The 72,089-nt window shown below is 43.0% G+C and overlaps 2 protein-coding genes across 2 annotated transcripts; one reads left to right on the top strand and one right to left on the bottom strand.

Moving 5' to 3' along the window:
* The first annotated feature begins 12,782 nt into the window (after positions 1-12,782).
* On the top strand, positions 12,783-13,325 carry LOC115667413 (uncharacterized). The gene has a single exon (XM_030588993.2). The coding sequence runs from the start codon at positions 12,783-12,785 to the stop codon at positions 13,323-13,325; it is 543 nt and encodes a 180-aa protein (XP_030444853.2).
* A 46,574-nt stretch (positions 13,326-59,899) lies between these two features.
* On the bottom strand, positions 59,900-63,107 carry LOC115684276 (NADPH:quinone oxidoreductase-like). Its single transcript, XM_030609019.2, has 3 exons — positions 62,887-63,107; positions 62,599-62,790; positions 59,900-60,376 (listed from the first exon to the last, which is right to left on the bottom strand). Exons 1-3 carry the CDS (start codon positions 62,981-62,983, stop codon positions 60,075-60,077), a joined length of 591 nt encoding a protein of 196 aa, XP_030464879.1. The 5' UTR covers positions 62,984-63,107; the 3' UTR covers positions 59,900-60,074.
* Positions 63,108-72,089: the final 8,982 nt, after the last annotated feature.

Raw genomic sequence — 72,089 nt, 5'->3', positions numbered from 1 at the left:
CCTTTATTTGTATGACTTACCCGGCTTTTCTTCCATAAGGTTACCGATTAGTCTTGTTTTTTTTTTTTTTTTGTCCAACTAGTCTTGGTTTACTAAGTCTCAATGTAGTGGGTAGATTTTTTTTCCCCTAAGTTTACCGAATTTCTACTATCTTTTGTTGCATTACTTATCACAATATTAATTTTTCCAAAAGTTACCAACCTTAGTTAGAGAGATCACAAGCTTTTTCCGATTTGAGTTAGCAACCAATTTTGCATTATGAACTCTTATTTGAGTGAGTTACCGATGTATTAAATATTACAACTGACCAACTTCTCTTGTCCTTGACAAATAAACGTTATCCTAAAGTCCACCTTACACGAAATTCCAAATTGCTAGTTTTATAATAAATTTTAGGTGATGCTTTCGGGGACCCCCCCTCACGCTCCGACATTGGAAAATCGGATTTTATTGTATGATCGATAATGAAATGTCGATCATTATTACTGTTATTCCAAAGTTAGGGAACAAAGCTGTTTTTTCTCACGTATTTATTAGTCAACCAACAGCATTCCAACTCTAATTTCCCATGATAAAGCCCGGAACAAAGTGAAGAGGTGACAACGTGGGAAGGAGCCACTGATAGTGTCAGCCAAATTTTAAAGTACTGAGGAAGCCGTCAAGCGACATAAAAAAAGAAAGAAATGACATTGTCCATCACTGATTCGTGGCTGCAACAAAGCAAAACCTCGCACGCATCAACCTGTACGATCGAAGCATTGCATCATTTGCTAATGCTCTGTGCTCACTGCGTGACTGCCGCTTTGCACAAGTTACGAAATGTATGGGAACTTGGGAAAAATGCGAGCAATGAAAGTTTGTGTGCAAAGTTTCATAAAGAAGTCATAAAATTTTAGTGACGAGGAAGGGGGTGAAAGCTCTTAAACATAATAGGCTTTTTGGAAAAATTACCCAATTGATTCTAAATTTATTGTATTGATGCCAATTTGGTCATAAATTTTTCAATTTTGTCTATTTAATCCTAAATGTTTACACAAAATTCAAATGTAGTCATTCTAGTCAATTTTCACTAGAAATCGCTAACATATCGATCTAATCATTGCTGGCTGTTCTACGTGGCAATTTTCAGCGAAAATTGGCTGGAAATACTATATTAGAATTTCGCGTTATGGTTTAGGACTAAGTTGACAGAATTGAAAAGTTTATAACTGAATTGACATTCCTACAATAGGTTTTGACTAATTGGACAATTTCCCTGAAACTTTTCTACCCATTCTCTTCCCCTACATTGATTCCCAACATAGCATTAACGTTGATAGAAAAGAAAAAGGAAATCTTAAGTAGTAGTCACGAGACAATAAAATGCTGGTATGTATGCTTTCACAACGATTTATGACTAAAGAAATTGACAGTGCGTTAGAAACCACTCGGCCAACCCCTTAAGATTGCTCAATGCAAATTTCAATCATGATATGAAAAGTTTTGAGCTTTTGTTCTTTATACTTTCCCAAGCTATACTGAAGTGCGTTGCATTTCACGAGGGAATATGAATTTGAAGATTCCGATTATTTTAGTTATGAGTAATTTCATATATATATATATATCCTCTCATCTAATATGATTCTTTGAGTGTTACATTCATATTAAAGCCATATCACATGTTGACACTTCCTTGGAGCATCAAGAAAGTAATTCTTGTTGATCTCGACGGGACTGAGGTGGTTGACTTAGGGTCTGCTTGATAACCCAATTAAGCACCGAAAAAATGAAAACTCGACCTTTGATGGGGTTGAGTTTGTTTGATAATCTTAAGCGGCATTGAATTAATAGAGTTAATTAAGTAGAAAATTTAATGTAGTAAGTAAAGGAGAGGTCGCTCAATTTAATCAGCAGCAAAAATAATTGATGACAAGTTGAATCTTGACAAATATACTGATGATTGCTCTATTTATTGTGAGAAATTGATAATATTTAACTGTAAAGTTTAAATTATCATCAAACAACTCTTTATTTTAACTTTCATGAATCGAGTTTGTCGGCACCTAAATTTGAGCACTTAATTTTCAGTTCTGCTAAACAAACCCTTGGTCTTATGAACGGGAGTTGACCTAGACTATCTCTTTATTGCTAAAAAGAGAGAAACCATTTTATGCAACCTTGTCTTCTTATAAGCCAACATGCTAAGCATCCATCAAACCGAAGAATACTTAGAGTGAAGGCTAGTTTGGGACAAATTTTGGTAGTTGGTACGGTGCAACTTGGACATTTTCTTCAGCAACGTAATATGGACTTTGACTTGGCTCAGATATGACCCTTTCTGTCCTATTTAAAAGACAAGAGGCTTGAGAAGAACTGATCATTGGACCACTGTTAAACTTCTGCCTCAAATAGAAACCACCAAACCCTGTTCTGAAGCAGGCACGTCTTTGTATTCGCAATGGTTGTCATTATTGACGTAGTTTTGAGTCCAGCAGTTGTGCCGTATCATGTGCGTGATCATGGAAGAATATCAAGTGGGCGAAGACTTTACAAGTCAAGTCAAAGATTGTACAGTCTGAAACTGAGACTGAGAATAAGTAGTTGGTGATTAAACAACGACCAAGGTACATGAAAATTCAATAAGCGAGAGCAACTTGAATATTTGGTTGGTATCACATCGGCCACCTCCATCCCCACTGTGACATTCTGAATTTCGACCCACTTTCGGGATTTATGAAATGATATTATCATCAATGCACTTTCTGTTATATCTCACTCGGAATTGGCCATTCTCGAGAATACTAACCGTTAGGGAATGGTTAGTTAGGATTTCGGTACGCACGACCCAAGAACTCGAACCTGGATCGACACTTCAACCATAAGGATTGACGAGGGGATATTTTGGGCCATTATAGGCCGATACAAGAATGATTATGGAACAATTTAACAATGTTATACAATTGAGTCACGGGTGATTCCGTTTAATCGTTGTATGCATTCCAAACGTTCCAAAATCAATTTCTAACGATCGTGTCATTCGGAACTAGTGATTGACCCTCGTAATTACATGACAACCGAAGTCACCATGACTCTAGTAAACTTAAACGTGGATTAATATCAAATCAACCACGGGTCGACACGCGTAAACCCTAAAAGCCGCCCGTTAGTTTGAGATACACGAAAGTCGCGTTTGATCGATTTTGGCCACGAATTGAAATCCGAACTTGGGTATCGAATTTTCAAGGATATCAAAATTATTATATTGGACGACGCCACGTTAAGCTCGCTTTATTATTGGTTTGCTCAGAAATTCTCGAAAAAGTGAAAATTGGCTCGGAAATTGGAAAAGACGATTTTGCCTGTGTGTTCTAGAGTTTATTTGTTGAGTGGAAGGACATGTTGGTCTTTTTCCCCTAGTGGCCGAAAATCCTCTTAGACAACTTTGCCCTTGTCCTTTTTGATTAATTACAAAAATGCCCTTCTAGAAACCTTTTTGCAAGATTTAATCTTGGCCCTTGGATGGAACTTGGAGAGCAAGACTTGATCCTAGCCTTTAGATCTTTGCTTGGGCATCAAGAACACATCTCAATCCTTGATCTTGATTGAAGTTTCAGCCCTCTTTCTCTCTCTCCTCACTTTCTCTCTTGCTCTCTCTCTCTCTTCATTTTTCTCTCTCTCTCCCTCCCCCTTGGCCGAGACTCACTCACCACCGCCGCCCACCACCCTTGCACCTCACGCCACCACCCCTGGACCGCCGTGGACCATCGTGAGCGAGCCCCAAGCCGCCGATCACGCCCAGATCAGCCGCCGTTCGCCGGATCGCCGTTTGGCCGCCGCCGTTCGCCAGAAATTCCAGATCTGGCCGTGACTTGCTGCTGCTGTTTGGGCTTGGTTTCTAGCTTAGATTAGTGGTAAGTAACTCCCTAAACCTTGATTAGATTAGTAGGTTACCAATGGATAGTGTTTAGGGGTTGTTAGGGTAATTTAGGGGTTATTTTAGGGGTTATGGTAGATGCTGAATTGAGGATTTGTTGGTGGCTGGATTTGATGATTATACGGCTGATTTGAATGTTAAGATAGGTAGATTATGTGACTTGAGCTTGAGCATATGTTTAATGTTGCTAATTGTGCTTAATTTGGCTAATTATGATTGTTTATTGGTTGTTTTAATTAAATTCGTGGGTTAGTCTTGTGGCTGCAATAATCATGTGGTAGAGGCTGAATTGGATGATTTGGACATTGATCATATGGCCCCCATTGATTCTAGATTGGTTAATGTAAATTTTAGGGCTTAATTAACATGATTATGTGCTAATTTTGATCATACGGTTTACATTAAATTAGGATGTGATAAAAGTTAATCATATAGCTTATTAGAGATTTGAAGTTGATCGGGTGACTTTGATTGACAATCGCATGGCTAATTAGTCGATTATATGCCGATTAAAGGTTTAATGACGATCGTGTTGTGGATTAGTTATTTAATGCCGATCGCATGGTTAAATGGTTTAATCGTATGGTTAATTTATTTAATCATGGCTGAATAGTTGACTGTGGCTTGATCGTGTGGTTGGAATGATGATTTCGTGGCCTAGAACGAAGATCGTATGGTTGAAATTGATGTTTCATGGTTGGTCATGCACTTGATGAATAATCGTAGGATTTTAAAAGTAGATCGTGTAGTTAATTATGGCTATTGTTGGCTTGGCATAGCATATCGTGATCATATATTGATGTTTGATACGAAAACGAGTGCGATTCATTGTATATTTATTCGTAGTAAATTGCACGTCATAAACACTTGCATTGGCTAATTAAGGAAGATTAAAATTGGCAATACGTGGTTGTTTACGTGTGTGGCCATGATGAGTTCCGTCTAAGACGAGTTCTAGACGATGCCCGGCGGAAGTTCGGATGCTGTCTGGTATCCGACTTGTCGGGGGGGGGGGGTTCGATCCTAGACATTGCCGATCGTGGTGGAGGTTAGATCGATGCTCCGAATGGAATGCCGTCCGGTACCCGACTTGTCAGGGGGGGTTCAATCCGGGACGTTGCCACGCCTAAAGTAGTGGGGTGATGCCTGGCTATGCCGGAAGACCGGCGGGAGTTCGGTATGACCTATGGTGGGTCGTTAATAGTCTGGACAACTTCGAGTGTTATGTGCATATGGCATGCTTTGCGCTTGATTATGGGATAAAATCGTGAGGCACGGTATGGGACGGGCCGAAGTGATTTCATCTTATAATCGAGACTCGTGTGAATGATTGAGTATGTCTGGATTATTATTATTGATGTTATGCATATTGATAGTATGCCATGGTTGTGATGCAATTCGAGACTTCGCATAGTATGTGGTACCATTGTTTGTTTGATAGGAACTTACCCTATTGGTTAGAATTGCATGATTAGGGTGCCGGAGGTACGTATTGCCCTAGTCGAGGCTTAGGTAGTTTACTTATTGAGATTTTATGTAACGCCCCTAGCTCGGGGTCATAAACGTGACGTCCCGTTCATTATTATCTTTCTTTAAATACAAGCAGAAGCATATCTCGGGACATTCACATTTAAAAATAACAGCGGGATTAAGACAAACAGCATCATGAGCAAATCTTATATTTATAGGACACGCAAACATATTTTACAAGCCAACTTAGCCGATTTTAGCCATTTATACAACAAACGTTATGGCTTAGGTGTCCTAAGCCCACTACTTCGGGTTCACAGCTCCGAGCTTTCCCCGAACTCCAACATGGCTCAAACTCCCCCTGTCGCCGTTGTCCGTTCGACCATCCTATGAACCTGAGAGGGAAAAACGGAGGATGAGTCGGGGAGACTCAGCAAGTGAAAACACTAATATCAAGCGAGGATATATCAATCGCCGTTAACATAAGTCGGCCCTTACCGCACCCGCATCGATGGCAGATCAATAGCAAAGTTCAAACAAGAGAACATCACGCATAGCCACATCGTGCACACTTTACAAATCAAGGCTCGGTTCTATCTCAAAACAACATCAAACATGAAACATGATCAAATCGAGAAATGAACCAACTACGACCAACCAAACAACCGAGGAACGGTCCAAGCAAACCACGTCACAACGCATCTCAACATCCTTTCCCGGTATTAGGGAATTCACTTACACAACAATTAAACAAGAACTAGAGAAAACGAGGCGTGTGAAGGACACGTGAGTCTCGGCGATTTTTGGACGATCCTTGGTGGTTCTCGGGCTTAAACACGAACACACGGCCTTGGACGTGGCTTCCTCACTCGATCAAACCACAAGAGAGACACGGGCTAGCCGGTGAGCTTTTTCTCTCTTTCTTTTTCTCTCTTTCTCGATCATGAATACGAAGCAAGAAATAAGAAAGATGTCATGCCTCGAACCCCATCGAGCCCGCGACATCCCTCTCCTCGGTCAGAAGAGTGCGACGTCCCAGGAATAACGTCGCCGACCCAACGATCCATCAGAGTTAAATCGCAGCGGAAGCAATCAAAAATCCTAGACATTAAAATTGGAGAACACCAGGAAGGAACAAATCGTCAAACCACCAAGCATATATTACACTTCCAAATATTTACATCATCCGCCAATACAAACCACAAAATAATTTATAAGCACACCGAACTATAAACTCCAAACCAACAAAATATCAAGATCAGCTCTCTAGGTCAGCACTATCCAAAAATGGGGCACATCCTCCTCCCAGAACTATCCCCTACGCCCTCTCGAAGGCGTCCACTCTGACTCACTGTCCTCGGCATCACTACCTGAATCCTCTGCAGCTGTTTGCTCACTCGACGACTCCGAGTCGACCTCAATCTCGATATTCAGGCGGGGGCTCTGAAATGGTTTGGTTGAAACAACCATGAGATCACATCTCAATAAGTCACAACCTAAGCCCTACCTAGGCTATCACGTAATTCCAGACACATCCAAACGCGCAACCAAACAACCACACAACCAGCAATCGAACATTCACACATACTTGGACTCTCTGCATACGCACCATGCACGTTAGCCCACAATCCCAACATACAATTCTTGTACACATGCCATCACACACTTTCCACATATCAATACACACGCCAATCATACCACAGCAATACATCACAGCCGCGTGCGTGTCTCGATTATAAAGCAAAACCTACTTGGGCACGTCCCATACCATGCCTAGCAGATTTTACCCCATAATCGCGCGCTGCATCACGCGATACAAACACACTCGAACGCTAACTCACACCATGCATCACTTTCACAATCCTCACATGTCAAGCCAAATCCCGCTCATTCTCAACCTTTCCACCACTACCGCGCCCGCGTAAAACGCATCAGGCCAACGGTCTTCTGACCTCGTCAGGCATCGTCACCCCGTCGGGCCAGGCATCGTCACCTCGTCAGGGACGGCATCGTCTCGCGTAAACGAACACGCCTCAGGACGGAATCCTACACACACTTTCCTTCTACCGCGCCCACGTAAAACGCATCAGGCCAACGGTCTTCTGACCACGTCAGGCATCGTCACCCCATCGGGCCGGGCATCGTCACCTCGTCAGGGACGGCATCGTCCCGCGTAAACGAACACGCCTCAGGACGGACCTTACCCCGCGTAAACGAACACGCCTCAGGGTATCACTTTTCCCATCAATCCTACATTCCCGTACCTTCGTTCCACACTCTCCACACGTACCACACGACCACACATACACACGGTCACACACAAATTCACATCTCGCACACATTTTTCACAATTACCCATCCTCATCACGCGAACACCACACAAACACCCAAGCTTAGCACGCGAACTCAATGCGCAATCATGCCACCACACCTCACAGCCACACAATCACACATACGAGCTCATTCAAGCATCAAACTACCCATCAAAATGCCACGATAACACTGAATAATTCTCGAGAGAGAGAAAAACCGAGAATATGTAAAAATCGGGTCCAAACTGGGCAGTTGTGCAGTGAAAGAAATCCATTTGAAATAAATAGTAAAACAACTCCAAAAATTCTAAATTTTGGATATGTCATAAAAAACATCTTGATAAACATTTCTCATGAAGAACACGAAATCCGGTTCAATCTGAAACCATGCCTTTTTGTCCCTCGAAGTCAGACCAAAATCAGTTCGCTCAAACAGACCGTTTTTTCCTCAAAATACATTTATTTCAACACCCAAATCACATTGAAAAGATTTGAAATTTTTATATGTTATAGCCACTAATGTCCCCAACAAATTTTGTGAAGGAAGTATTTTGAAAATAGTCCTGGAAAAATTTATAAAAATTCGAACAGACCCGAAGGTCGGATGAACAGTAAATCGGGCAGTTTTATTTCGGTCCAAAGATGGACTTCCGAATGGCATCAAATGATTTCCAAAAATTCCCAAATTAAAATATGTTATATTTCAAGATGTTGGGAACAACTTTTATGAAGAAAATTCCTCAAATTCGGCCCACAAAATTCTCTAAAAAAATAGCAAACTGAGTGGGTACAGTAACCGCGAATCGGCGATTCACCCCGAACCTCACGGATTCAAACCCGAACCGATTTCTACCGAATTTCAACCGCCAAAACTCATTTCCCGACGTCTAATCCAACCCGCAACAACCACTACCAGCCATACTCAGCCACCAATAACCATGATCAACCACCAATAATCATTATCAACGCCTTAATTAACCTCTAAATCCTCTAAACCATACTCGAACGAGTCCGAAAATACCCGACGTCCTAAATAGGGATTAGATCGCGACTTACCCGAACTCTAGACTAACTCGGCTAGAGCAGCAAGGGGGAACGGCTGGCCGGCGGCGATCGGCGGTGGCGGCTTGCTCCGGCGATGCTCCGGCGATGATCGGCGGTCCAAGGCCGAGAGAGAGATGAGAGGATTTTTGGTGAGGGAGAGAGGGAGAGAGTTCTCTGTTGGGGGGGGGGGTGCCGTGAGAAGAGAGGGAATGAGGAGAGAGAGAGAGAGGAGAGAAACAATTAAATATTTGGTCCAAGGTTTGACCAATTTTTTTCTTAATTCCAATTTTGCCCCTAAAACACTTGGTCCACATTCTTCCAAACCAAAATATCTAAGGGCGTTTTTGTCCAATATTTTGGGGCTGATATTTATCCACACTTAATCCCCAAAATTCGGAATACCCAAAAATAGGCCTAGGGGCAAAATCGTAATTTTCCGGTCTTGGGGCGAAATTCCAATTTTCGCACATACGTGTTCCATATGTGCGTGGCCAACATAATATGGCGTCAGAATCGCGAAATTCACTTTCTAAGTCCTCGAAAATCAACTGCGAAGTTCCGGGAATAAAATAATATTATTTTTCCAATTTTTGTTGAAATTTCAATTTTTGTCCAAAATGACTCCTAGTATGCGTGGCCACCCAAAAATGGCGTCGGCCTCGAAAAATAACCTCAAACGGCCTCAAAATCCAATACCGGTGCCCACAGGGGCAAAATCGTAATTTTTCACCCCCGGACCGAAATTTCAATTTTTACACGTACTAACTCCAAACATGTGTGGCCAGCGTAATATGACGTCAGCTTTCCAAAAATAGTCTCTTAACCCTCCGAAAATCGACATCGAAATCCGGGCCCAATTTCGTGATTAAAACTCGCTCGGTTTCAAGTTTCAGGGTCTCTCACTAACGGGCGGCTGTTTAGAACATACGCGTATTGACCTAGGGTTATCCGAGTCACGATGGTCTCGATCATTAAGAGAATGAGAAATTATCACTAGTCCCAGAGGTCACGATCGTTCGATTCAAGTTCAGGACTGGTTGGCCACGTGTACTCTCAGTCATGCAAAATCACTTGCGATCTGATTGCACAACGTTGGCCTTGGCCAAACCACATCCATCACTTTTTCTTAAGATCGGCCCACGTTGGCCCAAAACAATCTCTTATCATTTCTCATGATCGGTGTCCAATTCACGATCGGGTCATTGGTCCACGTACCATTTTCTAGTTAGCCATATCCTATTGGTTAGTATCCCGAGAGTAATCAGCTCTGGGCGAGACTTACTAAAATGAAATGCGAAATAATATCAATTTTATTGATCCCGGAATTACGTCGAAATTCAGGCTGTTACAAAAGAAGGTTGGCCGGAGCTCTCGGGGCGTGAACTAGGAAGCAAGAAGACCAAAGAAGAAGGGGATGGCGTGAAGGAGGAGAGGAAGGCGTGAGAAGGGAGAGAGAGAGGCGTGAGAGAGGAGAACGGGGGGGGGGGGGGGGCTTCACGTGAGGCTCTCCCTCTCTCTCTCTCTTTCTCTCTTCCTATTTATACATAGAAGCCTTACTTGGTCACCACTCAAGACATTTAATGTTGATCATGATGACGGTGCCTCCAAAGTCCAACTTCCATTAATGCGAGTCATGATGAAGGGCCCTAAAGTCTTGATTCATTAATGTAAGACATCATGAAGGGCCACCAAGTTCAAGCAATCAATACAAGCCATTATGAAGGTGGCCTCCAAAGTCAAGAACAATAATGGCCAATTAATAAAGCTTGGAGGATAAGCTTTGACTCGGTCAATGCCTTATCCTCTAGATTCCTCTACAAATTTTCCGAACCGTGTACTCCCTAGAACCTTTTGACTTTGTTGAATTCTCACGCAAATGACTCGGGCCAATCGGGTCACACGAAATAGATCATTTGGCACAAAAAACCACAACCCACTTCATAAACATCTAACTTATTTTCCGAGGGTTTTTTGCAATAAACACGCATACTAATTCCATCCAAGCCGAGGTTCGGCCCAGATATGTCCTTAAATATCACCAAAAGACATCAAGTCGGGATTCCAACGTTCTCATATAGAAATTGATAAAACCGAACAGCTTTGCACTGTTCACGAAATCGGACTTGAAAATATAGTAAATGGACTCCGAAAATTCTCAAATTCGGATATGTCATAAGCAAGGCTTTAACAAACATTTCTCCTGAAGAACACAAAATCGGAATCTCTCTGTAAACACCATTTTTAGTAGCTCAAATACAGACTAAAAACAGTTCACTGGAACAGAATTCGTGTTTCTCAAATTAAGCTCTGTCCAGAATACAAATCATCTCGAAAAATTCCCAAATTTGTACACTTTATAGAAGAAGAAGTTTTCAACAACTTTTGTGAAGGAAACTTTTCCAAAATCATCCCGGAAAATCTTGTAGAAAATAAATACGGTGTGAACATCGCTGAAATATCCATTCTGGGCAGTTTCACACGGTCCAAAAATCAGGCCATCGTACCACTCATATCAACTTCAAAAATTATGAAATTAAAGTATGTAAAACTTTAAGATGTTTGGAACAACTTTCAAGAAGAAAGTGTTTGGAAATTCGGATCACAAAAGTCTCTCCAAAAATAACAAAACGAAGGGATACAAAGGATCCGAAACTGGGTTTTCCAAAACAAGAGAAAACAATTTAGTTCTGATTGGAAAACCATCAAACTTAAACCATAGCCATTTCCCAGGGACTGAAATAAGGATATTACAATTTACCTGTGGCTTCCCAGGCCCAAAAATTGGGATGTGACATTTTATCTCATTCCCCGTTGTTAAACATTTTAGTCCCTCGACCTTGATTATGACTGAGCCTCCGCTACGTTTCGGGGTACCAATGGAGACGGAGCATTGGGTGACTGAGTACCCAGTTGGTGAGGATAGGGAGTATCGGAAGTACGAGAGTACAGTTTGGGTCGATGATGGTGAGCAATACTTGACAGCTCACAAGTATATGGCTTGGTTTCTGAGGGATGGAGCTCAGACTTTTGGTCCTCTCCGGGGATTTGATATTCCCCCTGACGATGGTTTAGGAGTGTGGGATCTTATGGAGATTGATCCCCCTGATGGAGCTGTAGTTAATCCTGAGTCCGAACCGATGGTTACGGAACCCCCGGCGTGGTCTGAGGAATCAGAACCTGAATCGGAGCATTTACCGTCTAGTTCTTATAGCGAGGCATCTGATCCGGCTTCGCCAGGAGCACCGCCAGGATGATGTGGAGGTTTTTGATATGGTTAGAGATCTCTATCTTTTTGGAGCTCCTCTTTTGACTATAGTAGTGGAGCAGATCGACCACCCTATCCCTTTTTGAGTATGCGTGGTCTGAGTTTGTGGCCTTTAGAAAGGTTTGTATATGTTATCGTTGTATGTGACGTTAAGTTTATAAAATGGTTTGTTGGTTTGTTTAAATTGTCTCTCTCTATTATCCTGTTTGAATATTTGTTGAATGGAGTGTTCGTTTGGCTTCCGCGAATATTCTCTTATTCGATGGTAACGGGTCGGCGACGAATCTTAGGAGTCGCTTTCTTAACGACTGCGGCGGGATGTTACGTGTTCGTAGGGTACGGGGTGTGACATCCCCGTTTAAATGGTATCAGAGCAAGGTAAGCTTGATCCATGTTTGGTCGAGACCTGGAGTGATAAGGAGCGATGACTTTGGGGTAGCTAGTTAGAGAGACTTGCCTTGATCACAAGTTTGTGACGCTTTGTGTGTGCTTTGAGAATATATGCTTGTGATTGGTAAGCTTGAATTTGCATCATACGGTTATCTGCTTATGAATGCTGAGTGGTTTAGTGCTATTACTAACGTTGCAGGCGCTGTAAGGTAAGATCCAGAACCTTGCTAAGTGTGTACTTATGATGCTTGTTTGGGGTAATTGCTTGCTTACAACTGCTTGCTGTGGTTCGTTGCCTAGAACTGTTTAAGCCGAGTAGTTAGTTTAAGTCTTTAATTCTATGGTGGAATTATAGCAGTCTTAGGTGTTTGGAGTGATTTCTGTGAGGATGAACACCCGGGGTAGAGGAACCAGAGGTGAATCGAGTTCGCGAGCCAGAACGGCAGAGGATCCTAGAGTTGATGGAGTTTTAAGGGCTCTAGAGGCGATTGGACAGTTGATAGGCTTGCAGACTCAAGAACGAACTGCTGCTGCTACTGCTGCCGCTGAGGCTGCTGCAGTCGCCGCTCAGAATAATCCGGGGAATGGAAATGGAAATGAGAATCACCAGAAGCATAAGCTGGTAGAGCAGTTCTTGAAACTTAAGCCATCAAAGTTCGACGGGAAAGGTGATCCCGAGGCTGCCACTCGATGGGTTGAGGAATTGGAAAAGGCCTTTGCACTTCTAGGGTGCACAGAGGAGGAAAAGGTGACTTTGGCTGTGTATCAACTTCAAGATAATACTAATGATTGGTGGAAGGCCACCCGAGAAAGAATTTTCCCGGTGGGCACGGTGCCGAACTGGACCGGCTTCATCGATGCCTTTAATGGGAACTACTTTTCTGAGAGTGCTCAAGAACAGAAGATGGCAGAATTCTTACGGCTTTGCTAGAATCATATGACTGTGGATCAGTATGAGGCAGAATTTGCTAGGTTATCGAAGTTCGCACTGAGGATGGTCGAGAATCCTTTGAATAAGGCAAGAAGGTTCCGAGATGGTTTAAAGCCGGAACTTCGCAGCCGATTGATACTCCTGAACCTTAGGGATTACAACGAGCTTTATGAGTGGGCTTAGATGATTGAGAGAGACATGACTGAGAGGAATGCCGCATCTGGATCGCGGTTTATACCGGCTAGGGATAATCGTAACTTTGGAAAGAAACCTATGAATGGGAATAGGAGGTTTGTCCCTCCGGTCAAAAAGAATATCGTAAAGCCGACCTACTATTCTGGAACTTCGTGTCGATTTTACGGGAGAAGGCATGGGAATGGCCCTTGCCCTGGCAGGAATGGAACTTGCTTTGGATGTGGCCAGCACGGTCACCAAGTGAAGGATTGCCCGAATCGACAAGTTAGGTCGCCACTTCAGCCACAACAACCTCGGATGGGGAATCAGGCTGGAACCGCTCCGCAGAATAATCAGAACCTACCCCCAGCATAAGGAAGAATCTATGCTATGGCTCGCAAAGAGGCGGAGGATGCGCCTGGCGTGGTCATAGGTACGGTCTCTTTATGTGATCATGCTGCTTATGCCTTGTTAGATCCGGAAGCATCGCATTCATTTGTGTCAGAGCAATTTGTTAGATTGACTGGGATCGAACCGAAACCATTAGAAGTGATGTTGCATGTTACTACCCCTCTAAAGGATAAAGTGCTAATCTCAGTAGGATGTTCGAACTGTAAGATAGTCAGTAGTGGTAGAAAGGAATTAATTGATTTGGTTTGTATTGGCTATGTTTGATTTTGACGTCATTATTGGTATGGATTGGCTAGTAAAACAAAGGGCTGTGATGGACTGTAGTAGTAGAGTGATCCAATTTAATCCTGTTGGTCATCCTCGATATGAGTTTGTGGGAAACCGAGAAGGAACCTCGATCCCATGGATTTCGTCGCTTAGGGTGACTAAGCTGTTGGATGAAGGATGCCAAGGTTACCTAGCGACTGTATTTGACTCATTGGCTGAGGAGCTAAGGCTAGAGGACATAGCCGAGGTGTGTAACTTTCTCGATGTCTTTCCTAAAGAATTGCCGGGATTGCCACCTGAAAGGAAAGTGGAGTTTGCAATTGAGTTGGCTCCTGGGACGAAGCCAATCTCTAGAGCGCCCTACAGAATGGCCTTATCAGAATTGAAGGAGTTGAAAGTTCAGATGCAAGAGCTGCTAGACAAGGGATTCATTCGTCCAAGTGCGTCACCGTGGGGAGCACTAGTGTTGTTCGTCAGAAAGAAAGATGGTTCGTTGCGTTTGTGCATCGACTATCGGCAGTTGAACCAAGTAACCATCAAGAACAAGTATCCATTACCAAGAATAGATGACTTGTTCGATCAACTACAAGGGGCTTCTGTATTTTCCAAGATAGACTTAAGAACGGGCTACCATCAGTTGAGGATTAAAAAGGAGGATATACCGAAGAAGGCATTTCGTACAAGATATGGACATTACGAGTTTACGGTTATGCCGTTTGGATTGACTAATGCCCCAGCTGCTTTTATGGATTTGATGAATCGGGTATTCAAGGAATTCTTGGATTTGTTTGTTATAGTATTCATCGACGACATATTGATGTACTCGAAAAGTCCCGAGGAGCATGAGCAACATTTAAGAATGGTTCTACGGACCTTGAGAGAACACGCACTCTACGCTAAGTTTAGTAAGTGCGAGTTCTGGTTGAATCGAGTAGCATTTCTTGGACATGTGATCTCTGGGGATGCAATCTCAGTGGATCCAACTAAGATTGAGGCGGTTACGAATTGGCCGAGACCTACGACAGTGACAGAAGTTCGGAGTTTCCTAGGACTAGCTGGCTATTATAGAAGATTCGTGGAAAGGTTCTCCACGATAGCTACTCCTCTGACTCGTTTACTTAAGAAGGAATCAAGGTTTGAATGGACAGATAAGTGCAAGAGAAGTTTCCAAAAGCTTAAGCATAAGCTGACTACCGCACCAGTATTGACAATACCCTCAAGTCCTGGAGGATACGAGATTTACAGTGATGCGTCACTAAAGGGATTAGGATACGTGTTAATGCAACATGGAAGAGTGGTTGCATATGCATCACAACAATTAAGACCTCATGAACTTAACTACCTGACGCATGATTTGGAACTTGCTGCCATCATCTTTGCACTTAAAATTTGGAGGCATTATTTATGTGGAGAACAGTTTCAAATCTATACGGATCATCAGAATTTGAAATATTTATTTTCTCAGAAAGAATTGAATATGAGACAACGCCGATGGATGGAACTTCTAAACGATTACGACTGCGACATCTTATACTGTAACGGTCTGAATTTTCGATCCTTTTCCCGGGATTCATGAAATGAATATTTTGATCAATGCACTTATAATGAGATCTCACCCGGAACCGCACATTCACGGGATGCTAACTTAGGGGTAAGGCCATTATGGGATTGAGTTCGCACGACCAAAGAACTCGACCTTAGTTCGACCTTCGACTATAAGGATTGACGAGGGAATATTTTGGGCCAACAGAGAGCGATCTATTTGATTGATCGTGTCCGAAGGGAACTAGCGACAGACCCTCGCAATTACATGACAATCGAGGTCGCCTTGGTTCGAGCAAACTTAAACGTGATTTGACTTAGTGTCGATCACGGGTCGAGAGCGCGTAATCCCAATGAGCCACCCGTTAGCAAGAGATAAGCTAAAGTCGCGATGGTGCGATTCTAGTCATTTCTTGAAATTCAGGCACGGAAATCGAGAATTTTGAAAGTGACAATTCGGAGCGGCCGATGACGTTTTTGGCTTGGCCAACCTTGGGGCCACCCATTTCTGCAAAAAAATGGATTTCGGTCCGGGACCGGAAAAATGACCGTTTTGCCCCTGGGACCGCGAACGAATTTTAAGGACCGGATTAAGTCGGGGGACTGAGAATTACCCAGTATGGCCGAAAATAAGAGGACAGGAATGCCCTTCTCCCTTTTTGAGTAATTACCATTTTGCCCTTTGAATTATTGGATAAGGACAATCGTGGGCCGTCGGATTTGGATAAGATCAAATAGTGGCCATTGGATCGGAGGGTAGTTAGAGGGGTATTTTGGTAAATTCTGGGGTGCAATTATTGGGGTTAGATTATTTATATTCTTTTTTTCTCTCTCTTTCTCTCTCATTTTCCTCTCTCTCCCTCTCTCTCCTCACCCCCCACCGATCGGCTTGCTCTCTCTCTCTCTCTCCCTCCCCCCCGTGCGTGAAGCCCTTGGCCGGCTACCAGCTTGTCGCCGCCGGTCACCGCCCAGCCCAGCCGTCCACCGCCGGTGCTTCCTCTTCCCCAGCCGTGCTTGATCACCGCCCGCCTGTCTCTCTCTCTGTTTCGCTGTTCCGATCAGCTCAGCCATCGTCGAGCCACCCCTAGCCGTCCTCCCCTGCCCTGTACGTCCCCATCGCCGCCCCTAGCCGCCCGATCGCCGCCCGCCAGCCACCCTTCCGCAGCCTCGCCGCCGTTCGCCCGCCTGACCGCCGGCGCCGCCGCCGCTGCTGCTCGGCTGCTGCTTCTGTTCCGGCCATCCTAGCCTCTGTTCAGCCCTGTTTGTCACGCCCTTTTAGGGTAAGTGACTTCCCTAAATGTTACCTAGGACCTCGGGTATTGTTAGACGTGATTACGACTCGGTATAGGTGATTATAGTGGCTGTTTTGGAGTGTAGATCAAGGTTGGATATTGTGCTGTTGTGGGCTGATCAGTGACTGAATATGTGTGGTTCGGTAGGCTCGGATAGGATTGCTATGATGCGGCATGACTTGGCTGAATTGGGTGCTTGATTGGAATTGTTTAAGGTCTGATTGAATTTGTATGGAAAATTGTTTGACCCATTGTTGTTGGCTGATCGGGAAATGTGTCTTAGGCTGAGTGTGTGTGACCGTGAGGTGTGGTGGTGTGATTCCGCAGTGAGTTCGTGTGCCAAGCATGGGTGTTCGTGTGGTGTTCGTGTGACGAGGGTGTGCATTGCGAAGTGTGTGTGGAGTGTGAAATAGTGGGTGACCGTGTGTATGTGTGGCCGTGTGGTAAGTGTGGCACATGAGGTGCGAAGGTACGGGAATGTAGGATTGGTTGGAAAGGTTCCGTCCTGAGGCGTGTTCGTTTACGCGGGACGATGTCGTCCCTGACGAGGTGACGATGCCCGGCCCGACGGGGTGTCGATGCCTGACGAGGTTAGAAGACCGTTGGCCTGATGCGTTTTACGCGAGCGTGGTAGAGAAGGAAGTGAGAAGGTAGGATCCGTCCTGAGGTGTGTTCGTTTACGCGGGACGATGCCATCCCTAACGAGGTGACGATGCCCGGCCCGACGGGGTGACGATGCCTGATGAGGTCAGAAGACCGTTGGCTTGATGCGTTTTACGCGGGCGCGGTAGTGGTGGAGAGGTTGAGAACAAGTTGGACTTGGCAAGACGTGTGAGGATTGTGGAAGCGGACGCATGGTGTGATGTAGTGCGCGATTATGGGGTAAAAACTGCTAGGCACGGTATGGGATGTGCCCAAGTGGGTTTTGCCTTATAATCGAGGCTGGCGTGAGTTCGTGTGCAAGTGTGGCTTGTACCGCTTATTGTAGTGCTCAATTATGCGGTAAAATCTGCTAGGCATGGTATGGGACGTGCCAAGTAGGTTTTGCCTTATAATTGAGACATGCGCGTGGCTATGATGTATTGCTGTGGCATGTTGGTTGTATTATTATCTAACGTGCAGGGATGTGCATGATGGATTCCAAGTAGGATCGCATGTGTTTGTGGGTATGGTTAATTGCTGTGTGCGTTGTGCGTGTTTTTGTTTGGTGGTACGTGAGAGCCTACGTGGGGTTTGGGGTTTTATACTTATTGAGATGCGTCTCATAGTTGTATAATCCACAATTTCATACCCCCAACCTTAGACCCAGGAGGCCCGCCTCCTCTTTTTGGGGTTTGAAGAGCCGCCCATGGTGCCCAGTGGAGCTGCAGGTGATCCTCCGGAGCAGAAGCCAGAAGACTCCGGAGCAGATTGGAAGAGGGCGACCAGTAGTTTCCCCCTAGGGTATTTTAGGGGTTGCGCAGAGTAGATCGATCTATAGTGAAGTTAAGTTAACCAAGCCATCTGATCCTTTTGTTGTTTCGGTGGTTTCGAATGCTAGTTTGCTAAATATGTTTGTAAGATGAATGTTTGTATGCTTGGTGTAATAGCATTGTATATAAATGAATGTTGTTGTTATTATTTGACTGTCTTGTTGATATACCCCATCGTCGTCTTTATAGTCAGGGGTTTTATATTCGCTTCCGCATGTGTTTCTGATGTTTGGGTTGGGTCGGCGATGTTCCTGGGACGTCGCAACTATTCGACCGGAGGTGCGGCGGGATGTCGCGAGCTCCATGGGGTTCGGGGCGTGACATATACCACCCGAGAAAGGCTAACAAAGTAGCGGATACAGTTAGTCGGAAATCGAGCATCGCGCAATTGATGATTAAAGAGTGGACTTTACTCGAAGGAGTACGAGATTTTGAATTTAAGTTTGAGGTAGGTCACCTCTCAAGCTTGTTAGCCACTTTAAGGATTGAACCAGAGATTCAGGCCAAAATTAAGGCATTACAATCTACGGACCCCGACATTCAAAAGATTCTACAATTGGATATAACTAAGAGAAAATCGGACTTTCAAGTATCCGAAGACGGAATCTTAAAGTTTCGTGGACGATTATGTGTACCCAATGACGCAGAGCTTAATGAGGAAATCTTGGTAGAAGCTCGTCGTAGTAATTACAGTATTCATCCGGGTAGCACAAAAATATATCACAACTTGCGTCAGCATTACTGGTGGAACGGAATGAAAGTAGATGTAGCCAAGCACGTGGCAAAGTGCTTGACGTGCCAGCAAGTGAAGCACAGCATTATAAGCCTGGTGGATTGTTAAGACCTTTGGAAATTCCAGAGTGGAAATGGGAGTATATCACGATGGACTTTGTTATGGGATTACCGAGGAGCCAGAGAGGTCATGACTCCATTAGGGTTACGTCGACAGATTGACTAAGTCGGCACATTTTCTGGCAGTGCGAAAAGATTTTGCAATGGATAAGTATGCCGAGCTGTATATGCGACAAATAGTCCGTCTCCATGGAGTGCTAGTGACAATAACGCCAGACAGAGACCCTAAGTATACCGCAACCTTTTGGAAAAGTCTTCAGACGGCTATGGGGATGAAGTTACAGTATACTATGGCCTATCATCCGCAGACAGATGGTCAGTCTGAAAGGACGATTCAGACACTCGAGGACATGTTACGAGCTTATGTGATAGATTTTAAAGGTGGATGGGAAGAACAGTTACATTTAGTTGAGTTCGCCTACAATAACAGTTATCAGCAAAGCATCAGAATGGCACCATTTGAAGTGTTGTATGGCAGAGCGTGCAGGACACTAGTTTGTTGGGATGAAGTTGGTGAAAGGAGTATTACGGGTCCAGAATTGGTAGAACAGTCAGTCGAGGCAGTTAAGATCATTCGAGAAAGACTGAAAACTGCTCAAAGTTGTCAGAAAAATTATGCAGATAAACGGCGTAGACCTTTGGAGTTTCAAGAAGGAGATCATGTTTTCCTCAAGGTATCACCAATGCGAGGAACATCTCGGTTTGGTAAAAAAGGGAAGTTAAGCCCGAGGTACATAGGCCCGTTTGAGATATTGGAAAGAATTGGAATTTTAGCCTATCGACTTGCTTTGCCGCCGAATTTATCTCAGATTCATAATGTATTCCACGTGTCCATGCTAAGGAAGTATGAACCAAATCTGACCCACGTGCTGAATTATGAAGAAATAGATGTGGACGACAAGGTGTCGTACGTGGAAAAGCCTATTCGGATAGAAGACAGAAAAGAACAAGTTCTACGGAATAAGACAATCCCGTTGGTCAAAGTAGTCTGGCAACATCATGGAACGGAAGGAGCCACGTGGGAAAGTGAAGAAATCATGAGGCGTCAGCATCCCCATTTATTTGAATAGTTTGGGTTTGGTTGTAAATTTCGAGGACGAAATTTCTGTAAGGGGGGAAGAGTTGTGACATTCTGAATTTCGACCCACTTTCGGGATTTATGAAATGATATTATCATCAATGCACTTTCTGTTATATCTCACTCGGAATTGGCCATTCTTGAGAATACTAACCGTTAGAGAATAGCTAGTTAGGATTTCGGTACGCACGACCCAAGAACTCGAACCTGGATCGACACTTCAATCATAAGGATTGACGCGGGGATATTTTGGGCCATTATAGGCCGATCCAAGAATGATTATGGAACAATTTAATAATGTTATACAATTGAGTTATGGGTGATTCTATTCAATCGTTGTATGCATTCCAAACATTCCAAAATCAATTTCTAACGATCATGTCATTCAAAACTAGTGATTGACCCTCGTAATTACATGACAATCGAAGTCACCATGGCTCGAGTAAACTTAAACGTGGATTGATATCAAATCAACCACAGGTCGACACGTGTAAACCCTAAAAGCCGCCCCGTTAGTTTGAGATACACGAAAGTCGCGTTTGATCGATTTTGGCCACGAATTGAAATCCGAACTTGGGTATCGAACTTTCAAGTATATCAAAATTATTATATTGGACGACACCGCGTTAAGCTCGCTTTATTATTGGTTTGCTCAGAAATTCTCGAAAAAGTGAAAATTGGCTCGGAAATTGGAAAAGACGATTTTGCCCATGTGTGTTCTGGAGTTTATTTGTTGAGTGGAAGGACATGTTGGTCTTTTTCCCCTAGTGGCCGAAAATCCTCTTGGACAACTTTGCCCTTGCCCTTTTTGATTAATTACAAAAATGCCCTTCTAGAAACCTTTTTGCAAGATTTAATCTTGGCCCTTGGATGGAATTTGGAGAGCAAGGCTTGATCCTAGCCTTTAGATCTTTTCTTGGGCATCAAGAACACATCTCAACCCTTGATCTTGATTGAAGTTTCAGCCCTCTTTCTCTCTCTCCTCACTTTCTCTCTTGCTCTCTCTCTCTCTCTTCATTTTTCTCTCTCTCTCCCTCCCCCTTGGCCGAGACTCACTCACCACCGCCGTCCACCACCCTTGCACCTCACGCCACCACCCCTGGACCGCCGTGGACCATCGTGAGCGAGCCCCAAGCCGCCGATCACGCCCGGATCAGCCGCCGTTCGCCGGATTGCCGTTTGGCCGCCGCCGTTCACCGGAAATTTCAGATCTGGCCGTGACTTGCTGCTGTTGTTTGGGCTTGGTTTCTAGCTTAGATTAGTGGTAAGTAACTCTCTAAACCTTGATTAGGTTAGTAGGTTACCAATGGATAGTGTTTAGGGGTTGTTAGGGTAATTTAGGGGTTATTTTAGAGGTTATGGTAGATGCTGAATTGAGGATTTGTTGGTGGCTGGATTTGATGATTATAGGGCTGATTTGAATGTTAAGATAGGTAGATTATGTGACTTGAGCTTGAGCATATGTTTAATGTTGCTAATTGTGCTTAATTTGGCTAATTATGATTGTTTATTGGTTGTTTTAATTAAATTCATGGGTTAGTCTTGTGGCTGCAATAATCATGTGGTAGAGGCTGAATTGGATGATTTGGACATTGATCATATGGCCCCCATTGATTCTAGATTGGTTAATGTAAATTTTAGGGCTTAATTAACATAATTATGTGCTAATTTTGATCATACGGTTTAGATTAAATTAGGATGTGAGAAAAGTTAATTATATGGCTTATTAGAGAATTGAAGTTGGTCGGGTGACTTTGATTGACAATCGCATGGCTAATTAGTCGATTATGTGCCGATTAAAGGTTTAATGACGATCGTGTGGTGGATTAGTTGTTTAATGCCGATCGCATTGTTAAATTGTTTAATCGTATAGTTAATTTATTTAATCATGGCTGAATAGTTGACTATGGCTTGATCGTGTGGTTGGAATGATGATTTCGTGGCCTAGAACGAAGATCGTATGGTTGAAATTGATGTTTCATGGTTGATCATGCACTTGATGAATAATCGTAGGATTTTAAAAGTGGATCGTGTGGTTAATTATGGCTATTGTTGGCTTGGCATGTCATATCGTGATCATATATTGATGTTTGATACGAAAACGAGTGCGATTCATGGCATATTTATTCGTAGTAAATTGCACGTCATAAACACTTGCATTGGCTAATTAAGGAAGATTAAAATTGGCAATGCGTGGTTGTTTACGTGTGTGGCCATGATGAGTTCCGTCTAAGATGAGTTCTAGATGATGCCCGGCGGAAGTTCGGATGCTGTCTAGTACCCGACTTGTTGGGGGGGTTCGATCCCAGACATTGCCGATCGCGGTGGAGGCCGGATCGATGCTCCTAAATGGAATGCTGTCCGGTACCCAACTTGTCACGGGGGGGGGGGGGGGGTTCGATCCCGGACGTTGCCACGCCCAAAGTAGTGGGGTGATGCCTGGCTATGCCGGAAGACCGGCGGGAGTTCGGTTTGACCTATGGTGGGTCGTTAATAATCTGGACAACTTCGAGTGTTATGTGCATATGGCATGCTTTGCGCTTGATTATGGGATAAAATCGTGAGGCACGGTATGGGACTGGCCGAAGTGATTTCATCTCATAATCGAGACTTGTGTGAATGATTGAGTATGTCTGGATTATTGTTATTGCTGTTATGCATATTGATAGTATGCCATGGTTGTGATGCAATTCGAGACTTCGCATAGTATGTGGTACCATTGTTCGTTTGATAAGAGCTTACCCTATTGGTTAGAATTGCATGATTAGGGTGCCGGAGGTACGTATTGCCCTAGTCGAGGCTTAGGTAGTTTACTTATTGAGATTTTATCTCATTCCCCGTTGTTAAACATTTCAGTCCCTCGACCTTGATTATGACTGAGCCTCCGCTACATTTCGGGGTACCAACGGAGACAGAGCATTGGGTGACTGAGTACCCAGTTGGTGAGGATAGGGAGTATCGGAAGTACGAGAGTACAGTTTGGGTCGATGATGGTGAGCAATACTTGATAGCTCACAAGTATATGGCTTGGTTTCTGAGGGATGGATCTCAGACTTTTGGTCATCTCCTGGGATTTGATATTCCCCCTGACGATGGTTTAGGAGTGTGGGATCTTATGGAGATTGATCCCCCTGATGGAGCTGTAGTTAATCCTGAGTCCGAACCGATGGTTACGGAACCCCCGGCATGGTCTGAGGAGTCAGAACCTGAATCGAAGCATTTACCGTCTGGTTCTTATAGCGAGGCATCTGACCCGGCTTCGCCAGGAGCACCGCCAGGATGCTGTGGAGGTTTTTGATATGGTTAGAGATCTCTATCTTTTTGGAGCTCCTTTTTTGACTAGAGTAGTGGAGCAGATCGACCACCCTATCCCTTTTTTAGTATGCGTGGTCTGAGTTTATGGCCTTTAGAAAGGCTTGTATATGTTATCGTTGTATGTGACGTTAAGTTTATAAAATGGTTTGTTGGTTTGTTTAAAATGTCTCTCTCTATTAACCCATTTGAATATTTGTTGAATGGAGTGTTCGTTTGGCTTCTGTGTATATTCTCTTATTCGATGGTAACGGGTCGGCGACGAATCCTGGGAGTCGCTTTCTTAACGACCGCGGCGGGATGTTACGTGTTCGTAGGGTACGGGGCGTAACACCCACCATCTCCTCAATGAGCTCGACATCACCCCTGACTCTCATATGTGATAGAAGAGAGATGAGGTATCATCACTGATGGGGTTGCATGACCACACCTGATGGCAAAGATAGAGATAGAGAGAGTGATCCGGTGGTCAAGCACTGTCCATGCAGCGATGCACTGACGACAATGGTGACTGGATAGGCAAAGGTAATTGATAGCGGTGGCAGTGTGAGGCTTTGCTAAACCTGTCAAAATGGGTCATAAATATATTTCTTAACCTATATTTGATGGGTTGTGTTGTTATATAGGTTAGTTAGATTTAGTAAATGGGTCATAATGGTAAGGCTCAAAATAATATGAATGTTAAATGGGTTCACAATTTATTTAGATTTAATGCACCTTTATGAATCTCTCTTCACTCTTTTTTGCCTTCATTCGATCTCGCGCTCGCTCAGTTTATGCTCTCACCTTAGTTTGGGCATGAATTTTTCTAGATTGGATTAAATGTATAAGTGTTTTAGCAATATAAGTCGGGTCGGGTATGGATCACTGGATTTGTATTGCACGAAAATGGATCAAAACGGGTTAAATATGTCAATTTGACTCGAACCATTTTCAACCCAGCCTACCCGTTTGACGGTTCTATGCACGGCATCATCACCAATTTTGGGCATAGGTCGAGCAAATAGAGATCAAGAGTGTGTGTGTGTGGGGGGGGGAGTGTTAATTTAGCATGATCAAGCGCCAATAACTTTGAATGAGGGAAAACATTAATGCAGGATAGATGAGCCTAAGTATAGAGTGGGTGCTCTCTTTACCATAATAGGAAAAAGTTTTTTTATTAACTTACCGTTACTTTTACTTAAAATGCATGTATGTGAGTTTTAGGCTCCGTTCGTTTCGCGGAAAATGTTTTTCAGGAAGTCATTTTCCAGAAAAATGACAATATTTTTTTTGCTCGGCTGAAACCTGAAAATGATTAAAAAAATATTTTCCAACGTTCGGTATGGAAAATCTGATTTGATTTTCTTCCTTGCACTCCTTTTAATAATTTTTTTATTTTAATTTTTTTAAAAAATATTCAATTTTTAATTATTTTTTATGTTAAATAATTTTTCATATTTCTTTTTTTTTTTTCTCTTCTTCCTTCCTCTGCCAGTCACCGGCCACGGTGACTGGCTATAGACCAGCCTCCCCGGCCTTGCTCGCCTAGGCCAACGAACTCTCGCCTCGCCTTGTTAACCTTGAGCGAGGCCGAGATAGATCCGGCGAGGCGAGGCTCGAGCTCATCGGCCTCACCTCACCTCGCCAGATCTGGTGAGGTGAGGCTACTCTCGGCCTTGCCCAAGGCCGGCGAGGTGAGGCTCGAGCTTGGCCTTGCCAGATCTGGCGAGGTGAGGCTACTCTCGGCCTCGCCTCGCCCAAGGCCGACAAGGTGAGGCTCGAGCTCGGCCTCGCCCGAGGCCGGTGAGTGAGGTTGAGCCTCGCCTGGAGAAAAAAAAAAGAAGAGAAAGAAAAAGAAAAGAAAAAAGGAAAAAAGAAAAATATTAAAACTAATTAAAAATAATTAAAAATTCGATTTTTAAAAAAATTAAAAGTAAAATGTGTTTTGTGAAAGGAAATGAGGTGAAAGAAGATATGGAAAATGTTTTCCGCTTTTCACAATGCGGAAAACATTTTTCTCACTTTTGAATGTGTTTTTTCCCTTTAAGGAAAATGTTTTCCATGACTAATTTATTTTCCGTGAAACAAATGCTGAAAAATCCGGAAAACGTTTTCCTAGAAGTTGTTTTCTGTGACACGAACAAAGCCTTAATGATCTCCTCCTTTTCATATGGTCGAAGCCCATACACAATAATGGCGTAGAGGTGAATGGTTAATTACTTTCATTGACGCTTCACCGTTTTAGATAACTTATTGTTGAGTATGTCTTAAATTCTTTATGGGCTTGGGGCAACTTTAGGATTTGGGGGCAATATAAATATTGTTTTTCTCAAATTATTAGGTTAAGAAGTTGAGACAGAAAGAGTCTTTAACTTTTAAGCCACCTTTTGTAATCCTCAATATTCTATAGTGGATTTTGCTTCTCCTCTCCTCGTGGTTTTTCCCTAAAGGGTTTTCCGGGTAAATTTTGGTGTTCTTTATTCTTCTCAGTTTTTATTTTCGTTATTGTTTCCGCATCAGTCATAACAATATGGTATCAGAGCCTGGGGGGTTTTTTTTTCGACCTTCTGGTTATGGCTTCGAGTTCAACAATGAAATTTGATATTGAGAAGTTTGATGGGAGCGGCAGTTTCAACCTATGACAGGTTCGTATGTTGGCTGTTCTTATGTAGTAGGATTTGAAGAAAACTCTGTTTGGAAAAGGGAAGAAACCGCAAAACACATCAGATGAAAACTTGGGAAGAATTGGATGAAAAAGCTATATCTGCTATTTAGTTGTGTCTCACGAATGAAGTTCTGCAGGAGGTATTATATCAGAAAACAGCTTCAGGTTTATGGATGAAATTGGAGAGTATTTATTTGACAAAATCCCTGACCAATCGGTTGAGACTCAAGCAACGTCTCTTCATTCTTCGTATGGCTGAAGGTGCTTCTCTTAAGTCTCATATTTCTAATTTTAATGCTATTATCTATGAATTAAGAAGTATTGATGTTAAGATTGAAGATGAGGATCAAGCTCTTTTATTGCCAGTTTCACTACCTCCCTCTTATAAGAATTTTACATAGACCATAATTGTTAGTAGAGAAACTATCGATTTTAAAGATGTCAAGACTAGTCTTCTAAATAAGCAGAAACTAGATATAGAATTGACTTTTGAAGGCAGTAATGATCATGGGGTTGATTTAGTTGCTAGAGGAAGATCTGTTGAGAGAAGCAATAGTAGAAGGAGCATATCAAAATTGAAGCATAGGGATCTGATTTGCAACTATTGTAAGTCTAAGGATCATATCAAGATAAATTGTTTGAAACTAAAGGCAAAGCAGCAAAGAGAAAATAATTTGAATCAGCAAAATCAAAAGAATGCAAATCGACAGAACAATAAGAACTTCTAGAATAGACAGAATCAGGGAAATGAAAATCCCGCTCAAGCTGGTGTTGCTGAAGAAGAAAACGAAGATTGGTTATTGGTTGCAGATGATAAAGACAAATTCAATAATACTTGGATTCTTGATTCTGGTTGTTTGTACCACATGTGTCATAATTGTGATTGGTTCTCCACGAACAAGAAATATGATGGTGGAGTTATTCAAAAGGGAAATAATGCTAAATGCAAAGCAGTTGGGATTGCGACTGTTAGTATTAAGATGCACGACGGCATGATTAGAACCTCGGAGAATGTCAGACATGTTCCTAATTTAAAGAAGAACCTTATCTCTTTGGGTTCACTTGATGCTAATGGTTGTAAGTTTACAGCTGAAGGTGGAGTTATGAAAATTATGAGAGGTTCACTTTTGTTGATGAAAGGTCTAAAAATTGGAACTTTGTATCAATTGCAAGGTATTACAGTTACTGGTTCAGCTGCAGTTTCATCCTCTATGTCAGAATCAGATAACACTAAATTATGGCATATGAGACTAGGCCATATGAGTATTAGAAGGATGGAGGAGCTGAGTAAGAGAGGTCTTTTGTGTGGTCAAAAAATTGAAAAACTGGATTTCCGTGAGCATTATATCTTTGGAAAACAGAAAAGGGTCAGTTTTAAGATAGGAATTCGCACAACAAAGGGCACTTTGGATTATATTCACTCTGATCTTTGGGGGCTTGCGAAAGTTCCTTCGAAAGGCCTTGGTTCGAGGTATTTACTTACTTTCATTGATGATTTTCAATGAAAATTTGGGTCCATTTTCTAAAGCAAAAGAGTGATGTTTTTGTTACATTTAAGCAATGGAAAACATTGATTGAGAAGCATACTAGTAAGAAGATCAAGAGACTAAGAAGAGATAATGGGCTAGAATTTTGTAGAGGTGAGTTTAATGAGTTCTGCAAAAATGAAGGCATTGTAAGATATCATACTATAGTGAATACACCATAGCAGAATGGTATTGCAAAACGCATAAACAGAACCTTATTAGAAAGGACTAGGTGCATGTTGTCTAACGCTGGTTTAGGCAATGAGTTTTGGGCCGAGGTAGTTAATACAGCTATTTGGTTGATAAATTGTTCTCCGTGCACATCTATTGAGTGCAAGACACCTGAGGAGATATGATCAGGTAAACCTGCTGATTATTCTTCTCTTTGAGTATTTAGATGTCCATCATATGCACATGTTAGCGAAGGCAAACTAGAGTCTAGAGCGAAAAAATGCATCTTTCTTGGTTATGCTTCTAGTGTAAAGGGTTATAGACTTTGGTGTGCTAATTCATCTAAGATTATCATTAGCAGAGACGTTACTTTTGATGAGTCCACTATGCTTCATCCTAGCAAGGAGTCATCTGTTCCTTGTCAAAAAAATCTAGAACGTGCTGCGGAGAAGGTGGAGGTTGAAGTAATTTCTTCTCAATTAGTTCAATCATCTACTGATAATATTGAGATTGAAGAATATGAGGAAGAACAATATTCTATTGTTAAAGATAGACCAAGGAGGATCACAAAGCCTCCAGAAAAATATGGGTTCTCAGATTTTGTTGCTTATGCTCTTTTAGTTGCAGAGTTAGTAGAATATAGTGAGCCTAAAACTTGCAAAGAAGCTATATACTCAAAAGATTCAACAAAGTGGTTAGTTGTTATAAATGAAGAGATGAAATCTCTTGAAAAGAATTAAATGTGGGAGCTTGTCAAGCCACCAAAAGGAAAGAAAATTGTGGTTTGCAAGTGGGTTTTCAAAAGAAAGGAAGGTATTCCTAGAGTTGAAGACATTAGGTTCAAAGCTCGTCTAGTTGCTAAAGGCCATAGTCAGATTGAGAGAGTTGATTTTAATAATGTGTTTTCACATGTCGTTAAACACAGCTCTATTCGGATTTTTCTTGCATTAGTTGCTATACATGATTTAGAGTTGGAACAACTCGATGTAAAAACAGCTTTCTTGCATGGTGGACTTGAAGATAAAATCTATATGGGTCAACTAGAGGGTTTTTCAATTTTAAGGTAAGGAAGACCATGCTTATCTATTGAAAAAGTCTATATATGGCATGAAGCAATCACCTAGACAGTGGTATAAAATGTTTGATTCGTTTATGGTGCAACTTCGCTATTGTAGGACCAAATTTGATAGTTGCGTATATATATATGCAAACTTCCAAGTGACTCTTTCGGTTATTTGTTATTATATGTCGATGACATGTTGATTGCAGCGAAAGATAAATTTGATATACAGAATTTGAAGGCACGATTAAGTGCTGAATTTGATATGAAGGATTTAGGTGCAGCAAAGAAAATCCTTGGCATGGAAATTCGGCAAGATCGAAAAAGGGGAAAAATGTATCTTTCCTAGAAAAGTTACATTGAGAAAATGTTAGATCGTTTTGGCATGAAAGATGCCAAACCAGTAAGTACTCCTCTTGCAGCTCATTTTAAATTATCAGCTAATTTATGTCCACAAACAAATGAGGATATGTCACGCGTTCCATACTCTAGCGCGGTTGGTAGCCTTTTATATGCCATGGTTTGTACTTGACCCGATATTTCACATGTTGTTAGCGTGGTAAGTAGATATTTATCATGCCTAGGAAAAGCTCATTGGCAAGCTGTGAAGTGGATTTTGAGATATTTGAATGATACTTCTGATTTTGGTTTAGAGTTTGGGAAAACTAGTGACACTCTTACAGGATATGTTGATTCTTATTATGCTAGTGATATTAATAAAAAGAGGTCTTTCACTGAAAACATCTTTACTATTGGAGATTGTGCAATCAGTTGGAAAGCTATTTTATAGTATATAGTTGCTTTGTCTAATACAGAGGCAGAGTATATGCCTATTATAGAGGCTGTTAAAAAAGCTATATGGTTAAGAGGCTTATTTGGAGAGCTCAGTGTGGATCATGATGTGACTGTTGTCCATTGTGATAGTCAGAGTGCTATACATCTTACTAAAGATCAGATATATCATGAGAGGACAAAGCACATTGATGTACGGTATCACTTTATTCAAAGCAATCTTGCTGATGGCCATATGTCGCGACCTACCTCTCGAGGGCCGAACTCGATGAAGTGAGTTTAGAGGTAAGTGTTCATGAAACGGTCCATATGGCACGTCATAAAATATAGCTTACCGAAGCGTCGATCTTTTAGTCATCTATACGGTCCGCATGGCACATTATAAAAGACGGCTTACCAAAGCGTCAATCTTTTAGTCATCCATATGGTCCGTTTGGCACATCATAAAAGATAGCTTACCGAAGCATCGATCTTTTGGTCATCCATACGGCCCATTGATCATGAATGTGGATTTTCCCTAAATCCATACCTCGCGTGACAGCGGATCGATTTTATCTTTTTTAGGAGTCGCCATTAGCCTAGGTCGGGGGTCGGCTAGATACCTAACCGAAACGCGGGAGTTTCGTTTCGGTTTCTACGAAAACTAGAGATCATGAGTTCGGGGACTAGCTTACGTTAATATTTCTATTAACGCCCTTTCGGTACCGCTAAACTTAACATGGCTGTTATCTAAATTGTCATGCATTTTTTTTTATCATTTTTTATGCCAAAGCCTTAGTCCATTAGGTGATCATCCATTTTGTTTTTGTGTTTTCATTTAAGATTCTAAACTAATCCTATCTTAGTCTAGAAAGGAAAGAAACAAACAATTGTATTGAAAAGCATTGCGCAAAGTAAACACTCAAGGTATTGAAAAAACTAGCTAATTCTAAGTGCGAGAAAGTAAAACCCGCAACTCGTCGGGTCTTTATTACAACACAAATTGAAAACCCGAGATATGATCGGTAACGAATGAATTGAATACAAATTGAGACCGGATTGGACATCGGTCTATCACCTTTGTCTTTTACAATTTTGGCTCCATGGATTGCCTCTCGAGTGTCGGTGTTTATATCCATAAGATATATTCACGACAAACAATGCACAAAGGAACAACCAAAGAAAAGTAATGATGCAAACAATTCACTAATCAAACATAGGCCTCGGGATCGGCCTTTGCTTTACATGCATTTCGATTCACCCACCCACTTAATCATCTAACATTATTTGATTAATGCTTAACGATAACGAGCTACCATTTGTATTCACAAAACGGCAACTAATATCGATTAACCCCTAAAGTCAGGTTCTAAGTGACCATAATGGGCTACCCGCCGAAGATACACCGGGCCTAACATACATCTAACAAATACATGCATAGCAATGAGTAAAGCATGCATTCAGGCCCATGGACCTTGTTTCTCAATCAATCAAGTAATGAGAAGTGAGCCTCATAAGAGGACCACTTAATCAATCATTAGTTACTAAATTCGGACCCATTCTATTTGAGTATGATTAATCAACCTAATGATGTCAAAATGAAGTGATTCAGGTGTCATTAGAAAGTTTATTTCATGAGGACAAAAAGTCAAGAAGACCACTTTTGTAGTTCCCCACCGATTTTCACGAAAAAGACAATTCTACCCTCTGTGACAGTCTGGACTCGATTTGAATTTGAATACAAAAAAAATTTCGGGAAAAATAGTGGTTGTTATCAAAATCACGCCAAAATTTTTAACAGTTAGGATTCTCCATGTGTGACAGTTTTTATGTTTTGAGTTTTTTCTAAAAAGCCCTCCAAATTTTTATAAAATTTGGTTTTCGCCAAGGACTCGTTTGCAAATCAAGTTTAAGCCCGAGAGGACCTTATCTGAGACTCTTAGCAAATTGACCCCATAAAAATTGCTATTAGGCCCTAAAAATTTCCAGTCTATATAATAAGGCCCTAATGAACAACTTTGTAATATGGAGTTTTTGCAAAAGAGGACTCAAAGTTTATCAAATTTGGAGAAACATATTTTGGATTTCAAAGAAAGGAAAATCATATCAAAACACAAATATTTACTAAATCAAAAAAATTCCTTTGAAAATACAAATGAACTAAGAGTTTGATAAAATTTATGTCACTGGAAAGCTCTCGATCTCAGTGTGAACTTTTATTAAGAAATTTTTTTCATATTTTGAATACACGAATTTATAAAAATCGAAGAATATATGAAGGTCATTCAGAAATTCATCTGTCACCAGAACTATGCCTAGATGACGTTGCTAATCGTCCTAACCTAACATGCTTGGAATTTTATGAAATTTTTACAGTGAACAGATCTGAATGTGATCGACAACTTTCATGAAGGAAGTTTTCTCTAATAATGAACACATAAAATGTCATTCAACCGAACAAGGTCATTCGGTATCACAGAAGAACAGAAACTTAGCAAACGATGTCCGTTTAAGGCGTGCAACCTATCAAATCGAAGCTCAAGATGTATTCTACAACTCTCTCATTTATCACTTTGTGAGATTCTAACATTTTCGAAGTCAAATCATCATCACAAGCCGACTGATCATCAGGATCTGAGAATCATAGTTTTGAACTTACCTTGTGTTTTCGACGTACAATTGAGCAATCCGGCCTCCATATACAACCTTAGGACACCACGGAGAAGCCTTGGGAAGCTCAACGATCCTCTGAGAATCAAGCGTATAAACTAAAGTGAGAATCGACTCGGTTTTGCATAAATGAACGTTTAATCGAAAAATCAAAAGAACGAGACAATCCGGTGGCCGTTCAGAAAAACCACAGCCACCACAGCTTCGGGAGGATGTCGGGATGAATCGCCAAGAGGTCAAAATCACCGGAGGGACCGCTGGACAGTAGGTTCAATCGGTTGAACCAGCTAGAATCAACACCGGCTCAGTCGCCGGTGTTGTGACCAAGGGAAAGAAGGCGCTGGATGGAGCAGCTTCGGCCACCAGCAAGGGCGGCTGGTCTTGTGACCAGCCTTGGGCCGCCATGGAGGACGGCGGTGAGGCGACGGCTCACCGGAAACAGCCGGCAAGGGGTCGGCGGGAGGTGGAAAAACCGGCGGCTGAGAGAGAGATTCTAAGAGAGAGAGAGAGAGAGAGAGAGAGAGAGAGAGAGAGAGAGAGAGAGAGAGAGAATTGAGGAGAGAGAAAACCATATCTGAAAAAATGAGAGTCCCCCTCCAATTTTGGAGGGAAAAAGCTTATATACCCCCCCAAACTTTAAATCCTAACCCTTAAATCGATCTAATGGCTTAGAATTGATCATTAATGATTAAGAATATTCCTTAAAGGCTAAAGATATGTGACATGGCATTATGAATGGCCATGATCAATTCTAAATGAATGGCTATGATTAATTTGCTTATTCCCTAAGTAATTTGCTTAATCCTTAAGGAAGGGCATTTTAGTAATTTCATTTAGGAGCATTTTTGTAATTTTCATTGAAGGGCATTTTTGTCATTTTTGGCTCAAAGGGATGTGGTCGACCTTGGCTGGTCGGAATGGACTGTCGGCCACCGGATTTTGGATCGGAAAATGGCCGGTCCGATTGGACTGGTTCAATTTAGGTCAAACCGGTTGGACCGATTTAACCCGAGTTTGACCGGGTTGAACCGGTTTAATTCTTGGCCCAATTTGTTCTAATTTTGTGCAATTTAATCCCTATCATGATTGATTGACCTAATTAATATTGAATTCGATTAAATTGGATTGAACCAAATTGAAATTCACGCACAAATTGATCTAATTTAACTTGTTTAGCCCAATTGTTCTTTGATTTGAGTTAAATTGCAAGTCCAAGCTAAACTAGCGAATTTAATTGAAGTCCAATTAGCCAAATTGAGCCTCAATTCATCAAATTGGATGTTAGTCTAGAATGGGTCAAGTTGAATTGCACTAATTGGACCAATTACTCTTAGATTTCTCAATCATTGGATCACTAAATTGATCATATTGGCTCAAATTCATGTGAATCTTCCAAAATTGATTTCGAATTTGGATTTCATGTAAGAAATTAGCCTCATTCGTGTCTTAATTGCGCAAATCATGAAGAATTGATCAAACTCACTAATTAGGGCCTAAATTGGGGGGTTTTTGTGCTTGGCTTGGAATTACGAAATTGGTTCCAAAATTGAATGTAATGCAACCTCTAGATCAAATGTTGTGAAGGAAACTAACCTAAAAAATGACTAGAAATGAAGTAATTTCATTTTTGGCCGATTTGAACCAAATTCCGCAAATTGGGGAAAAATTGATTCTAAACTGATTTTTGCAAAATCTCAAATGCTAAAGTCAAATTGAATGTAAAATAAGATGATTTTTGGATTTTTGTATTTTCTAATTTTTTTGGTTAAAGGTTTGACTAAAAGTCAAACCCTAGTTGACTTTTTACTAGGAGTTTAATTTTGTGATCAAATCTTTGAATTTTTCTGAAATTTCCACTTTTAAAGTGAAATTAAACTCAAAAGAAATCTTTTTGTACGAAGAGTCCCAATTTGACTGGGGTTGACTTTTTGGTCAACCCTTTGACCAAAAAGTCAACCCCCAAGTCAATCATATGACCTTTCGGGTTTTCATGTGAAATAAATAGAAAATTGTTTATAGAAGCTAAATCCACAAACAGAATTGAAAAACGACACTTTTTGTTCGAGAAATGGACTCCGTCACGATTGGAGACCCAAATCCTGAGTTTTCTACCTTTGATGACACGTCGGCTAAAAATTAGGTGTCAATACTATATCAAGGTCTTGAAAATTGGTACATAAAATACTCCAGCTAATATGTTGACAAAGCCATTGCCTATTGCTAAATTCAAGCATTGCTTGGATTTGGTTAATGTCTGTTGCAACTGAGTTTTTACTCTAGTGGGAGGAGAAGATTGTTTATTGCTAATGTAGAATTTAAGCCAAGGTGGAGATTTGTTGAGTATGTCTTAAATTCTTTATAGGCTTGGGCTACCTTTAGGGCTTGGGGGCAATATAAATATTACTTTTATCAAATTATTAGGTCAAGAAGTTAAGACAGAAAGAGTCTTTAGCTTTTGAGCCACCTTTGATAATCTTCAATATTCTATAGTGGATTTTGCTTCTCATCTCCCCGTGATTTTTCTCTCAAGGGTTTTCCACATAAATTTTGGTGTTCTTTATTCTTCTCAGTTTTTATTTTCGTTATTGTTTCCGCATCAGTCATAACATATATATAAGAAAAGAAAGCTCCAAATACTCTTATTACTCTTTGCCCACATATCACTTTGCGTCCTCAATTTTTAAAACCTTTTATTTGATCTGCTGTGTTACATTAAGTTGTTAAAGTGCATGGTGTGAGGGTGTTAGATGAAAAAAATCCCACATCGAGGATGTGTAATATGGATAAGTTAATATTATGTTAGTTGGATCATAACTCATCGGTTTAAGCTTTTGAATTAAAGTAGGTTTAATTGGATATATTGATGGGTTCGGACTTTAGTTGTTATTTTTTTTGTGAGACCCTAAAATAACTAATGACTCACAGCAATGCCTCAACTTATACCCTCCCTTCTATATATCTGCCCAAGAATATGTATACACTTTTTAGAGAATATTTCGAGTCAAGAAAAGGAAGACACTCGTCTGCATTGAAATCTACAATGGCTCAAGTCTCACATAAGATGGAATAAGGCAGACGAAGTGATTCATAAATAATTGACCAACCTGAAAATTACTCGAATACTCCTTTTTTGGGAAAAATGTCAGAAAAGTCTTAAACCTATTGCAGTGGTGCCAATTTAGTTGTAAACCTTTTAATGGTGCCAATTTAGTTTTAAACATTTTGACCTAAAGCCAATTCAGTATTTCCAGCTAATTTTGGCCGGATATTGCTGACGTTGACATTTTTAAATAACATTTTAATAATTTCAAATTTTTTTATTTTTCCTTTCTTTCTTTTTTCTCTCTTTTTTTCCTTCTCTTTCCTCCGGTGGCTAGCATGACCATGGCTGGAAAAGGCTAGCCTCGCTAGAGCAATTAGCTAGTGGTGAGGGCCAGCGATGTTGACCTCATTGGCCACTGGCGAGGCTCGCTCTCGCCATGGCTAGGCAAAGCTCGACCACGCTAGAGCCGCAAGGTTGCAGCCTTCAACCTCGCGGCCTTTGGCAACTTTGTGGCCTTTGGCGAGGCACGACCCTTGCTAGCCTATTGTGAGGCAGCGAGGGCGGCCTCTAGCAATGGCTCAAGCCTTACCAGTGGTTGGGCAAGGCCCAACCTTGCTAGATCCATAGCCGACGAGGCTCGACCCTCACCAGTGGTCGGAGAGATCAACCTATTTGGCCCTCACCTTTGGACAATCGTTGAGGTATGGTGACTGGCTGGGGGAAGAAGGAAGGGAAGGAAAAAAAGAAAGAGAAAGAAAAGAAAAAAAAGGGAAAAAGAAAAAAATATTTAAAAATTTGAAAAAATATTAAAATATTAGTAAAAGTTGTCCATGTTAACACCGGCCGCCGGCCATGTTACATAGGTTGGCCAGCATCCATGTTTGCAATATCTAGCCAAAATTAGCCGGAATGACTGAATTGACCCTAGGTCAAAAGGTTTATGACTAAATTGGCAGCATTAAAAGATTTAGGACTAAATTGGCATTAGTGCAGTAGGTTTAGGATTTTTTTGACACATCTTCCCACTTTTTTTAGGGGGTTTGGCCTATATGGAATGAGCCAAAATGTTACAAATAGTATGAGGAGTGGATTTGTAAGAAGAGAGCAAAAATGACGGGATCACAAATCCAATAGAGAGAGAATAGCCTGTCTAAACGTACGTCCATATTAATAAGCAGGAAAGTTTATGATCGGATTGAAAAATGCTTGCGACGTGATTCATAAGTAAAGCCGATGATTTCTAGGTGAAAATGACATCGGCAGTTTGTGGGAAAAGTGCTGAATAAGTCCTAAACCTTTTGGGGTGGTGTCAATTTAGTCCTAAATCTATTTTTTGTGTCAATTAAGTCCTAAACCTTTTGATATAGTACTAATTCGGTCCTTTTGGCCGGATTTGATGATGTGGACGTCGGTCGGCCGGCGACCGGTCACCGGCGCTGACGTGGACAAAATTTAATAATATTTTAATATTTTTTTGAATTTTTTTTCTTTTTTTTTCTTCTCCTCCTTCCTTCAGCCACTCGCCGGAGTGGCAATAGGCTGGAGGCCAGAGGTCGACCTCGCCAGCCTCGGGCGAGCCACGCCGGCAACGGCGAAGGCGAGCCTCGCCATGGATGGGCGAGGCTCGCTTGGCCCTCGCCAGCCTCCGGTGAGCCACGCTGGCGACGGCGAAGGCGAGCCTCGCCATGGTTGGGCGAGGCTTGCTCGGCCCTCGCCATGGCCGGGCGAGGGTTGACCTCGCAAGATCCGGCGAGGTCGGGCCTCGCCCAGCCGCCGGCGAGGCTCGCCCGGCCCTCGCTAGACCTCGTGACCTCTGGCGAGGGTCGGGAGAGCCTTGCCGGCGGCTGGGCGAGGCCCGACCTCGCCGGATCTGGCGAGATCGACCCTCGCCCAGCCATGGTGTCACGCCCTGAACTCCAACGGGCTCGCGACACCCCTTCCACGGTCGTATTGAACGCGACGTCCCAGGACGCGTCGCCGACCCAAACGAAACACCCAACAATAAAGGCAAGCGGAAGCGAAATTAATTAACCCAGACAATAAATAATAACAAAGGGATAGCACGCAACAGTAATTGCATAACATCATAAAGCAGTCACTATTACAAAACGATAACCCAGTCTATCAAATTTAAAACCACAATTTTCAAAAGGGGGCGGTGGTTGACAAACTTATCTCCTCTACAAAAGGTACTCAAACGACAGGGTAAATGATCTATCTTTCAATCCCTGTGGAGCTCTGGCGGCATCTCCGAATCGATCACGGTCGCGGATCTGAAATGGTTATATAATAACCATGAGAACGAGTCTCAATAAGCAACCCCCTAGACCCCACGTAGGCCAATGCGTACCCAGACAAGTCGTACATGCAATCTACCCCATAACATATAAAATTCGCATCATTGTACTTACCTCGTCATCAAGCCCATGCCAACTCTACACGTTAATCACAACGTGATAATACAATAATAATAATTAAATAATACATCACAATCGCTCAAACACCAACCACACTTGCACTCAATCAATCCAACTAATTCAACCAGCCAATTCAATCACACTCAATTCGTATGCGTGGCCGAACATCTTTCTCACCACCCGCGCCACTGCGCCTCAAGTCCATTCTCACTGCCCGAGCCACTGCGCCTCAGGCCCACTTGGCACACCGGCCATTCATGCTTTCACATGGACCGCCGTCAACACGTCCCAAGTCCGTAGCCCTCCGATCAATCCGGACTCAATTCTAATGACCGACGTAAACACGTCCCGGTCCAACACACTTTTAACGGGCCACCGTCAACACGTCTAAAGCCCGCATCCATTTGGCACACCGGCCATTCATGCCTTCACACGGACCGCCGTCAACACGTCCCAAGTCCGTAGCCCTCCGATCAATCCGGGCTTAAAATCGACAGGCATGCACACGCCATTCAATTCAATCAATTTCACGCCAATTGCATCAAACGATCCATATTCACAATTCGCCACGTCAATCCACAAACCCGACGTTCAAGTCGGCCACATACGATCACCCAAATCATGCACATTATTTTATCCAATCCAATTAGCACAATTATATCATAATATAATTAAATTAAAACACGCCCTAGCCGTTCTAAACCCGAGACAAGCCTATAAAATACCCAAAGTACTAGGTAAGGTTTAGAAAGTCACTTACTTGGTTTTGGCCCGGAGAAAATCGGCTCGGGCCTAAAATAGCCCGGGTGAACAGTACCGGACTAGGCGCGGGCGCGGGCCAACGGGCGCGCTGATCGGCCAACACGGGCACGGTGGCCGATCGAGCGTGCTGGCAGCAGCGGGCGCGGTGGCCGAGCGGCGTGCCGGGTGCACGGCCGAGCCGGACGGGCAAGGCGCGGCTGAGCGGGCAAGGTGCCGAGGCGGTGGCTCGCGAGCTCGGCCACGGCCGGCCAACGGCGGCAGCGGAGGAGGTTGGGCTGTTCCGGCGAGCACGGCGGATGCAAGTGGGCGAGCAAGGTCGCCGGGCCGGGTGGTGGCGGACGGGCTGCGGCGGCGCGGAAGGCGGTGCGCGCGGCTTGACGGGCGGCGCCGGGAAGAGAAAAGCGGGGAGGTGTCGGGGAGGAAGAAAAAAATCGGGGAAGGGCGGTGGTCGTAGCCAAGGGGGCGACGGGCGGCGGAGGTGGTTGAGGAGAGAGCTGGGTGGCGAGGGCGGGCGGCGGCGGCGCGGAACGGCGGCACGCGGCGGCGGCGAAGCTAGGAGCTCGAAACAGGGGAAGGTGCCGGGAAAGATAACAGGGGGAAAGGGGAGGTCGGGCGGCGGCCGGAGGCGGCACGGCGGCGTCTCGGGTGGCCGGGCGACGGAGGACAGGCCGACGGACGGCTGGGCAACTCCGGGCCGCTGCAGATGCAGCGGCGAGCTGTTGCTCGCGTGTAAGCGCGGAGGCGGGGCGCAGCTGACGAGGCGGACGGGGCAGGGCGCGCGGTCGCGGGCGACGAGCGGCAGCACGGCTCGGTCGGGCGACGATGCGCAAGAGCGAGCTTGACGAACGGTGGGCTGAGGCTGGGCTGGTCCGGTGAGCGGCAAGCGGGAGAGCGGAAACGGTCGCGGCGGAAGAGACGACCAGCGAAGGAAAGGAAGAAGAGAGGAAGAAAAGAAAAGAAAAAGGAAAGAGAAAGAAAGAAAAGGAAGAGAGAGAGAAGTGGATGGGTCTGACAAGGGAGGGGGCAAACGTGCGCATGGGGAAAAGGTGACCGGAGAGAGAGAGAGAGAAAGAGAGAGAGGGAGAGAGAGAAAGAGAGAGAAATCATCATCGCGATCCAACGGCCCACGATCGAACTCGAAAACGATCTAACGGCCCACGAAAATCCTAATTAATAATATAGGAAAAAGGACCAAAAGAAAATAACCTAAAACACACTACGAGGGAGGTCTACTAGGTCCAAATTTGCACCCGGTCAAAAATCCACTTTTCACATATTCCTGGCAATAGCGACGCTGGCCACAATAATATTGACACCGTCCAATTAAATTCGTCCTGGAACTCCGAGAAATTCGACACCAAAGTTTGGGCTCTAAATAACGGCCAAATTCGAAATCTCTAATTTAAAAAAATAATAACCGAGAGTGATCAGTTCCCGGGCGAGATTTTCCTATAAGCACACTGACGAATTACACGTTTTATAAATCCCAACTATGGGCCAAAATTCGAAATGTCACAACTCTTCCCCCCTTACAAAAATTTCGTCCTCGAAATTTACAATCCAACCTAACTATTCAAACAAATGGGGGTACTGGTGTCGCATCAACTCTTCGCTTTCCCACGTCGCACCTTCAGTTCCATGATGCTCCCAAATCACCTTGACCATCGAAATTGTTTTGTTCCGCAATACTCTCTCCATTCTGTCCTCGATTCTTACTGGCTTTTCCACGTACGACACTCTGTCGCCCACGTCTATTTTTTCATAATTTAGCACGTAGGTCGGGTCCGGTTCATACTTCCTTAACATAGACACGTGAAACACATTATGCACTTGAGATAAATTCGGCGGTAGAGGAGACGATAAGCCAAGGTGCCAATTCTCTCTAAGACCTCGAATGGACCCACGTACCTCGGGCTCAACTTCCCTTTCTTGCCGAACCGAGATAGTCCTCTCATTGGCGACACTTTGAGGAAAATGTGGTCCTCCACTTGAAACTCCAAAGGCCTACGTCTCCGGTCCGCATAACTTTTCTGACGGCTCTGAGCGGTCCTTAGCCTTTCCCGGATAATCTTTACCGTTTCCATCGACTGCTGAACCAACTCTGGACCTGTTACACTTCTTTCTCCCACTTCATCCCAACACAAGGGTGTTCTACACACTCTGCCATAAAGTGCTTCAAACGGCGCCATCCCAATACTCTACTGAAAGCTGTTATTGTAGGCAAATTCAACCAAATGCAACTGTTCCTCCCAGCTACCTTTAAAATCCAATACACACGCCCGTAACATATCTTCCAAAGTCTGAATTGTCCTTTCAGACTGGCCATCCATTTGGGGATGATAAGCCGTACTAAACTGCAACTTTGATCCTAAGGCCGCTTGGAAACTTTTCCAAAAATTAGCAGTAAACCGGGGATCACGATCCGAAGTGATCGATACCGGTACTCTATGCAATCGGACTATCTGCCGTGTATATAAATCTGCGTATCTTTCTAGCTCAAAATCCTTTCGCACTGCCAGGAAGTGCGCTGACTTGGTCAATCTGTCCACTATCACCCAAATAGAGTCGTGTCCCCTCTGGCTTCTTGGCAATCCTGTTACAAAATCTATCGTAATATGCTCCCATTTCCATTCTGGGATTTCCAACGGTTGCAACATTCCACCAGGTTTACAATGCTGTGCCTTCACTTTCTGGCACGTCAAACACTTGGCCACATGCTTGGCCACATCCACCTTCATTCCATTCCACCAATAATGCTGTCGAAGGTTCTGGTACATCTTCGTGCTGCCCGGATGAATGCTATAATTGCTCCTATGAGCTTCCGATAAAATCTCTTCCTTAAGCTCCAAATCCTTGGGTACGCACAAACGTCCTCGAAAGTTAAGAATTCCGTCCTCAGACACTTGGAAGTCCGGTTTCCTCTTGGTGCCATCCATCTCCAGAATTTTCTGAATCTCAGGGTCCGTAGACTGTAACGCCTTAATCTTGGTTTGCACTTCCGGTTCAATCCTTAATGTTGCCACCAAATTGGAGAGGCGTCCTACCTCAAACTTAAACTCTGAGTCGTGCTCCTTCCAATAAAATCCACTCTTTAACTAATAATTGTGCGATGCTCGATTTCCGGCTTAAGGCATCCGCTACCCGGTTGGCTTTTCCGGGATTATACAAAATATCACAGTCATAGTCCTTCAGAAGCTCCATCCAACGTCTTTGCCTCATATTCAATTCCTTCTGCGAAAACAAATACTTGAGGCTCTGATGGTCCGTATAAATTTGGAACCTTTCTCCATATAAATAGTGCCTCCAAATCTTAAGTGCGAAAACGATTGCTGCCAGTTCCAAGTCGTGAGTTGGATAGTTCATCTCATGAGGCCTTAACTGACGCGATGCATAAGCAACCACCCTTCCATGTTGCATTAGCACGCATCCCAATCCCTTGAGCGAAGCATCGCTATAAATCTCATATCCTCCCGGTCCTGAAGGGATCGTTAGCACTGGCGCAGTCGTCAATCTCTGCTTCAACTCCTGAAAGCTCTCTTTGCACTTTTCCGTCCATTCAAACTTAGTCTCTTTCTTAAGCAACCTTGTCAATGGAGTGGCTATTGCCGAGAATCTTTCCACAAATCGTCTATAGTAACCTGCCAGTCCTAAGAAGCTTCGAACCTCAGTAACCGTCGTCGGTCTCGGCCAATCCATCACTGCTTCAATCTTTGCCGGATCCACGGAGATTCCTTCTCCGGAAATTACATGCCCAAGAAATGCTACTCGGTTCAGCCAAAACTCGCACTTGCTAAACTTAGCATACAGTGCATGCTCTCTTAATCTTCGTAGAACCTTTTCCAAGTGTACCTCATGTTCCTCGGGGCTCTTTGAATACACTAAAATATCATCTATGAAGACAATGACGAACTGATCCAAAAACTCCTTGAATATCCGATTCATTAAGTCCATAAAGGCTGCAGGGGCGTTAGTCAATCCGAACGGCATTACCGTAAACTCATAGTGCCCATATCTCGTCCTAAATGCCGTTTTTGGTATATCCTCCTTCTTAATCCTCAATTGGTGGTAACCCGTCCTCAAGTCGATCTTTGAAAATATCGATGCACCTTGCAACTGATCAAACAGGTCATCTATCCTTGGTAGTGGGTACTTATTCTTAATGGTCACCTGATTTAACTATCTGTAGTCTATGCACAACCTCAAAGATCCATCTTTCTTTCTCATGAATAACACGGGTGCTCCCCATGGAGACGCACTCGGGCGGATAAAGCCTTTATCTAGCAACTCCTGCATTTGGACCTTCAATTCCTTCAATTCAGACAGTGGCATCCTATAGGGCGCTTTCGAGATCTGTTCCGTCCCTGGGGCTAACTCAATCACGAACTCCACTTCTCTATCAGGTGGCAGTCCCGGCAATTCATGAGGAAAAACATCGGAGAAATTGCACACCACGGCTATGTCTTCTAGCCTCGGCTCTCCAGCCGTCGAATCAACTACATTTGCCAAAAATCCTTGGCACCCTTCATGCAGAAGCTTGGCTACCTCGAGCGACGAAATCCAAGGGATCGAGGTTCTTCCTCGGTTTCCCACAAACTCAAATCTAGGATGTCCAACTGGATTAAATTGGATCACCCTGCTACTACAGTCCATAACAGCTCTCTGTTTGACTAGCCAGTCCATACCGACAATCACATCAAAGTCATGCATAGATAAAACCGCCAAATCTATCCTTCCTTCCCTATCGCCAATCACTATCTTACAATCGGGACATCTAAACGCAATCAGCACTTTATCATTCAGTGGAGTAGTAACACACAGCATAACATCAAGCGATTTCGCCTCAATCCCAGATAATTCAACGAACTGCTCAGATATAAATGAATGCGATGCCCCCGGATCAAACAAGGCATATGCAGCATGATCACAGAGAGAGACCGTACCTGTGACCACGCCAGGCGCGTCCTGAGCCTCCCTCCTTGCCATTGCATACACCCGGCCTTGGGCCGGCGGCCTATTCTGATTGGCCGGCTGGATAGCTCTAAACTGATTCCCATTCCGGGGCGGCGGCGGCGGTAGTGCAGGCGACCTAGTCTGCCTATTATTGGGGCAGTCCTTCATCTGATGGCCCCTTCCGCCACATACAAAACAGACTCCGCTCCTATTTGGGCACGGTCCATTCCCGTGCCTTCCTCCACATAGCCTACATGGGGCGTTCTGATAACGGTTTGGCTTCCCAATATTCCTCCGAACGGGAGGGACAAAGCGACTATTTCCTGCCATTGGTCTTTTCCCAAGTTGACGGTCGTCCCTAGTTGAGGCATACCGCGATCCAGAAGCGGCAGCCCGATCCGTTTGATCTCGCTCAATTGCCTGGGCCCTTTCATATATCTCGTTATAGCCCCTCAAGTTCAATGAGATCATCTGACTGCGAAGGTCCGGCTTCAGCCCATCCCGGAACCTCCTAGCTTTGTCCATGGGGTCCTCCACCATTCTGGGGGCAAATTTGGACAGCCTTGCAAACTCGGCTTCATACTGATCCACTGACGTCTGGCCCTAACGAAGTCTCATAAATTCCGCCAATTTCTGCTCTCGGGCGCTTTCCGAGAAGTATTTACCATTGAAGGTCTCGGTAAAAATAATCCAATTCGGGGCAGTACCAGCGAGGAACACTTGACCTCTGGTGGCTCTCCACCAATCGCTAGCATTTTCCTGAAGCTGGTAGACTGCTAAGGTTACTTTCTCTTCCTCAGTACACCCCAGCACCTCAAAAGCTTTCTCTAGCTCTTCTACCCATCTCGGTGCAGCCTTGGGGTCACCTCTCCCATCAAACTTTGGGGGTTTCAACCTCAGAAACTGTTCGACCAGCTTGGACATTGGCCTGATCGCATTTACTCGCACTGGACCGGGATTTCCACCAATTACATTATTCCCTTGATCTCCATTATTCCCAACAATCTCGCTGGCAGCTGCAGCGGCGACATTAGCACTTCTTTCCCCCGTCTGTCTACCAGATAATATTCCTGCTTCTTCGAGCGCCCTCCAGATTTCATCCACTCTATTATCCTCCATAACTCCAGCTAACGGGGCTATGCGACCTCGACCTCGACCTCTACCTCAACTGCTCATCTTACCGATTCTCACAAACGCTCACCTGCTAAGTTCCACGCACGAATTAAAAACTTAGGCCAACTCTACCAGTCTAAAGCCCTAGGCAGCGAATCACAACAATAATTCACTAAGCAGGCAGCCAATCACATACAGCACTCAATCTCAGTCAACCGAGTTCGTACACTTACCTCAAGTCCTGACGCACCTGCACCTCACACATTATTGCATAAAAATCACTTAGCAAATCATAATCACACAGTCTGGGGTACGCATGGCACACAAATCTCCCTAACTGGCTACCCCAAAGTCATCGCTCCTTATCACTCCAGGTTTCGACCACTGGGATTGAGTTGACCTTGCTCTGATACCAAATCAATGGGGATGTCATGCCCCGAACCCCAACAGGCTCGCGACACCCCTTCCACGGTCGTATTGAACGCGACGTCCCAGGACGCGTCGCCGACCCAAACGAAACACCCAACAATAAAGGCAAGCGGAAGCGAAATTAATTAACCCAGACAATAAATAATAACAAAGGGATAGCACGCAACAGTAATTGCATAACATCATAAAGCAGTCACTATTACAAAACGATAACCCAGTCTACCAAATTTAAAACCACAATTTTCAAAAGGGGGCGGTGGTTGACAAACTTATCTCCTCTACAAAAGGTACTCAAACGACAGGGTAAATGATCTATCTTTCAATCCCTGTGGAGCTCTGGCGGCATCTCCGAATCGATCACGGTCGCGGATCTGAAATGGTTATATAATAACCGTGAGAACGAGTCTCAATAAGCAACCCCCTAGACCCCACGTAGGCCAATGCGTACCCAGACAAGTCGTACATGCAATCTACCCCATAACATATAAAATTTGCATCATTGTACTTACCTCGTCATCAAGCCCATGTCAACTCTACACGTTAATCACAACGTGATAATACAATAATAATAATTAAATAATACATCACAATCGCTCAAACACCAACCACACTTGCACTCAATCAATCCAACTAATTCAACCAGCCAATTCAATCACACTCAATTCGTATGCGTGGCCGAACATCTTTCTCACCACCCGCGCCACTGCGCCTCAAGTCCATTCTCACTGCCCGCGCCACTGCGCCTCAGGCCCACTTGGCACACCGGCCATTCATGCTTTCACACGGACCGCCGTCAACACGTCCCAAGTCCGTAGCCCTCCGATCAATCCGGGCTCAATTCTAATGACCGACGTAAACACGTCCCGGTCCAACACACTTTTAACGGGCCACCGTCAACACGTCTAAAGCCCGCATCCATTTGGCACACCGGCCATTCATGCCTTCACACGGACCGCCGTCAACACGTCCCAAGTCCGTAGCCCTCCGATCAATCCGGGCTTAAAATCGACAGGCATGCACACGCCATTCAATTCAATCAATTTCACGCCAATTGCATCAAACGATCCATATTCACAATTCGCCACGTCAATCCACAAACCCGACGTTCAAGTCGGCCACATACGATCACCCAAATCATGCACATTATTTTATCCAATCCAATTAGCACAATTATATCATAATATAATTAAATTAAAACACGCCCTAGCCGTTTTAAACCCGAGACAAGCCTATAAAATACCCAAAGTACTAGGTAGGGTTTAGAAAGTCACTTACTTGGTTTTGGCCCGGAGAAAATCGGCTCGGACCTAAAATAGCCCGGGTGAACAGTACTGGACTAGGCGCGGGCGCGGGCCAACGGGCGCGCTGATCGGCCAACACGGGCACGGTGGCCGATCGGCGTGCCTGGCGCGCGGGCGCGGTGGCCGAACGGCGTGCCGGGCGCACGGCCGAGCCGGACGGGCAAGGCGCCGGGCTGAACGGGCGAGGTGCCAAGCGGTGGCTCAGGGCGAGCTCGGCCACGGCTTGGGCCGCTCGGCCACGACCGGCCAACGGCGACGACAGCGGCGGTTGGGGTCATTCCGACGAGCACAGCGGATGCAAGTGGCTGAGCAAGGTCGCCGGGGCTGGGTGGTGGCGGACGAGCAGAGGCGGTGGCCGGAAAGGCGGTGCGCGGCGGCTGGACGAGGCGGCGTCGGGGAAGAGAAAAATAGGGGAGGCGTCGGGGAGGAAGAAAAAAATAAGGGGAAGGGCGGTGGTCGCAGCTAAGGGGGCAGCAGGGCGGCGGAGGTGGTTGAGGGGAGAGGCTGGGTGGCAGAGGCGGATCGGCGGCGGCCGGAACGGCAGCACGCGGCGGCGGCGAAGCTAGGAGCTCGAAACAGGGGAAGGCGTCGGGAAAGAAAACAGGGGGAAAGGGGAGGTCGGGCGGCGGCCGGAGGCGGCATGGCGGCGTCTCGGGTGGCCGGGCGACGGAGGACAGGCCGGCGAACGGCTGGGCAACGCCGGGCCGCGCGAGACGCAGCGGCGAGCTGTTGCTCGCGTGCGCGCGGAGACGGGGGCAGGCGACGAGGCGGGCGACGGCGAGCGGCGGTCGCGGGCGACGAGCGCGGCACGGCTCGGTCGAGCGACAACGCAAGGCGAACGGCGAACGGTGGGGTGAGGCCGGGTGTCCGGTGAGCAAGAAGCGGGAGGCGAAGCTGTCGCGGCGGAAGAGAAGACCCGGCGAAGGAAAGGAAGAAGAGAGGAAGAAAAGAAAAGAAAAAGGAAAAAGAAAGAAAGAAAAGGAAGAGAGAGAGAAGTGGATGGGTCTGACAAGGGAGGGGCCAAACGTGCACATGTGAAAAAGGTGACCGGAGAGAGAGAGAGAGAGAGAGAGAGAGAGAGAGAGAGAGAGAGAGAGAGAGAGAGAGTCAAATATCATCATCGCGATCCAACGGCCCACGATCGAACTCGAAAACGATTTAGCGGCCCACGAAAATCCTAATTAATAATATAGGAAAAAGGGCCAAAAGAAAATAACCCAAAACACACTACGAGGAAGGTCTACTAGTCCAAATCTGCACCTGGTCAAAAATTCACTTTTCACATATTCCTGGCAATAGCGACGCTGGCCACAATAATATTGACACCGTCCAATTAAATTCGTCCTGGAACTCCGAGAAATTCGACACCAAAGTTTGGGCTCTAAATAACGGCCAAATTCGATCGAGTGCGATTCTAGCGAAATCTCTAATTTAAAAAAATAATAACCGAGAGTGATCAGTTCCCGGGCGAGATTTTCCTATAAGCACACCGACGAATTACACGTTTTATAAATCCCAACTATGGGCCAAAATTCGGAATGTCACATATGGCGAGGGCCAGGTGAGCCTCGCCAGCCTCGCCATGGCTGGGCGAGGCTCGACCTCGCCGGATCTGGCATGGTCCAGCCATGGCAAGGCTTACCTTTGCCGTTGCCAGCGAGGGCGAGTCGTCGTCGGCGAGGGCAAGCCTCGCCAGTGGCTCGCCCGAGGTCAATCTCGCCGGCCTCTGGCCTCCGGCATCCGGCTGGTCGCCACTCTGGCGAGCGGCTGAAGGAAGGGGGAGAAGAAAAAAAAAAGAAAAAAATTCAAAAAAATATTAAAATATTATTAAATTTTGTCTACGTAGCGCCGGTGACCGGTCGCTGGCCGGCCGATGTTCACGTTAGCAAAATCCGGCCAAAAGAACTGAATTGGCACTATATCAAAAGGTTTAGGACTCAATTGGCACAAAAAATAGGTTTAGGACTAAATTGGCACCATCCCAAAAGGTTTAGGACTTATTCAGCACTTTTCCCACAGTTTGTCGTTCGTACGTGCTCGCTTTAATATGTCTATATATTCAATTTCATAGTTTGGTATAACAAAGCAACTTGCTATTCTGAAATAATTATTCATCATATTTTGAAGAGTAGGAGCTCGCTTGAGAAAGCTCCCCAACCTTTTTTTAAGTGGCGGAGGATAACATCTACTATTTCATAGCTCATGCGCCCAGTTGAATCAGAAAAACTGAAGCTGGATGTTAGTTTCAAATGGATTTGGCAGTTGTTGATTCGTGAAAGAAACCCTTTCTTTTTGGAAGCAACTTCGAAGCTTGATTTGATTTAAAAGCACTTGATCGTTGGAAGGAACTTGCGAATCGACACACGGTTTAACCGATTCTGGTCAGGACGACTATTAAACTTGACTCTCATATATTATAAAGCAATTGATCTTGGTGTCATCGAACAATTAATGGTGTAAAATATCACATTGTAAGAGGACCTGGTAGAACTCTTGTAAACAATCTCTGTCCTTAGACTATTTTAATTTGATTTTCCCCACTTTCATTGAACAAATCGACTGAGGGATGGATGTCTGGCCGTCATCGACCCAGTCTTTGTTGTTAACACGAAATTATTTTGTGTTCTTTTGTGTTTTTTCTTTATGGAACCATTCCAAGCAAGTGCTTAGAATAGTATAAGGACAGAGTAAAACTCTTGTAAACACTCTCTGTCTAGTGTACTGTCATGATCGTATATTAGCTTGATTTTCTTGACGGTACGAAGGGGAAGCCGCCTGTTTCTTTGGGCAAAGGGCGCTCCCTCCTCCTACCTCCTTCCACTTCTTCCTGGGACAGGGACTACGGCTTTGACCTTCGAGAAAGAACTCCATGTCACATTACTTATTCTACTAGATCTTATAGAGCCACTTCACTTACAATATGATCGGCTCTGATCATAAATCGTAGAAAATATTCTCTTCAAACAAACCAAAATATCCTCTATATAGGGCTTTTACAAGAAGGTTGGAACAAAAACACTTTTGGTTGTGAATTCCAATGTGGCAGATAAAGGCATATATCCATGACTTTTTAATTCGATTTTCCGCACTTTCATTGAACAAGTCGATTAAGGGATGAATGTCTGGCAGTCCTCGACCCCATCTTTGTCAACACGAAATTTTTTTTGTGTTTTTTCTTTATGGAACCATTCCAAGCAATTGCTTAGAATAGTATAAGGACAGTAAAACTCTTGTAAACACTCTGTCCAGCATACTGTCATTATCATATATTAGCTTGTTTTTCTTGACAGCTTGAAGGTGAATCAGCCTATTTCTTCGGGCAAAGGGCACTCCCCCCTCCTAACGCCTTCCACTTCTCCACGGGACAGGGACTCATCTTCTTCTTGAAGCAGTTTGCTGGTCAAGTACATCCCCGCCATGTCTTGATCATCTTCAAAAAGATGCTCATGCTCATCCCTCACCTTGAAATACATGGAAAAGGCCCATGCTATAAAATGTAACCACCATTGGAGATATGTCTTCAATGCAAGCAATGTTAATTTGATGATTTAGCTAGTTAATATTTTGTGCTAGAAAGGTAAATGCTAAATTCTAGCATAAGAATCACATTTCCCTCACCTCTCTCTAAGGCCTAAGTTATTAGTTAATTAACCGTATGAAGTGCATTTCTTTTTTTTTTTCTTTTTGATAACCCACGGGCATGAGCATGGGACAACGGCTACTTGGAGGCCCAGTAAACACCATGTGTCACGACCCGAACCCCTCGAAGCGCAATCATCCCACGTGCCGGTCTAATTTGTTGCGACGCCCCAGGCCGCGCTGCCGACCCAACTCCCAACACACAGCATAGGGCACATGCGGAAGCGTTAATTAAAACACCCGTACAAAACAATACATGACCAAGGGTAGCAGGGACGTCGAACAATTCAAAGCCTAAAAATCAAGACTTGCATTGAACTTCAAAATATATAAAATGTCCACTATCTGCCAATACGAATCACCAAACAAAAGCGAGTTGACGGCCACTACTAACAAAATCCCTAAGTGGCCAAGGGGGCAGTCTAAGGTGGGGCTATAATCAAAAGGGTTACTGACCCGACCTAAGGGAGGCTAAGGCTGATCCTAGGAAACTTAATCGGGATCAGATCCTGATGACTCAGACTCAGGCTCGATTATCTCATCCTCTGAATCCATCTGCTCGACCTCGCCAACCTGTTCGGGTTCCTACTTTATGGGCTCCAGATTCTCATATGGATCAGGTACACCAGGCAACCTCTATCAGGAGTCTGAAAAACGGGATTTAAACAACTATGAGACAAATCTCAGTGAGTAGGCCTCCTAAACCGAAACTAGGCTAACATGCACCTCCCGACAAGCAAATCAACACAACAACGGACAATAATGTCAATCAAATGACCTAGGCCCTTGAGCCCGGATCGCTTACCTTACTGACCCTGCAGGTTAAACAGTTCGATATAATAATCACGGCACATACGTGGCACACATTTTCACACGTACGCCATACGCATGCTCATACTCAAAGTGTTCATCTCGAATACCATTCACCGAGTCTTGCACACTCGCACACTGGCTCATGCATTCTTATGCATGCAAATGTCATCATCATGCGGCTCATTTTCAGTTATAAACCGACCTGTAGGCCACGACCCGAAGGCCAATAATTGATAAACCGACCCGAAGGCCACAACACTCCACGGCTCGCGCCGAAGCACATATGGCCCAGTGTCTCCAGCCCGCGTAAAACGCATCAGGCGCAACACCTGTCACGCCCCGAACCCCAACGAGCTCGCGACATCCCCTGCTCCGGTCGAAATGATGCGACGTCCCAGGAACGTCGCCAACCCAACCCAAACATCAGAGCCACATGCGGAAGCGAATAACAAAACCCCGGACAAATAATGACGACAATGGGGTAGAACAACAAATCAATCCAGCAACCACATATTCACACAACACCAAATATACATACATCATATTACAGGCATAATTAACAAACTAGCATCCGAAATCACCGTCAACAAAATATTAGGGTCCGGCTAACTTAACTTCCCTATGGGTCAACCCGATTTACACAACCCCCAAAAATCTTAAGGAAAAACCTAAGGATCGCCCTCCTCCAATCTGTTTCTGAATCTCTGGCTTGAATTTCTGGAACTCACCTGCAGCTCCACTGGGCACCAACAGTAGCTCCCCGGACTTCCAAAAAGAAAAGGCGCACTTCCCGGGTTTAGGGCCGGGGGTCTGAAAGTGGCGGTTATACAACCGTGAGACGAATCTCAATAAGTGTACAACCCCAAACCCCACGAAGGCACTCACGTACCGCCAGACGAAAACACCCATAACACACATACGATCGGCCAAACTAACAATCACATGCGACCCTACCTGGAATCCATCACGCACGTTCCTGCACGTTAGACAATAACACAGCCAACACATCACAGTAAGGAATCACAGACGCGCGCGTGTCTTAATTATAAGACAGAAACCACTTGGGCACGTCCCATACCGTGTCTAGCAGTTTCTACGCCATAATTAAGCATCACATCACGCGATACAAACACACTCGCACGCTACTCACACCATGCGTCACTTTCCACAATCATCTCGCTTGTCTTGCCAAATCCCACTCATTCTCAACCTTTCCACCACTACCGCGCCCGCGTAAAACGCATCAGGCCAACGGTCTTCTGACCTCGTCAGGCATCGTCACCTCGTCGGGCCGGGCATCGTCACCTCGTCAGGAACGGCATCGTCCCGCGTAAACGTACACGCCTCAGGACGGAATCCTACACACACTTTCCTTCTACCGCGCCCGCGTAAAACGCATCAGTTCAACAGTCTTCTGACCACGTCAGGCATCAACACCTCGTCAGGCCGGGCATCGTCACCTCGTCAGGGACGGCATCGTCCCGCGTAAACGTACACGCCTCAGGACGGATCTTTCCAACCAAACCACATTTCCATAACCTCGTTCCACTCAAACCACACTTACACACGGCCAACAACCACACGACCCAACACAATTCCACATTGCACGCACAATTCACAAGTCACATACACTTTGCAAATATACATTCTCACCACGCAAGTACACCACACAATCATGCACATATAACACGCGATCCCGAAGCACTATCACGCATTCTTGGCACGCGAACATATTGCGCAATCGCGCTGCCACACCATCACACCTCACGGCAACACACGTGACATATACGACCACACGTACACAACCCGAAACACAATCCCAAATCAGCTAACTACCACAAATCGCACAATCACGCACAAATTTCCATTCAAGGCACAATCCCAATAATTAATCGCACAAATTAATTCCGATCAAACCTCAACATCACAGCCCTAATCCAAGCTCCCTAAACCTCAAAATTCTTCGCCTAATTAGTCCGCAACCACCAAATAATCAGTCCCGAACAGCCCCTAAAACAGTCACAAAATCGCCTAAACCGGGTCCTAAACGAGTCTAGAAATATCCGAGCTCCTAGGTAGTTTTTGGGGAAGACACTTACCCAAAAGGCGAGACAGAACGGGGCTGGAACGGGCCGGGACAGCGGCAGCAGCGGAGCGGCGTCGCTGGCGATGCACGGACGGCGTGAACAGTGATTCCGTACGGCGCGGTGAACAGTACTTTCGTACGGACACCGTACGGACAGGCTGGGATGGTGGCCGGAGAGGTGCCGGTGACAGCCGCGGCGTCCGACGGTCCGGCGTGAACAGTGATCCGTACGGACGGTGAACAATACCCCGTCTGACGGATACTGTACGGACCGTCTTCGGACGGCGACGTACGGCGAGGCCGGACGGCCGGGTGTCGACGGAAGGCGATCGTAGCTCCGGCGAAGCTCCGGCGGTACTTGTTGCGAGGCACCGGAAAGAGAAAAAGAGAGAAACAAGGCTGTTTTGGACAAGAACCGGGCGTGGTGGCTGAACAGTGAGAGGGAGGTCCAAGGGTTCTATGGCGACGGCGGTGGGCGGCCAGCTCCAGTGGTCTGTTCCGTGAACAAGATGCCGAAAAATGCGATAACCAAACTGCAGGAACAAGAAACGAAGAAGAAGAAGAATTTTCACGGGGGAAATGACCGAATAGGCTGAGAGGAGAGAGAGAGGGTCTGGTCAAATGAGTCAAAGTTGGTATGAGTGGAATCCATGTGTCTCAATCTAAGCCAATTGGACAATTTTGCCCTTGATCCAATGGCTTTCTTTCCTTCTCATCCAATAATTTAGGGGTAGAATGGTCATTTGCTCTTAACCATGGTTGACCAGACCTGAGTTAAGCCTAACTCACCTTGGTTAATCCCAAAATTAATCCAAATTTCGGAATTAATTAAAAATGGCCTAGGGGTATTTTCGTAATTTTCTGATCTCGAACCGAAATTCCAATTTTCGCACATACGCGTTCCATATGTGCGTGGCCAACATAATATGGCGTCGGAATCGCGAAATTCATCTCGCAAGCCCTCGAAAATCCACGTCAAAGTCTCAGGAATAAAATAATATTATTTTTTCAATTTTTTGTCGAAATTCCAATTTTTGGCCAAAACCACTCTGAATGTGCGTGGCCACCCCAAAATGGCCTTGGCCGCGAAAAATAAGCTCAAACGGCCTCAAAATCCAACATCGGTGTCCACAGGGGCAAAATCGTAATTTTTCCGGCCCCAGACCGAAATCTATTTTTTTGCAGAAATGGGTGGCCCCAAGGTTGGCCAAGCCAAAAACGTCATCGGCCGTCCAAAATTGTCACTTTCAAAATTCTCGATTCCCGGGGCCGAATTCCAAGAAATGACTAAAATCGAACAATCGCGACTTTAGCTTATCTCTTGCTAACGGGTGGCTCATTGGGATTACGCGCTCTCGACCCGTGACCGACACTAAGTCAAATCACGTTTAAGTTTGCTCGAACCAAGGCGACCTCGATTGTCATATAATTGCGAGGGTCTGTCGCTAGTTCCCTTCGGACACGATCAATCAAGTAGACCGGTCTCGGTTGGCTCAAAACATTCCATCGTCAATCCATATGGTCGAAGATTGAACCCAGGTCGAGTTCTTTGGTCGTGCGAACTCAATCCCGTAACGGCCCTACCCCTAAGGTTAGCATCCCGAGAATGCGCATTTCCGGGTGAGATCTCACTATAAGTGCATTGATCAAATTCATTTCCTAAATCCCGGGAAAAGGATCGAAAATTCAGACTGTTACAACACCGATCTCCTTACGGACCAACGCCGTCTTCCGGACGAACCGGGCATCATCCCGCGTAAACGCATCAGGACGGCATCGACCCCGCGTCGAAACGCATCAGGCCTTAAGTGATCACACGGCATACGGCCAATTTTTATCTGAACCCAGCGTAAAACGCATCGGGCAATTAAGGGTGATCACATGCTCATGCCGGGCACGCATACTCGCATAATTTCATCTCATGCCCCATTCTCGGCATACACAGTGCGTGGCCATGCAATGTCGCACAATGCAACATGAGCATTCAATTTCAGCACGGCATTTCAACAAACATGCCAAATCAACGTGCTCAAATAGCCAATCAATTGCCCATACTTATTCGCATAACATGCGCACTTGGTCAACTAGTACCATGTGGTCCAAAACATAATTTACGCGCTTGGGCAATAAACATTCACACCAATGATTGGCCAATCACACACCGCATTGCTCGAACACGAAATCAGGCGGCATGGCATTAAACAATTGAGCATGACAAAGTACCATTCAACCACCAAGTCGCTCAAATAAGGCACCACAAAATTTAACACAATCAAGCACAATTTGTACCCAAATCAGCCACTACATGGCCCAACCATTCACACATGGCAATTCACGAACAAACCACACATTAGCCGTACAATGCCCAATTAAACCTCAATGGATAGCCACTAATCAGTCCGAGAGAGAGAAAAACCGGGAATATACAAAATCGGGTCCAAACTGGGCAGTTACACAGTGACAGAAATCCATTTGAAATAAATGGTAAATCAATTCCAAAAATTTTGAAATTTGGATATGTTGTACAAAACATCTCGATGAACATTTTCCGTGCAGAACTAGAAACCCAGTTCTAACCGTAAACACCTCGTTTTGACACTCAAAGTCTTACAAAATTCGATTCGCTCAGACAGCCCCTCAGGCCATCAAAATACAACTCATTCAGTACCCAAATCATTTTGGAAAGCCTTGAAATTTTTATATGTTATACCCACAAATGTCCCCAACAATTTTTGTGAATGAAGTATTTTGAAAATAGGCCTGGAAAAATTTATAAAAATTTGAACAGACCAGAAGGTCGGGTGAACAGTAAGTCGGACAGTTTTGTTTCGGTCCAAAGATGAACTTCCGAATGGCCTTAAATGATTTCCAAAATTTCCCAAATTAAAGTATGTCATACTTAAAGATGTTGGAAACAACTTTCATGAAGAACACTTCTTCAGATTCGGCCTACAATGATCACAAAAAAAAAAAACAAAGCGTAGAGGTACAGTAAAATAAGAAATCCGAGAATCATTAAACTTGCACCATTAAGCAAATCCAGCTCATACAACCTCTAAACCAAGTCTCCACAGCCTTAAAACCATCCCTAAATCATCACCTTAGGCCCTTAAAATCACCACAACATCAACCCAAATCAGCCCCCACTAATTAACCCCTAAAACTTGTCCAAAGTGCACATAATCCTAATTAAGGGTTAGGATTTCCACTCACTAGGTTTAAGCTTCAAAAGTGGGCTGAACAAGAAGAGAAACGGGCTGAACAGTAGCTGGATCAAACCGGTTCAGCGACGGCGTCCTCACGGCGACGGACGGCTGCGTTCCGGCGGCGGCGACGGCTGCTCCGGTGGTGGCTGCTCCTCACGGCCAAGGGAAGAGAGAAGGGAGATGGTTGGGGGAGGAAGATGACCGGCGTGAAAATGAAGATGGGGGAGAGAGAAATGGGTCAAAGTGTGCTTATGGTCAAAACGGTGGTGCCACGTGTCGCGATCCTAGCCCTTGGACTATTTTGCCCCTTTGATCCAATGGCCATTAATCACTCCCATCCAATAATTGAGGGGCCTTTTGGTAATTCAATAATTCTAATAATTATCCACAATGAAGTCCCCAAAAATCCTCAAAATTCGGAACTCCAAAAATAGGGCACATGGGCATTTTCGTAATTTTCCGGTCCCGGGTCGAAATTCCATTTTTCGACCATACCGACCACAAATATGATTGGCCACTCAAAAATGACGTCGGCCTCGCAAAATAATCGTAAATACCCATAGAATTTTGACATCGAAGTTCGGATCCAATTTGGCGATCAAAATTGCTCAATTCAGAATTTTAGAGCCTCTCACTGATGGGTGGCTGTTTAGGGGTTATGCGTATCGACCTAGGGTCACTCGAGTCGCGACGGTTTCGATTACCGGGAGAACACAAGGAATTATTGGTTATTCCAGGGGTCACGATCGTTCGGTTCAAGTTCGGGATTTGTTCGCCACTCGTACTCTCGATCGAGCGGAATCACCCACGGTCCAATCGTACGTCGTTGGCCAAACCAAATCCGTCATTTTCCTAAGATCGGCCCACACTTGCCCAAAATACTTCCATGTCGTTTCTCGGAATCAGTGCCCGATTCGCGATCGGTTTCCCGGTCCACGTACCGTTTTTCCTAGTTAGCCTTTCCCATTGGTCAGTATCCCGCGAGGGGCCAGCTCCGGGCGAGACGTACTAAAATCATATGAGAAATAATATCCACTTTGTTGGATCCCGGAAATGGGTCGAAACTCAGGATGTTACACCGTGCATGCCCGAACTGGCAAAGTTCAAGCGTTTGGCCTATTCTAGTGGCCTTGACCTAAAGCAGTTTGCCCGTAGTTTGTGGAATTCAAACAGGTGAACTCTAGTTGAGCTAGAAATCCTCTAACGCTCCAACCAACGCCCTAACCAACTGTGTCAATTATGGGGGTTGAATCTGTTAGTATATTTCCAACAAAAACCAACCAATTTCTACAAGCTTATCGAGATTTGCCACGGATTGAGGTGACTATCAGATGCCGAATCCAAATTTCAAGTACGAGGAAAACATAATTTAGGATAGATAGAGAAGAAGAGTCTCAAACCTTTTGAACGCTTTGAGTTAATGCAACCAAACGGCCTTTTATCCAAATTGAGATAAGCCTCTTGCTCTGATGCTTTTGTCTAAATTTTCAGGAAAGAAAATGCATACTAAAGTTGATTAGTTTTATGAGCATTAGGTGCAAGTAATTCAATAAAGAAACCCTAGTAACATAGAGACTGTCTTCCCTCTCTATGCCTTTGCTCTAATGCTGTTGGTTGACTAATAAATATGTGAGAAAAGTCGCTTTTTTGTACTTGAAGGGGCGATTTGCATAGTACAACTATTCAAGATATTCGGTTATCTCTGTCGGACGAGATATTGTAACAAAAGATCCCCGATGGATACACAAAGGCAGTAGGTTCATGCCTCAAATTGAAGAGAGTTTATGAGTCCGATCAAAAGGGTGGATCAAATTGGGTAAAAAATAGTCCGATCCAAATTAACTCCTTTAACCCTTTTCCATGTGACACAAATATGGTGACCCATTCTCGACTCTACCTAATCTAACTCATACCCGATCCGACCCAACTTATACCCGATTTGATCCATATTATTAAAATACTTCTATATTTAATTCAATCTAAGAAAATTTATACTCAAATTGAGATGAGAGCACCTAGTTAACAAGGCCAATAACCTTCTTGGGGGCTTCCCTAACTTAAGCCTAGCCCATTGCAAAAGGGAGGAAAATAGGGTCGCGAATTGCATTGCGAATTCTCTTAGGATTGGTCTCTTCCTTTTAATTGGTTATCAAGCCCACCGGAAGCCCTATGGGCCTTACTTTGCTCTCATTCATGTCTTTTTTTCTCAAACTCTTTCAATAGCTAATGATATCTTTTTTCCGACAGAAAAAAAAAAAACTAAGATGAGAGCACGGAGCGAGCGAGTGTGAGATTAAGTGAGGACGAAAGAGAGTCAACAGGGAGTCAGAGAGGTGAGTTAGGTCTAAATAAGTTGTGAACCCATTTAACATCTATATTATTTGAGACTTTACTATTCTAAACCTATTTATGACCCATTTACAGAATATAATTAATCCATATAACAATCCAACCTATCAAATATGAATTAAGAAATGAGTTTATAATCTATTTTGATAGGTCTGGTTTATGATGACATTAATACTTTGCCAATCAATAGTTCTAAAAATAGCAGTTGCACACGTTTCAAATACGAGAAGATGTGCGTACTTTAGACTTAAATATATAGATATATGTTAATAGCATTGATAAGAACAAGCCCTAATGTTATGCTCTTTTGTTGTCAAAAACGCGATCCAGACTATAAAACCTGTCCGATTCAAATTGAGTGAACTAATTGAAAATGGGAGAAGAATACTGAAAGTGCCAAAAGTCTTTTTCCGGATCACTTAAGTGCCAAATTAGAGAAAAAACGATCACTTAAGTGCCAATTCCAACCAAATTGATTACGTGGCATTTATAATTAAAATTTTTAATATGACTTGGCATATTTTTAAAAAAATCCAGTTCACGTGAACATCCAAAACAACGTCGCACAATCCGACTAGCATTGAAGTGATCGTTTTTTAACAACGACCGGCACTGAAGTAATCACTTTAAAAAAAGTTTGGCACTTAACTATTTACAACTTTTAGACAACATTGTTGAGGGATTATATGCTGACTAGGCACGCCGGCAAGCCACGTAGGACTGAGAAACTAATAAAATATGGTCACGTCTAATTTCCGGCAACCCAGATCGGAGTTGGCACTTAAGTAATTATTTTTTAAAAAAAGTGGTACTTAAGTGATCTAGACAAAATTTTTGACACTAAAGTGAGCATCGTACGTAACTTTTAACACTTCTAATATCTTTCTCTCAGTTGAATACACACAAGGTACATAATGCATTGTTATCGAGGTAGGACCATGAGTTGACTAGTTAGAGAATAATTCGATTGTTCCGAGCCCAAAAGTACGGATCTTTTTGTGCTAGTAATTTCAATAAATGTCACTAAATGTCAAAAAGTTTAGTGGAAAAACTAATAGGTGTTTTTTTTAATGTAACTTGTTGGTAACTTATCAACACTTTTGTGAAATTATCAACTTTTTTTTATATTTGCAAGTGAACGGTTTTTTTTACCGACTTTTCGATTTTATTTACAAAACTTACTGAAGATGTCAATCGTTGAAAATTTTAGTCCGCAAACCAGAATCCAATTCATTGTACTCCACTCCATTATTTGTCATTCCTCGGAGGAATGTTTATTTACTAATACAGCCCTTGCTTTTGTGGATTTGGTGTTCATCGTCAAGACATCAATTTGATGTCCTCAATATTGCTGAATAAGATAGATACCAATGATGCAGAGTATTTAAGTTTCACATCACGGACCCTGCAGTCGTAACGTAAATCTGTGCAGTGCTTGAAGAACCTGCTTAAGCTTCTCCTTTGTCTCTGGATCAACCAAGTTTCCCTCACTGTCGAATTTCGTCGGTGGTTCGAATCTGTTCACAGAGAATTCGGGTTTGTTGATGAAATGAAGATCGACAAAGACTCCAATTTGACGGAGATGATACTGCGCTCGTCTCCCACCGAAAGGTCCTCCCGAGCTCACAATGGCAGCTGCCTTATCGGCCCAAACATTTGGTGGTCTAGATGCCCAGTCCATTGCATTCTTCAATGGTGCTGGTACAGCAAATAGAAGAATATGATTAAGAAATGAACGACTTCACAAATACATAACTTCCTCATCCTTTACCATCATGTGATGCCTAGGGAAAAACTCAAGCTGAGCCTTACTTGATCTATAAGATCATTAGGGTGTTCATGGCCCGAGATTTACTCACCTAAGGTGGGTTTGTTGAACGAAATATAAAACCTTCACTTCCGCAACTTTTATTGCTCAAAAAATATCAGAAGGGATCATTTTGTCCCACGGACTCAATGAGTAGAGCGTAAATTCTGTTTACTTGTAATACTTGTACCCTGGAACCCACGTTGTTGAAGTGGCAAAAGGCGCACCTAACAAGCATTGGGAGATTAGTATGAAGATGTTGTTTGATGGGGAAATTGAGCTTCTTTCAAATTTACTTTGCTTTAGTGAGATCGAATGATTTCGGCAATGTGTAGTCTACCACTGACTCTTAGATAAGATCACTAACAGACTTACGAATTCAAAATAGGAGTATATAGTTCTCTCTAGTGTATACGGATTCAATGAACTCGATATCCAATAATATCTGAGAGACAGATGACACACTATAATTTCTTCCACACAAAGATACCGATATTCCCAGGTATCCGTACCAATGCAGATGGTCACCTTGCCCCATAACTATTGACAGAACAAGGCTTCCTCATGAGGAGACAATTAACTCATAACATCCGAAGTGTTAGTGAAGCAGCATTCTCAAATTAGTTTAGGAAGGAGATCAGTCTCATAGTAAAGAAACTGAATGATTGGTCCACTAAGAACTTTTCATGCGACAGATGGTTGTTAAGAAAGCCTCAATGCACAAAATGATAATTAGATAAGTATACTAAAACACCTTCCTCTAACCAGTCAAATATGTGTGGGGAAAACCTCTCTATTATATTATGAAGTTGGCAAAACCATCTATTTTAATTATTGATAAATGCAGGTATTGTGAATATCAGGTGAAGTTGGTATGAGGAGTGCTTAGGCACTATCAATGGTAACTGAAGTATATAGTTGAAGGACATCTACAAGTTGGATGGACCTTATGGAGGGTGAACTAGTTTGGTAGAACGAGGTGTTCGTGAGAACTTGGAAAGACTGTAAGCTGTAATATTGATCGCTAATATACTCAAGAAGACCAATGAATAGTATATCATAAGTCAATTTCCAGCGGCTCGCTTGAATAAACTCATTGGATTCTTGATAGAGGCAGCCCCCTATATCAACTATATATGAGATGTTCATCATGTTTTTTGAATTAACTGGATAAGATGACCCAAACCTCTTTCCAATTTAATTGTAATTGGTGTCTAACGGTTAATCACAAGTTCTAGAATTCATAGAAGGAGGACAGGAGATTGAATCAAATCAGTTCTTGCATATTTTGTTCAAACAACTAGAGGAACCAATAAGTGACAAAATCATCGGACTCTATTTAAGGAAACTTCCCTATTGCCAGGATTGATTGTATCGACTGTGTCCAGGATCTCCAACAGCTATTTAATCTTCTTGAAGATCCTCCGAGGCAAGATTGAAGACTAAGGATCTATATAAGAAGATTCAAAGCAAGATGAAGGGTGTGGCAAAAGTAGAGAAAGCTATGAGTTTGATATTATCTTGTTCTATTTACTGAGAATGTGACTATGCTCACTTGTGATTTTCTCTATTAAAGTTTCCAGTGAAATCTCCGATTTGATAAGTGAACAAGTGTAATAGCAGTACTTGAGTATTGATAGTGAGATCTACCAGTTTCCGAAAGAGGCATAACTTGCTACTTCATAACATAGCGTGTTCTATCCTTGTTGGTATGAAAGTGGACTTAAGCTTGATATAAGTTGAACCACCATAGTATTTGCTTGCAAATATTCTCTGCTATCTTTTTATTCATTTCTATATTTTTTTGATAGAAGCATGCGCACATGATGTTATTAAGCTATTCATGCATCTATCTATTTTAACTTGAATTATTCAGCCAAAAATTGTCTAAGTTTTGCGAATCAGCCTATTCACCACCCCTTTATATTGGGTTGTTAGCCTCAACAACATGCAATGATTCAATAGACAAGGCTGACAACCTAAGTAAAAATGTTTGAGTGGGTGCAACATACATAAGCACAGCCTCCTCAACAGCCAAAAAAAAAAAAGAGAGCAAGTTTAACACAACTATGAACAAGTAAACAACTTAAATAAAACAGAGAAAAGTGGTTACGAGTCACGGAGTAGTTATACTCAGGGGAAGCAAAAAGGATGCTGTCGGCTGCCAGAACCTTCTGGCGAAAAGCCTCCACCGCCGGCGGGAACCTGCCGTCGACTTCGAGGTCCGTGTTTATCATCGGAAGGGATGATACGTCGATCAGCTCTATTTGCATCCCCTTCACCGATTCCTCGCATATCTCGATCGCTATCACCATCAACAGGAAAAGGAAGCGAACACATTCAGACAAAAGAACAGCAGATTTAGCTCGCGGCTTTCGAAAATTAGGATCGACGTGATTACCGGAACGAAGGAGGCCTCGATTGAGAGAAGCTTTTCGAAGTGACCCGCAGATCGCTGCGACCTTGATCACTGGGCCAGCGACCACCGTCGATTCCATCTCTCTCTCTCACTCAATAGGAATTGTCAGTGAACGAACAGTGGCATGGCAGGGAAGAAGAAGAAGAAGAAGTTGACCAAGTAATGACGATTACGTTTTCTCTCTGTCTTCTCAAGGAGTAGGTGGAGTAAAAAATTTGAAGAGCGCCAATGAACGAAGGCATTGATGACGAGGACTGAGGGAGGGAGGATATGGTGAGGTCGCAAGCAGAGTTGCTCTGGCTCGTTGACCGTTCCTTTTGGCTTTGTAGAGAGACTGGCGGTTCCAATAGTTTGAGAGCGGGTAAATTGCCAAATCAGTTATAAACCTATTGTAAAGATATCAATTCATTCATAAACATTTTAGTTTTGACAATTTAGTCCTAAACCTTTACACGGAATTTCAATGTAGTCCTTCCGATTGATTATCAACGGAAATTGCTAACGTGGTGTCCGGTCATCGCCGTCCTACGTGGCAAGTTGACGTGGACAACTTTACTTTGCACGGCATCCTATGTGGACAGCCACATCAGTGATTTCCTATGGTGATTGGCCAAAAGGATTACATTAAAATTTCACACAATGATTTAAGATTACATTGGTGAAATTGAAAGAACTGAATTAGCATATGTATAAAAAGGTTTTATGATTAAATTGGTAAATTTCTAGTTTGGGATCTATCAGTGTAGAATTTAAAAAAAAAACACTAAAAATATGAGATGTTTAGATAAGGAAATGACGCTCCCAAAATTCATTCCCAGTGAATCTTGTAGAACACATTAACAAAACTTCCTCTAATTATTTATCAGATGAGTTCTATAGCCGTGACGAAATATTCAGTTTGAACCATAATTACTTTATGTAGTGACCGAGCCCAGCATGGTTTCCCAACCCAGTACTAGTGGAAGTAGATGTTAGAATTAGTAAAATTGATTTTGGTTGAAGAAGAAAAGTTAAAATTGGATTTCGATTCTCAACCGACTCCAACATTTAAGACAAGGAGAGCGCAGCCTGCACCTTGAAGACACGTAGAGTCCAAGTTGGAGAAGTTGCTTCTTTGACCAAAATTTGTAATTTGAACGTGGTTTCCTTTTTGATTAGTTGAAGTCGGCAAAAGAGCAAAAGTTCAACTTTGTTTCTTACATGTTGAAGTCGGCTTACCTCTAGGCGGTTAAAATTGTTGTAAAAAAGCTTGTCTTGAATGTTTTATTTTTTTGTTGAAAATCGTTCTTCACATGCAGAGAAAAGCTTCACTTTGTTTTGAAAAGCACACTATTATATACGAAACTTTTGTTGGAATTGATGAATACTTCGGAGACTCTTGTTTCTCATATCGGACATGCCCACGTGAGTTTAGGAAAATCAAAGTATGATCCGACAACATGTGACCCCTGCGCACGGAATGCGAGGGTTTGGGAGCAGCGCCCCCAAAACAGGGGTCCCGCTGACCGGACAACGGGCGAGGGTTCCGCTCCCCGGTGAGCGGACGGTGGCCCCACTAGCCAGTGAGCGGGCGGGGGCTCGGGGGCAGCGCCCCCGAAACAACATCAAGTTTACTAGCCCATTTGTTGTGAGATTAAAGGGATTCGGATAGACTTGGGCTTTGGGCTCATTTTAAGTCCTATATATATTGTACTTGTATGAGATATCATTGTAACGAGTGGTTGTGGTTGTAAACCCTAAATATCATAGTAGAATCCCTTTGCAGGACGTACTCCTATTCGGGAGTGAACTTGGGTAAACTTGTGTATCAATTTTTCTATTATCTGTGTGATTGTTTTGATTCTGTTTCGGATATAACCCCATCAACTTTTCTATCTTGTGTGGTTGTTGGTGCCTTGCCATTCCTCTCCTTCGTTGCGTTCCACGTCCAAGCTTCCGCAAATCAACATTAGGGACGGGTTATCTCACGTTATGGCATAACTGAACCTACGTGGCAGAATAACCAAGGCTTTCTAAGGGTGAGAAGCGATTGGGGGGTTCAAGCCCATGACCAGACGGGCCCAAACTACTAGGGAGGAAGCTTTACGTCGCTCCGACCAACCACCGCACTGGTAAACTTCATTGTATGTTGTTTGTGAGTTCATTTGACTTCAACGATTTCACATATCTCATTAGAGAAAACAGGAGAATGTTAAATAGTTGCTTTCTCTAACCCACTAACGTACACTTTATTTGAAAATATTACCTCTTTTTGGACCCTTTTTTAGTGTATCTATTGTGATATTACATGGGGACAATTCCTCAACATCTTTGTTCATTCGCAACAAAGTACGTGAAAATGGAGAAGTTGGAAGGGAAGGAGAAGTTTGAGGGCACTCGTTAGTATAGACTCGGTAATGAATTTGACAATTCGATAGATTAGTTCATTCTTACGACGAACTTATGTCAAACTTTTGCATTTGAAGCTAAGCCTGAGTTAATGGACAAATGTCCTCTTGAGAGTCTAGCATGTGAAGATCCATCCTGTTTACACCAAAAATAATTGCGTTGTCGACATAAACAAGCTCGTGCTTGACACGTGAACATGGACGGTCGCATGAATGACACATGAATATTACCATGCACGTGACATCTTGTCGACGACCGTAGGGGTTTGATATTTGTTGATCAACATTGAGACACATCGGCGACACATATTCAATTGTCAATATACGATGATGAACAGCTAGTAACTATGGGTATGGATACTGGCATGGATATGATGGGTGAAGAGCAGTATACCATCAAAGTTCTTTGAAAGCATGAGAGGCAAAGGAATATGGTAACCAACTTGCAACAAATCAATTGGGGCAATGGATTAATTGGCAGGTGTTTACTTAAGGAACGTCGAAGCACGACTACAAAGCTCAAAACCTACGAATCAGTTGAGATTGAGGAGAAATGGGCATGCATTTTGGAGGAGACAATTACTTGAGAAGTAAGAACACAGGGCATCGGTTGTGCAAAAGTGCAAAAGTAAGATAAGATCATGGGGCTATTAACACACCGTCTAGAAAGAAACTGCTTGGTTGCAAAATCATGGCATCATGAGAATGTGAACACGAAATTTGCAAAAATAGAGGGACATGAAGGCAATCGAGAGTAACCGTTCGAAGAAATGCAACTGCTGAAAATCGTCAGAAAGCAGTTACCATTATAATCTTTATAGTCACAAGTAAAACCGCATTTTACCTGTCTAGCAGTTCTTCGACCGGAACCTCCTCTTCATTGCAGAGACAGGGGCTCATCGTTGCCACTGCAGTCGCCTCTAAGGAAGCTCTTCGTAGAAGGGCGTGGTGGTTGCGGCTTGGTGCCGTTTAATTAAGGTTTAATCTCACTTGATTCAGGTTTAATTAAGGTTTGATATTAGTAGCATTTTAATTATGCCCATATAATTATATTAAACTTGTTCTGATCGGATTAAGCTAGGGAGGTTGTGAACTTAATTAAATTAAGCCCACAAGAACAAGAAAATTGGCCCAAACCCAAAATCTTTACCATGTTGTCGAAAATCGAATGCGCAAAGCTCTTGTAATTCCAAATTAATAGAATGAAGATTTCGTACATTACAGGAAGAAATATTGTGGGTGGAATCTATGAGCATATTTACCGTGGGTTTAGAAAAGGAAGATTGGTCACACATATATATATATTTAAAATTCCTTAAAGCAACAATATATTAAACTCATTCTAAGATAAAGAGAGAAAAAAAGAACAAAGAGAAGACATTCAATGGGTATAAACATGGGGAGGACTGGTTGGGATCCCATGTTACGAGAAGATATCTTTCGCCGCAGGAAATTCTTCTAAAAAGAGAAAGAGGATCGCATGGGGGTTGCCTTCGTGGTTATCTCCACTTTTGAGATAACTGTACTGTACTTTACCCGCATATATATTCACAGAATCAAGTGAGATCGAAGACACGTCCACTTCTCCAAATCTGGAAAGGCCACACGACTTGAGCGAGCATCTTCACCAGATGCCTCTCTTCCGCCCGTCATCTTCAATCAACATGGTCTTTGCAGCAAAGAGCGAGCGCATCTCCTTACCTACAGATCGTTGTCCTGCTAACCGGTCTTTTAGCAAGGGTACTACCTCGCCGAGTTGGTTCGAGGCAAGCTAAACCATCGTCATGGTTGCTGTTCAGTCGACTTCAGTTGCTGTTTCGCTGGACCGTCGCTGCCATAGGCTTATTAATCGCCACTCGGGTTGCAGCTGATCCGGAACAAAGTTGACTCGGGATACCTTAGGTTGTCGCTGTCCACGTCCAGGTATTGTGTCGCCATCGCTGGAGTTATGCGGAGTTTTGTCAATGCCGAAGTACACGCTCAGTAGATTACAGGTATGATCTCCAAACAATTTGCAGTGATCACTAGCATTATCGTGAATTTACTTGGTCTGTGTTTAATTACGGCGAAGGTAGGAGGAAATCGTGGTCAGTTAACTGCTTGCTTCTTGCCCATTCGCGAGTAGTCAATAAGGTTGATCCTAATAGTTTCTTCTTGTGACGTGTCCGCGCCGGATGGTAAAAGAAATAAAAAGAATTTCCGTCAATTTGGCATTACATGATTCACGTTTGCCCCTAAGTTAATTTGGTATCTGAGAATATTCTGACTTTTAGGCTCCTATCGTTTACGGAAAACATTTTTGGGGAAAACATTTTCCTCATTTTTCGGTGTTCGGTTCGCTCGGGAAAATGAATCAACGGAAAATATTTTTTTTGTCAACAGAAAATCTGTGCTTAAATTAAGAAAATGATTTCTTCTTTGAAAAAATCAAAAAACAATTTCCAATATATTAATAGGTATTGGCGTTTGGATCCAAAACTCTACGTTTGAATGCTGGGACCCAAATGTTGGTTCCAGAGTCTTTAATGCCCAAGCCGGGTCCATCAAGGCCAGGCCCGGGTCCATCGAGGCCGGAGTCGCGTCCGTTGAGGTTGGCTTAAGACCCCATTGCCTAGGCCTGGGCCCCCGGCGCCCATGCCCGGGTCCATCGAGACTGGGCCCGATCCCCTAGTGCCCATGCCCTATGCCCTAACACCCGAACCCGCATCCACAAAGGCTGAGCTTGGGTCCTCGGCACTCAGGCTCGGGTTCTTAATTAATGAAAAGCTCGTTTTTATAAAAATATTTGTAAAAAAATCAAAATTTTAATTATTTTTTCTTTTTCTTTTTTTCTTTTCTTTGTTTTTCTTTTTCTTCTTCGTCGGCCGGTTGTCGGCCACAGCAATGGCCAGTGACCGGCCACGAGCGAGTCTCGAGCTTAGTGACCTCGGGCGAGCTCACTCGAGGCTCCAACTCGCATGTGGCTGGTTGCTAGCTGGTCGCTGGCCGACGAACGACATAAATAGAAGGAAAAAGAAAAAAATTAAAGAAAAAAAATGAAAAAATTCAAATTTTTTTATTTTTTTCCAAAAAAATAAATTAGATTTTCCATGGAAAACGGCGAAAAATATTTTTAACCTCATTTTCATTTCAACCAAATACCGGAAAATATTGTCATTTTTTACTTCATCGAAAACATTTTCCAAAATATCATAGTTTTTGCGAAACAAATGGGGCCTTAAGATTGATTGCTACATCGGTATACATTAGCGTTGGATTGTTCTTGAAAAGATTGGCTGCCATGTTTAACTACTGTGATGAAATTTGAGTCCAATTAGAGCCATCTTGTTATGAAGTAATACCAGTATGTGCGTCCTTGGTTGAGTCTACGGATGCATTATTCCGATTGAATACTTTTGTATTCCACATTGGACCTTATTGTGCAAGTCACACCATCTTGAGCGGTTTCCGCCACACCATCGTGCTTTGGAGATGGTTTCGATTCGTTATTATGATAATCATAGCATCTAGTTTCATATTATTGCATTGCATGCAATTTTCTTGTTTATCTAGAGTTCTTGCATTTATTCATAGTCACCATGTCAATTAAACGAGAAACCACAAAAAGATTAGTTTATGTTGCAGATCGATTATCTTTGATAAATAGTGTTAATTTATGCATAAACATGCATCATGCATTATTTATGTAGCATATAGTTCAATTTTCATAATAAGAAAGTACCAAAAAAGATTAGCATTGCATCATTAGGTATACCTTTCAATTAAAATTAGGTTATGTTTAGTGTCCTAGAGTTTAGCCTTTTATCTATTAAAAATAAAACACAAAAAAATCTCCCTCATAGTTAAATAATAGGGTTAATCCATAATTGATTCTATTTCACACCATTAGAATTGCATATAGGTTGAGTTGCATTTAAACTATAACATAGCACACATATCACTTCAATTTCACCAATGCATCTTTAGATTAGAACTCATTAGACTATTTAAATTGATTCATGCTTATTACAAACAAAAACCCAAAAAGAATTAGTTAAAATTGCATAAGCCTTTAGAAACCATATTTAGGCAAGGCATGCATCTTTAATTAACACTTTGCAGATATTTGGGAAATTAATCATTGTATGGTTACGCTTTGCTTTGTATCGAGGTTGGCCCTATGTTTATAAATTTATTAATTGTGTTGATTTATTGAGTGTTACATCATTGATTGTGTACATGCATGATCACTCTTACATGTTAGTAGCTCATGTTTTAAATCAATCCAGACTACTTACAAAATATCTTTGAAATAAACAGAAGATGTATAGAAAGACGTTCGATTTATCTAGCTTAACCTAGTCCCCGTATCAATGAATCTTTAGTTCGTAAAAGTAAGGTATTCTCCCATACTCGCTTTCTAATCGACCATAATTGATTAGTGGTGGCTTCAAAAGTTAAGAACATTGTGTGTTAAATTGAATACCAAGTTGCGATTGGTAGGGCATGGGAGAGTCTGTGCTAAACACGAGTGATTGCCTCATGAGAGGAACCTTTGTTCTCGTTTAGTAGTCTATTAGCCTTCCCGTGGTGATTTCCTTGGTGACTGATTCAAATAAGAGTTGGCGTTGGTAATTTAATCGGAGAAGAGTTGGTAATTACTCTAATTGAGGTTTATTATTTCTAGAAAGAGTTAGTAAAGTTTAAGAGTTGGCAAGTAATATAATAAAGTTGTAACTCAATAAAAAAGCTGGTGAATTAAAAAAAAAACGTTAGTAAGCAAACTCAAATGAGAATTGTGACCCAAAACTAGTGAACAACTTAATTGGACAAGAAATTGCAAATCACTCAAATAAAGGATGGTAATTTTTAATAGTTAGTAAACTAAAGCTATTGGTATGAAAGATCAATAAATGTTGTAAAATTTAAGATAAAGTTTTTTTGTCAAAGATAAGTAAATTTAGTCATTTATAAAAACTAAATAGAAGTCGGTAACTAAGTCAAATAAAAGTTGATAACGCATAACTAATTGGTAATTTAACCGGAAGAAATTGGTAATCAATCTAACCAAAGTTAACTTTTTAAGAAGAGTTGGCAAATTTAACATGTTGACAAGTATGGCAAATAAAATTTTTGTAAAAAGTCGGTAAACTTAAAAAAACAAATAACGATTTGTAAGCAACAAAAAAAGAGACATTGTTAACCAAAACTAGCTAGTAACCTTATAATTGAAGAAAAGCTGATAAGTTACATAAATAATGCTTCGTAAATTCATAGAAGAATCGATAAATTTAAGTGATTTGCCAGAACTACACATAAATGTTGGTAAATGATAATATAAATTAATAAAACAAACAAATAGATGTTGGCAAGTAACTCAAAATTGAGTTAGCCAGTCAAAACTAGTTGGTGATTTAATTGAAAAAAGTTGGTAACTCACTCAAATGAAGATCGGTAAATTCATATAAGAGTTGGTAAATTTGTGACGTTGATAAGAATGACAAATGATAGTTGGTAAAAGATAAGAAAAGTTGATAATTAACATGCGGTAAAAAGAGTAGGTAAAATTTGTTGGTGAGTTACCAAAATGTTATCTGGAAATCAAATGATTGATAACGTTTTTACTAATATCTTTTTGGGATGGACACACTAAAAATTCCAAACTATGCCCGTTGTAATACATTTACAACTTTTTTTTCTGTGACACCAAAAATCCCAAACTTATTCATGTGTGACATATTTGCCCTCCGTCAAGATTCCGTCAATAAACACTGTTAAAATTTATCTACATGAACATCAGAAAGCAAATGGTGTTGAAATGGCGTCCATGTGGCTTAAGTGAAATAAAAACGACATTATTTTGACTGAAAAATCATTGAGAGTTAATGTGTCACATATGTATAAGTTTGGAGTTTTTTATGCCATAAGAAAAAGTTTAGGGTAAATCTATCAGAGTGGGCATACTTTGAGGTTTTTGATATCACAAAATAAAGTTTAGAGTAGTGTGTCATAGTGGGCATAGTTTAGGATTTTTTGTGATTTTCTTCCTATCGTTTTTGTTATCAATTCCTTCAAATTTTACCAACACGAACAAAATAAATAATCCATTTTCTTGAAACGGAACAATATAATAACGGTCCCAATTAGAATTGATTAAATTGTGACTATTCGCAAGTTTATTCCAACAATCATGTACTTTTCACTCAAATCTAGCTATTCAGTTGCTTCAAAAGAGAAAGGGTTCCTTTCATGAATTAAGAACTGCCAAATCCAATTGAAACTAATTTCCAAATGCAATTTTCCTAATTCATCTGGGCAAGTGAGCTATTAAATATTTGATTAAGGCAGAGAATCATTGTCCTCCATCACTTAAAAAAATTTAAGGTGGGTGAGCTTCTCAAGCAAACTCCAATTCTTCAAAATGTGATATGCATTATTATTTCAGAAAAGCTAGCTGCTTCGTCATACCAAAATATGGAATTGAAACCGAGAGACATATAAAAGCGAGGGCATTGGAAGAACGAGCCGCCACTGTCATTTTCAACTACAAATCATGGTCTTTACTTGTGAATAATGTCGCAACATTCTTCAATCTGATCACAATGTTGCTTAAGGCTCTGTTTATTTCACAGAAAACTTTTTTCAAGAAAACATTTTCCTCATTTTCCGGCATTTGGATTGCTTAGGAAAATAAGTCAACGGAAAATATTTTCCTACAAAAACTTAAATTCAAGAAAATATTGTCCTACCAAAGCTTAAATTCATAAAAATGTGACTATATCAGCGCTTGGACCAAAACCTCTGTGCTTGGGCATGGGA

Source organism: Syzygium oleosum, unplaced genomic scaffold (genome assembly GCF_021117445.2).
Source record: "Syzygium oleosum isolate NSW1041296 unplaced genomic scaffold, Sole_v2.1 Sole_v2.27, whole genome shotgun sequence".
NCBI classification, from domain to species: Eukaryota; Viridiplantae; Streptophyta; class Magnoliopsida; order Myrtales; family Myrtaceae; genus Syzygium; species Syzygium oleosum.
Note: the sequence above shows the minus strand (reverse complement) of the source record. Positions and strands in the feature narration are given on the sequence as shown.

Coding starts and splice junctions, on each gene's coding strand:
- LOC115684276 (XM_030609019.2), bottom strand. CDS start 62,983: ATGGAATCGACGGTGGTCGCTGGCCCAGTGATCAAGGTCGCAGCGATC. Junction 62,791..62,886: donor TCGAGGCCTCCTTCGTTCCG/GTAATCACGTCG, acceptor TGATGGTGATAG/CGATCGAGATATGCGAGGAA. Junction 60,377..62,598: donor GTATAACTACTCCGTGACTC/GTAACCACTTTT, acceptor TTGCTGTACCAG/CACCATTGAAGAATGCAATG.
- LOC115667413 (XM_030588993.2), top strand. CDS start 12,783: ATGAACACCCGGGGTAGAGGAACCAGAGGTGAATCGAGTTCGCGAGCC.